Source organism: Entelurus aequoreus, linkage group LG12 (genome assembly GCF_033978785.1).
Source record: "Entelurus aequoreus isolate RoL-2023_Sb linkage group LG12, RoL_Eaeq_v1.1, whole genome shotgun sequence".
Lineage (NCBI taxonomy): Eukaryota > Metazoa > Chordata > Actinopteri > Syngnathiformes > Syngnathidae > Entelurus > Entelurus aequoreus.
In genome coordinates this window covers 58,222,953-58,295,041 of record NC_084742.1, presented here as the reverse complement: position 1 = coordinate 58,295,041, position 72,089 = coordinate 58,222,953, and the positions used below count along the sequence as shown (strand labels likewise).

Below are 72,089 nucleotides of genomic sequence, written 5' to 3'. Positions count from 1 at the left end.
ATTACATGTTTTATGATTTTTTTTTTTAGTTATATCCTTAAAAACAAACATTACATGTTTTATGATTTTTTTAGTTATTTCCTTAAAAACAAACATTACATTTTCTGGGTCATACCCTGCAACAAAGATGGCGTCTGAACACGGACACGGACGCCAGCGGGACAACATTACTGTCGCCACGTTTACAGCCCCGAAATAGTTCACTTGTTCCGTTTTTTACACTCAAAATACGGTTCAATCGAATTACATTATTTATGATTTTTTTTTGTTATATCCTTAAAAACAAACACTACATTGTTTATGATTGTTTGTTATTTCTTTACAAACATAAACATTACATTTTTAATTATGTTTTTAGTTACATCCTTAAAAACATAAACTTTTTTTATGATTTTTTTAATTTCTTTAAAAACAAATATTACATTTTTTATGAATTTTTTTCCCCTTAAAAACAAACAAAACATTTTTACGATTTTATTTGTTATTTCCTTAAAAACAAAAACATTACATGTTTTATGATTATATTTGTTATTTCCTTAAAAACGTAAACATTAAATTTTTTACGATTTTTTTTTGTTATTTCCTTAAAAACATAAATATCAAATTTTTATGATTTTTTTAGTTATTTCCCTGAAAACATAAACATATATTTTTGTATGTTTTTTTCAGTTACATCCTTAAAAATAAACATTAAATTTTTTATGATTTTTTTTGTTATATCCTTAAAAACATAAACATTACATTTTGTATGATTTTTTTTAGTTATTTCCTTAAAAACAAACATTAAATTTTCTGGGTCATACCCTGCAGCAAAGATGGCGTCTGAACACGGACATGGCCGCCAGCGGGACAACGTTACTGTCGCCACGTTTACAGCCCCGAAATAGTTCACTCTTTCCGTTTTCTACACACAAAATACGGTTCACAAGCAATCGAATTACATTATTTATGATTTTTTTTGTTATATCCTTAAAAACAAACACTACATTGTTTATGATTGTTTTAGTTATTTCTTTAAAAACATAAACATTACATTTTTTATGATGTTTTTAGTTGCATCCTTAAAAACAAACATTACATTCTTTATGATTTTTTTTATTTCCTTACAAACATAAACATTACATTTTTTATGATTTTTTTAGTTACATCCTTAAAAACATAAACATAAACTTTTTTATGATTTTCTTTTATTTCCTTAAAAACAAACAAAACATTTTTTACAATTATATTTGTTATTTCCTTAAAAACATAAACATTACATGTTTTATGATTACATTTGTTATTTCCTTAAAAACATAAACATTACATTTTTTACGAATTTTTTTGTTATTTCCTTAGAAACATAAATATCAAATTTTTATGCATTTTTTAGTTATTTCCCTAAACACATAAACATAAATGTTTTTATGATTTTTTTTAGTTATATCCTTAAAAACAAACATTAGATTTCTTATGATTTTTTGTTGTTATATCCTTAAAAACATAAACTTTACATTTTGTATGATTTTTTTTGTTATTTCCTTAAAAACATAAACATTAACTTTTTTTTAATGATGTTTTTAGTTGTATCCTTAAAAACAAACATTACATTTTTTATGATTTTTTTATTTCCCTACAAACATAAACATTACATTTTTTTATGATTTTTTTAGTTTCATCCTTAAAAACATAAACATACATTTTTTTGGTGAATTTTTTTTATTTCCTTAAAAACATAAATATCACATTTTTATTATTTTTTTTGTTATTTCCCTAACAACATAAGCATTACATTTGTTATGATTTTTTTTTGTTATATCCTTAAAAACAAACATTACATTTTTTATGATTTTTTTTTGTTATTTCCTTAAAAACAAACATTATATTTTCCGGGTCATACACCCCAGCAAAGATGGCGTCTGAACACGGACACGGACGCCAGCGGGCAGCATTACTGTCGCCACATTTACAGCCCCGAAATAGTTCACTCTATTCGTTTTTTACACTCAAAATACGGTTCGATCGAATTACATGATTTATGATTTTTGTTTGTTTGTTGTATCCTTAAAAACAAACACTACATTGTTTAAGATTGTTTTAGTTATTTCCTTGAAAACATAAACATTACATTTTTAATGATGTTTTTAGTTGTATCCTTAAAAACAAACATTCAATTATTTATGATTTTTTAAAATTTCCTTACAAACATGAACATTACATTTTTTAGGTTTTTTTTAGTTGCATCCTTAAAAACACAAACATTACATTTTTTATGATTTTTTTGTGGTTATATCCTTAAAAAGAAACATTACTTTTTTAATGATTTTGTTCCCTTGAAAACATAAACATTACATTTTTAACGATAATTTTTGTTATTTCCTTAAAAACATAAACATTACATTTTCTATGATGTTTTTAGTTGTATCCTTAAAAACAAACATTACATTTTTTATGATTTTTTTTATTTCCTTACAAACATAAACATTATATGTGTTAAGATTTTTTTAGTTGCATCCTTAAAAACATAAACATAATTTTTTTTTATGAATATTTTTTATTTCCTTGAAAACACAAACATTACATTTTTTATGAATTTTTTCCCTTAAAAACATAAACATTACATTTTTAACGATTATTTTTGTTATTTCCTTAAAAACATAAACATTACATTTTTTATGATGTTTTTAGTTGTATCCTTAAAAACAAACATTACATTTTTTATTATTTTTTTTTCATTTCCTTACAAACATAAACATTACATTTGTTATGATTTTTTTAGTTGCATCCTTAAAAACATAAACATAATTTTTTTCTGATTTTTTTTTTATTTCCTTGAAAACACAAACATTACATTTTTTATGATTTTTTTTCCTTAAAAACATAAACATTAAAAATGTTTACGATTATTTTGGTTATTTCCTTAAAAACATAAACATAATTTTTTTTACGATTTTTTTGTTATTTCCTTAAAAACATAAATATCAAATTTTTATAATTTTTTAGTTATTTTCCTAAAAACATAAATATTAAATTTTGTATGATTTTTTTTAGTTATATCCTTAAAAACAAACATTACATTTGTTATGTTTCTGTTTTTTTAGTTATATCCTTAAAAACATAAACATTACATTGTGTATGATTTTTTTAGTTATTTCCTTAAAAACAAACATTACATTTTCTGGGTCATACCCTGCAGCAAAGATGGCGTCTGAACACGGACGCCAGCGGGACAACATTACTGTCGCCACGTTTACAGCCCCGAAATAGTTCACTCGTTCCGTTTTTTACACTCCAAATACGGTTCACAAGCAATCGAATTGTGTGCCTCCAAACACTAGGGGGCGATGGTGGTCATTTGAGCTTGTTTAGCATTGTGGGGAGAGAGGGAGAATGCTACATGCTAATAGCTGCTAATGTGTAACAGCTTTCTACATGTCCTACGATTTTCGGAGTTATATCTTTAAAAACATAAACGCTACATTATTTATGATTTTTTTTTGTTATATCCTTAAAAACATAAACATTACATTGTTTATGATTTTTTTAGTTATTTCTTTAAAAACATAAACATTACATCCATCCAAATGACTGTTTTAGAAATGCCAAAGGTATAGATGTGTGTCCAAGTTAAAGGAAACAACAGGCTGTCTTCTTCTAATAAATTAAATACACAGAAGACATAAGTAAAGCAAATTAAATGAGGTCAAATGAGGCATAATGATGCAATATGTACACACAGCTAGCCTAAATAGCATGTTAGCATGGATTATTAGCCCTCCAAAAAGTCAATAACATCAACAAAGCTCACCTTTGTGCATTCCCGCACAGCATAAAATGTTTGGTGGACAAAATGAGACAAAGAGGGTGTGGCATAAAACATGTCTTTCTGTGGCGGCGGCGGAGTAAGTCGTGCACGTAAACAAACTACGGTGAGTTCAGGGACTTTACTGAGTGTTGTTAAAAGGAAAGGCCATGTAACACAGTGGTAAAAATGGCCCTGTGTCAACTTTTTTGCAATGGGTTGCTGCCATTAAAAAACTTTTTTTTGGCAAATAATCATTAATTAAACATAAGTTGCCAATGTATTGAAGATATCTGATTTTTGACACCATAAATAGATAAGATCAAGATAGCCTATAAATCTCACAGAGATTCCAGAGCCATTTTGAGCGTTCATGAGCAAGGCAGCCACGTGATCCAGAGTTAGGAACCACAGATCCCTTCCCCATCAACAACAATGCTAATCAAGCAGACTCTGTGAGAGCCAACAACGATTACTACGGGAAAAATTATAATCCATAACCTTGTATTTTTGAGCCCGAACACAAAGAGGATGAGCAATAAGTTTTATAAGCCGAGTGCTAAACGGATGCAGCTTTATTGAAACACTTTAGCATCTGCAGCATTGCTAGGTGCTAACCATACAAACTAAGCATAACAAAATAAACACTTACTGTACAATTTCCACTCTTCAATGTTTATTTATATAGCCCTAAATCACAAGTGTCTCAAAGGGCTGCACAAGCCACAACGACATCCGCGGTACAGAGCCCACATAAGGGCAAGGAAAAACTCACAACCCCAATGGGACGTCGATGTGAATGACAATGAGAAACCTTGGAGAGGACTGCATATGTGGGTGACTCCCCCTCCCCCCTAGGGGGAGACCGGATGCAATGGACGTCGAGTGGGTCTGCCATAATATTGTGAAAGTCCAGTCCATAGTGGATCTAACATAATAGTGAGAGTCCAGTCCATAGTGGATCTAACATAATAGTGAGAGTCCAGTCCATAGTGGATCTAACATAATAGCGTGAGAGTCCAGTCCATAGTGGATCCAACATAATAGTGAGAGTCCAGTCCATAGTGGATCTAACACAATAGTGAGAGTCCAGTCCATAGTGGATCTAACATAATAGTGAGAGTCCAGTCCATAGTGGATCTAACATAATAGCGTGAGAGTCCAGTCCATAGTGGATCCAACATAATAGTGAGAGTCCAGTCCATAGTGGATCTAACACAATAGTGAGAGTCCAGTCCATAGTGGATCTAACACAATAGTGAGAGTCCAGTCCATAGTGGATCTAACATAATAGTGAGAGTCCAGTCCATAGTGGATCTAACATAATAGCGTGAGAGTCCAGTCCATAGTGGATCCAACATAATAGTGAGAGTCCAGTCCATAGTGGATCTAACACAATAGTGAGAGTCCAGTCCATAGTGGATCTAACATAATAGTGAGAGTCCAGTCCATAGTGGATCCAACATAATAGTGAGAGTCCAGTCCATAGTGGATCTAACACAATAGTGTGAGAGTCCAGTCCATAGTGGATCTAACATAATAGTGTGAGAGTCCAGTCCATAGTGGATCTAACATAATAGTGAGAGTCCAGTCCATAGTGGATCTAGTTAATAGTGTAAGAGTCCAGTCCATAGTGGATCTAACATAATAGTGTGAGAGTCCAGTCCATAGTGGATCTAACATAATAGTGTGAGAGTCCAGTCCATAGTGGATCTAACATAATAGTGTAAGAGTCCAGTCCATAATGGATCTAACATAATAGTGAGAGTCCAGTCCATAGTGGATCTAACATAATAGTGTGAGAGTCCAGTCCATAGTGGATCTAACATAATAGTGAGAGTCCAGTCCATAGTGGATCTAACATAATAGTGTGAGTCCAGTCCATAGTGGATCTAACATAATAGTGAGAGTCCAGTCCATAGTGGATCTAGTTAATAGTGTAAGAGTCCAGTCCATAGTGGATCTAACATAATAGTGTGAGAGTCCAGTCCATAGTGGATCTAACATAATAGTGTGAGAGTCCAGTCCATAGTGGATCTAACATAATAGTGTAAGAGTCCAGTCCATAATGGATCTAACATAATAGTGAGAGTCCAGTCCATAGTGGATCTAACATAATAGTGTGAGAGTCCAGTCCATAGTGGATCTAACATAATAGTGAGAGTCCAGTCCATAGTGGGGCCAGCAGGAGACCATCTCGAGCGGAGACGGGTCAGCAGCACAGAGATGTCCCCAACCGATGCACAGGCAAGCGGTCCACCCCTGGTCCCGACTCTGGACAGCCAGCACTTCATCCATGGCCACCAGACCTGTGTCCCCCCCCCCCCCCTTGCTCACTCTTGCAGGGATGCTCGCATGATCCCGTTTAAATGAATAATCAACCACAATCCTCACGAAGGGGTTAAACATTTTGGGGGGACAAAGAGGGAGGGGCATAAAACACGTCTTTCTGTGGCGGCGTCGGAGAAAGTCGTGCACGTAAACAAACTACGGTGAGTTCCGGGACTGCCGAAACGGTGCTCGCCAAACACTCTCAGTGAAGCATACACACAAAGACAGTGGTAGTTCTAACAATGAGGGAAGATTGCGTCATGTTTGTTCTCCTACAGAAACATTATCAAAACAAAAAATAAATTTTTGTACATTTTTGGAAAAACGGGCGGCGTTAAAGAGGCGCGGGTTTGTCGACCCCCGCCCTAAACCGTCCAAAGTGCAAAGTGGACCGACCTCTTTGGTTTGGTCCCCTTGACATAAAACCAGTTCTCCTTGACCGACTGTCTGATGCCCCCCCCCTCCAGCCCCCATGCATGTGTGCTGCACTGTATATGTGTGAGGAAGCGACCCAGCCCCCCCCCCCCCCCCCCCCGGCCCCCCCCAGGCCCCCCGCTCGCCCGCCCCTCCCTGCGGCGTCTCTTGTGAGCGCCCGTGTGAATGCTCCCAGTGTTCACGTGGGCGCGCGGCACTTGACCCGCCGACCGCGGCTGCACGCCGTGAACTTCCCGGCACGGCCGCTCGGCCTCTGGGCCCCCCCCACCGCCGCAGCGCCGCGGTGTGGCGTTACCTCCCCAGGCGAGGGGGCCCGGGCAGGCGCTTGTGAACGGGCGCACACAAGCTTGCCTGTGGCCCCCAAGATGGAGGTGGCGATGGCGCGAATTGTTTAGACTCACCGTCTTTGTGTCCACACACACACACACACACACACACACACACACACACACACACACACACACACACTACTGCGTGGCCCCCTCCCGGGTGGTGCCTCCGCTTACCTGCATGAGGGAGGAAGTGGCCGCTGTTTCCACTTTAAAGCCAGGAAGTGTTTGATTCCCTCCGCAAAAAAACTATTTCATCTTTTTTTTTTTTTTCTTCTCAAGCAAAACCGCTGAGTGACAAGACACTGACCCCCCACCCCCCGGCCCCCCCGGCACCCAACAGGACCCCCTCCTTCCCACACTTTGATTGAGCAAACCACAGTCTGCTGCAACACCCACGGCGTGCGTGTTGCAGCAGGCGTCGTCATCCAACATCTTGAAAATTTCGGGGAAAAATTGCTAAAACGCGAAAAAAATAAAGAAAGCAGAATTGAAACACTAACAGTTAGCACCATAGCCAGATGACAACAAAAAAAACAAGACTCTTAGGTACACACCTGCAAAATGAGCTACAAAAGATAACATTAAACGTTTGCATGCTAACACTTAGCATGCCCCAACAACCAAAACATACAAACTCTAAAGCAGTGAAGTTGTCACGTTGTGTAAATGGTCAATAAAAAGAGAATACAATGATTTGCAAATCATTTTCAACTTATATTCAATTGAATAGACTGCAAAGACAAGATATTTCACGTTGGAACTGGTAAACTTTGTTATTTTTTGCAAATATTAGCTCATTTGGAATTGGATGGCTGCAACATGTTTCAAAAAAGCTGGCACAAGTGGCAAAAAAGACTGGGAAAGTTGAGGGATGCTCGTCAAAGACTTATTTGGAACATCCCGCAGGTGAACAGGCTAATTGGGAACAGGTGGGTGCCATGATTGGGTATAAAAGCAGCTTGCATGAAATGCTCAGTCGTTCACAAACAAGGACGGGGGCGAGGGTCACCACTTTGTCGACAAATACATTTCTCAACCAGCTATTGCAAGGAATGTAGGGATTTCACCATCTACGCTCCGTAAAATCATCAAAAGGTTCAGAGAATCTGGAGAAATCACTGCACGTAAGCGGCAATGCCCGTGACCTTGGATCCCTCAGGCGGTACTGCATCAAAAAGTGACATCAGTGTGTAAAGGACATCACCACATGGGCTCAGGAACACTTCAGAAAACCACTGTCAGTAACTACAGTCGGTCGCTACATCTGTAAGTGCAAGTTAAAACTCTACCATGCGAAAGGAAAGCCATTTATCAACAACACCCAGATACGCCGCCGGCTTCGCTGGGCCCGAGCTCATCTAAGATGGACTGATGCAAAAGTGGAAAAGTGTTCTGTGGTTTGACGAGTCCACATTTCAAATTGTTTTTGGAAACTGTGGACGTCATGTCCTCCGGACCAAACAAGAAAAAAAACATCCGGACTGTTCTAGGGTCAAAGTGTAAAAGCCAGCATGTGTGATGGTAGGGGGGTGTATTAGTGCCCAATACATGGGTAACTTACACATCTGTGAAGGCACCATTAATGCTGAAAGGTACATACAGCTTTTGAAACAACATATGTTGCCATCCAAGCAACGTTACCATGGACGCCCCTGCTTATTTCAGCAAGACAATGCCAAGCCACGTGTTACATCAACGTGGCTTCATAGTAAAAGAGTGCGGGTACTAGACTGGCCTGTCTGTAGTCCAGACCTGTCTCCCTTTGAAAATGTGTGGCGCATTATGAAGCCTAAAATAGCACAAGGGAGACCCCCGGACTGTTGAACAACTTAAGCTGTACATCAAGCAAGAATGGGAAATAATTCCACCTGAGAAGCTTCAAAAATGTGTCTCCTCAGTTCCCAAACCTTTACTGAGTGTTGTTCAAAGGAAAGGCCATGCGACACAGTGGTGAACATGCCCTTTCCCAACTACTTTGGCACGTGCTGCAGCCATGAAATTCTAAGTTAATTATTATTTGCAAAAAAAAATTAAAGTTTATGAGTTTGAACATCAAATATGTTGTCTTTGTAGTGCAGTCAATTGAATATGGGTTTAAAAGGATTTGCAAATCATTGTATTCCGTTTATATTTACATCTAACACAATTTCCCAACTCATATGGAAACGGGGTTTGTACTTTTAGCAAGTTCGAGACTAAGCGGGCGCAGTGTGTCAACAATAGCAGCGTAAGCCCGGCCGAGTCATACCAAAGACTATAAAAATGGGAGCCATTACCTCCCTGCTTGGCACTCAGCATCAAGGGTTGGAATTGGGGGTTAAATCACCAAAAATTATTTCACGGGCGCGGCACCGCTGCTGCCCACTGCTGCCCACTGCTCCCCTCACCTCCCAGGGGGTGATCAAGGGTGATGGGTCAAATGCAGAGAATAACTTCGCCACACCTAGTGAGTGTGTGTGACAATCATTGGTACTTTAACTTGAACTTAACTTAGCTCACTGCTATCAACGCGCCGCTAATTTTAATTTTCCTGAGGGAACTCTCCTGAAGGAATCAATAAAGTACTATCTATCTATCTATCTATCTATCTATCTATCTATCTATCTATCTATCAATCTATCTATCTATCTATCTATCTATCTATCTATCTATCTATCTATCTATCTATCTATCTATCTATCTATCTATCTATCTATCTATCTATCTATCTATCTATCTATCTATCTATCTAAATCAGGGGTGTCAAACGTACGGCCCGCGGGCCTTTGCTAAGTTTAAAAATGAACCGACATTTTTGAATGAAAGAAATTGCTGTTCTAAATGTGTCCACTGGATGTCGCAATAGCAATTATTTGTATCTTTGTAGATTATGCTACATATGTAAAACAAAATAATTGGTACACCAGTCGAGGAAAATGAGCAAACTACATAAATAACGTCCTGTAATTTGATTTTGATATTTTTTTGTCTTGATAGATTTAAAATAAACACCAATGAGTTGACTGATGAACATTATCACATGATTTATTCAGAAAGTATAAAGATAGAATACTATTAACCGCAACATGTAAGTGTAAAAAACCCCCAACAACATTATGATTTGTACATTTTCAGAATGTGCTTGTTCTATTTTTAAACAAAGAAAACAATCTGAAGTTGTCTTTATTTTTAAGTTATCGTGCCGTGATTTTACCAGCCTGGCCCACCTGGGAGTACATTTTTCTCCATGTGGCCCCCCATCTAAAATGAGTTTGACACCCCTGATCTAAATAGTCCGTCTGCGTCAGCGCTTATAATAACAACATCGCTCATATTTGGTTCATTTTCCGGTCATGACATTTAAATGGAGTATTGTTGGCACTTTCTGGGTGTTTTAGAGCAGACCTGGGCATTCTGCGTCCCGCGGGCCACATCCGGCCCTTTGTGCGTCCCTGTCCGGCCCGCGTGCGGCCACTCATAAATTACAAAATACATTTAAAAAAGTATCTATGTCGAGTGTGCAATACAACGGTGCTGCTTTTGTTTTGAAAAGCGTTATTTGTATTACTTCTGTGTGGACTATGCTCGTGCGCGATTGTCAGTGAATGTGAACAGCGGCAATCACAAATGACAAAATACATTTTAAAAAACATCTAATGTCGTGAGTGCAATACAACTGTGCTGCTTTTATTTTGAAAAGTGTTGTTTATGGGCGTATGTCCGGGTGTAACCTGTGAGTGAAGGTGCACAGCGACAAGTGATGCCCGGTTACCACCGAGACGCTAAAAAGATAAAAGTTGATGAGGAATGGCGTGTTTTCAACAAGACATGGACTGCCAAGTATTTCTTTACAGAAACTAAAGGTAAAGCCGTGTGCTTAATTTGTGGTACACAGGTTGTTGTGTTTAAAGAATATCATTTGAATCGCCAATACACAGCGAAGCACGAGGAAAAATACCGTAATCTGTCTGATGAAGAGCGTGCAAGGGAGGCTGATGCGTTGATGGTAAAACTGCAAACCCAACAAGGACTTTTTGCCAAATGTCACACCCCCAGAGATGCAGCCGTCAGGACAAGTTTTGTCATTTCTCACCAAATCGCCAGAAAAAGTAAGGCGTTTTCTGACGGAGAGTTTATTAAGGAGTGCTTACTGGACTCTGTTGCGCTGATATGCCCGAAGAAGAGGGGCGCATTTGAGAACGTGTCACTCTCCCGACGCACTGTAACGAGGCGGGTTGAGACCATCGCTGGAAACTGGGAGCTTCAGCTGAAGAACAGAACGGCCGACTTTGACTGTTTTTCGCCGGCTTTGGATGAGAGCTGCGATGTACGTGACACCGCCCAGCTGCTCATCTTTTCACGTGGGATAACTGCAGACTTTCAAGTCACGGAGGAGCTGGCAGCCATGCAGTCAATTAAAGAGACAACCACAGGTAATGACTTGTTCACATAGGTAAATGCGTGTTTGGACATGTTAGGACTGAAATGGGACAAGCTGGCAGGTGTGACAACAGATGGTTGTCCAAATCTGATGGGGGAAAATGTTGGACTTTTAAAGAGGATGCAGGATAAAGTGACAGAAACTGACATTTTTGCATTGTATCATCAGGAAGTGTTGTGTAAGACAGTGTTAAAAATAAAACCATCAAAAGCAATCTGCTTTTGTATAAAGTTAAGTTAGGTTAAATTAAATTATTATTATTATCATCACTATTTATCTTACGGTATATCAAAAATAATTTGAGCAAAATTGAATTGAAATATTGTCGGTGTGGCCCTCCAGCAGTGCTCCGGTTGCTCATGCGGCCCCCGGTAAAAATTAATTGCCCACCCCTGTTTTAGAGAGTATAATCAGCCTCAGACCCTCCGTCTGTTCTTTCAATTGTTAGATATTTATTTACAATTTTGACTGCATAAAAAAACCAAACATATGTGCTCTTGTGAATGATAAACACAACATTCATTTCCATTTTTTGTGTATTTCCAAAATGACTGATGTGATAATATTGTCAGAGTGCAGGGTTTAGGGTTGGGGTTGTGGTTAGGGTTAGGGTGAGGGTTAATGTTAAGGTTAGTGTTAGGTATAAATAAAAATAATTGGTTAGGTTTAGGGCTAAGGGTTGGGGTGGGGCGATAGAAAAGAGTGAAAAAAGAAGAAGATAAGAAGGGTGTGCACGGTCCGTCTATGGTCCAACGGGCTCGCACTCACGTCTCGTTAAGGCCCCCCGGAATTTCTGGTCCCCAGTCTGGCGATCCAGAATTTAGGGTTAGGGTTGGGGTTAGGGTTAGGTTTAGGGTTGGGGTTAGGTATAAAGAAAAGAGTTGGTTAGGTTTAAGGCTAAGGGTTGGGGTTTTTAGGGTTGGGTTAGGTTTGGGGTTGAGGTTAGAGTTAGGGTTAGGGTTTAACATTGTCATATGTTATGTAACATTGTCAGAGTGCAGGGTTTGGGGTAGGGGTTAGGGATGAGGGTTAGGGTTAGGTTTGGGGTTAAGGTTAGGGTTATGGTTAGGTTTAGGGTTAGCATTAGGGTTAGGGTTAGGGTTTAACATTGTCATATGTTTTGTAACATTGTCAGAGTGCAGGATAGAGGTTAGGGTTGGGGTTAGGGTTTAGGATTAGGGTTAGGGTTAGGCTTGGGGTTGGGGTTGGGTTTGGGGTTACGGTTAGGGTTTAACATTGTCATATGTTATGTAACATTGTCAGAGTGCAGGAGCGTTACTCCAGTTACGTACAATCTGCGGATATTGCCAACGATATTCGGAGCGGAATATTTAAAAATGGCTGACTGAATTTGTGGCATTTAGTGATGGCGCACCGCACTGTAAGCTGCAGATATATACAGTATATGTCAGGAAATGACTTATTTACACAGAAAGATTCTGTAAATATTAATTCACATACCTTAATTGTTTCCAAACGTTGTCTGTAACACGGCAGTAAAACGGGTGGTCAAACAAAACAGAAGCCATGGTCGTGGTGCCACTAGCTGCTGAAGCTAGCTGTCCAATCAGCTAAACAGACTTGCATACTTCCACCCTTTAGTGCATAAGTGTGTTACTCTTACATACTTTCACTCTTTGGTGCATAAGTGTGTTACTCTTACATACTTCCACTCTTTAGTGCATAAGTGTGTTACTCTTACATACTTTCACTCTTTAGTGCTTAAGTGTGTGACACTTGCATATTTACACTCTTTAGTGCGTAAATGTGTTACACTTGCATACTTACAGTCTTTAGTGCGTAAATGTGTTACACTTGCATACTTACACTCTTTAGTGCATAAATGTGTTACACTTGCATACTTACACTCTTTAGTGCATAAATGTGTTACACTTGCATACTTACACTCTTTAGTGCGTAAATGTGTTACACTTGTATACTTACACTCTTTAGTGCGTAAATGTGTTACACTTGCATACTTACACTCTTTAGTGTGTAAATGTGTTACACTTGCATACTTACACTCTTTAGTGCATAAATGTGTTACACTTGCATGCTTCCACTCTTTAGTACTTAAGTGTGTTACACTTGCATACTTGCAGTCTTTAGTGCGTTAATGTGTTACACTTGCATACTTACACTCTTTAGTGCATAAATGTGTTACACTTGTATACTTACACTCTTTAGTGCATAAATGTGTTACACTTGCATACTTACACTCTTTAGTGCATAAATGTGTTACACTTGCATACTTCCACTCTTTAGTGCTTAAAAGTGTTACACTTGCATAATTACACTCTTCAGTGCATAAATGTGTTACACTTGCATACTTACCCTCTTTAGTGCTTAAGTGTGTTACACTTGCATACTTACACTCTTTAGTTTTTAAGTGTGTTACACTTGCATGCTTCCACTCTTTGGTGCTTAAGTGTGTTACACTTGCATACTTACTCTTTAGTGCATAAGTGTGTTACCCTTTACATACTTATACTCTTTAGTGCTTCAGTGTGTTACACTTGCATACTTACACTCTTTAGTGCTTATGTGTGTTACACTTGCATGCTTCCACTCTTTAGTGCTTAAGTGTGTTACACTTGCATTCTTACACTCTTTAGTGCTTAAGTGTCTTAGACTTGCATACTTCCACCCTTTAGTGCATAAGTGTGTTACCCTTACATACTTGCACTCTTTGGTGCTTAAGTGTGTTACACTTGCATACTTACACTCTTTAGTGTGTAAAAGTGTTACACTTGCATACTTACACTCTTTAGTGCTTAAGTGTCTTAGACTTGCATACTTCCACCCTTTAGTGCATAAGTGTTTTACCCTTACATAATTGCACTCTTTGGTGCTTAAGTGTGTTACACTTGCATACTTCCACTCTTTAGTGCATAAGTGAAGTGAAGTGAAGTGAATTACATTTATATAGCGCTTTTTCTCAAGTGACTCAAAGCGCTTTACATTGTGAAACCCAATATCTAAGTTACATTTAAACCAGGGTGGGTGGCACTGGGAGCAGGTGGGTAAAGTGTCTTGCCCAAGGACACAACGGCAGTGACTAGGATGGCGGAAGCGGGGATCGAACCTGCAACCCTCAAGTTGCTGGCACGGCCACTCTACCAACCGAGCTATACCGTCCCAAGTGGGTGGAAGTGTGTTACCTTTACACACTTCCACCATTTAGTGCATAATGTGTTACCCTTACATACTTGCACTCTTTGGTGCTTAAGTGTGTTACACTTGCATACTTCCAGTCTTTAGTGCATAGGTGTGTTACCTTTACATACTTCCACCATTTAGTGCATAAGTGTGTTACCCTTACATACTTACACTCTTTGGAGCTTAAGTGTGTTACACTTGCGTACTTCCACTCTTTAGTGCATAAGTGTGTTACCTTTACATACTTCCACCATTTAGTGCATAAGTGTGTTACCCTTACATACTTACACTCTTTGGTGCTTAAGTGTGTTACACTTGCGTACTTCCACTCTTTAGTGCTTAAGTGTGTTACACTTGCATATTTACACTCCTCTTTAGTGCATTACACTTGCATACTTTCACTCTTTAGTGCATTACACTTGCATACTTTCACTCTTTAGTGCATAAGTGTGTTACACTTACATACTTTCACTCTTTAGTGCTTAATTGTGTTACACTTGCATACTTTCACTCTTTAGTGCTTAAGTGTGTTACACTTACATACTTTCAGTCTTTAGTGCATAAGTGTGTTACACTTGCATACTTACACGCTTTAATGCTTAAGTGTGTAACACTAGCATACTTCCACTCTTTAGTGCATAAGTGTGTTACCCTTACATACTTACACTCTTTGGTGCTTAAGTGTGTTACACTTGCATACTTACACTCTTTAGTGTGTAAATGTGTTACACTTGCATACTTACACTCTTTAGTGCTTAAGTGTCTTAGACTTGCATACTTCCACCCTTTAGTGCATAAGTGTTTTACCCTTACATACTTGCACTCTTTGGTGCTTAAGTATGTTACACTTGCATACTTCCACTCTTTAGTGCATTACACTTGCATACTTTCACTCTTTAGTGCATACGTGTGTTACACTTACATACTTTCAGTCTTTAGTGCTTAAGTGTGTTACACTTGCATACTTTCACTCTTTAGTGCTTAAGTGTGTTACACTTACATACTTTCAGTCTTTAGTGCATAAGTGTGTTACACTTGCATACTTACACTCTTTAATGCTTAAGTGTGTTACACTTGCATACTTACACTCTTTAGTGCATAAGTGTGTTACCCTTACATACTTACACTCTTTAGTGCTTTAGTGTGTTACACTTGCATACTTACACTCTTTAGTGCTTAAGTGTGTTACACTTGCATAATTACACTCTTTAGTGCATAAATGTGTTGCACTTGCATACTTCCACTCTTTAGTGCGTAAATGTGTTACACTTGCATACTTACACTCTTTAGTGCTTAAGTGTGTTACACTTGCATACTTACACTCTTTAGTACGTAAATGTGTTACACTTGCATACTTACAATCTTTAGTGCTTAAGTGCGTTACACTTGCTTACTTACAATCTTTAGTGCTTAAGTGCTTTACACTTGCATGCTTCCATTCTTTAGTGCATAAGTGTGTTACCCTTACATGCTTATACTCTTTAGTGCATAAGTGCATTACACTTGTGTACTTCCACTCTTTAGTGCATAAGTGTGTTACCTTTACATACTTACACTCTTTAGTGCATAAGTGTGTTACACTTGCATACTTCCACTCTTTAGTGCATAAGTGTGTTACCCTTACATACTTACACTCTTTGGTGCTTAAGTGTGTTACACTTGCATACTTACACTCTTTAGTGTGTAAATGTGTTACACTTGCATACTTACACTCTTTAGTGCTTAAGTGTCTTAGACTTGCATACTTCCACCCTTTAGTGCATAAGTGTTTTACCCTTACATACTTGCACTCTTTGGTGCTTAAGTGTGTTACACTTGCATACTTCCACTCTTTAGTGCATTACTCTTGCATACTTTCACTCTTTAGTGCATAAGTGTGTTACACTTACATACTTTCACTCTTTAGTGCTTAAGTGTGTTACACTTGCATACTTTCACTCTTTAGTGCTTAAGTGTGTTACACTTACATACTTTCAGTCTTTAGTGCATAAGTGTGTTACACTTGCATACTTATACTCTTTAATGCTTAAGTGTGTTACACTTGCATACTTACACTCTTTAGTGCATACGTGTGTTACCCTTACATACTTACACTCTTTAGATCTTTAGTGTGTTACAATTGCATACTTACACTCTTTAGTGCTTAAGTGTATTACACTTGCATAATTACACTCTTTAGTGCATAAATGTGTTACACTTGCCTACTTACACTCTTTAGTGCTTAAGTGTGTTACACTTGCGTACTTCCACTCTTTAGTGCATAAGTGTGTTACCTTTACATACTTCCACCATTTAGTGCATAAGTGTGTTACCCTTACATACTTGCACTCTTTGATGCTTAAGTGTGTTACACTTGCATACTTCCAGTCTTTAGTGCATAGGTGTGTTACCTTTACATACTTCCACCATTTAGTGCATAAGTGTGTTACCCTTACATACTTACACACTTTGGTGCTTAAGTGTGTTACACTTGCGTACTTCCACTCTTTAGTGCATAAGTGTGTTACCTTTACATACGTCCACCATTTAGTGCATAAGTGTGTTACCCTTACATACTTACACTCTTTGGTGCTTAAGTGTGTTACACTTGCGTACTTCCACTCTTTAGTGCTTAAGTGTGGTACACTTACATACTTACACTCTTTAGTGCATAAGTGCATTACACTTGCATATTTACACTCTTTAGTGCATTACACTTGCATACTTTCACTCTTTAGTGCATTGCACTTGCATACTTTCACTCTTTAGTGCATAAGTGTGTTACACTTACATACTTTCACTCTTTAGTGCTTAAGTGTGTTACACTTGCATACTTTCACTCTTTAGTGCTTAAGTGTGTTACACTTACATACTTACACTCTTTAGTGCTTTAATGTTACACTTGCATACTTACACTCTTTAGTGCTTAAGTGTGTTACACTTGCATACCTACACTCTTTAGTGCATAAATGTGTTGCACTTGCATACTTACTCTTTAGTGCGTAAATGTGTTACACTTGCATACTTCCACTCTTTAGTGCATAAGTGAGTTACACTTGCATACTTACACTCTTTAGTGCGTAAATGTGTTACACTGGCATACTTACACTCTTTAGTGCTTAAGTGCGTTACATTTGCCTACTTACAATCTTTAGTGCTTAAGTGCTTTACACTTGCATGCTTCCATTCTTTAGTGCATAAGTGTGTTACCCTTACATGCTTCCACTCTTTAGTGCATAAGTGCATTACACTTGTGTACTTCCACTCTTTAGTGCATAAGTGTGTTACGTTTACATACTTACACTCTTTAGTGCATAAGTGTGTTACACTTGCATACTTCCACTCTTTAGTGCATAAGTGTGTTACCCTTACATACTTACACTCTTTGGTGCTTAAGTGTGTTACACTTGCATACTTACACTCTTTAGTGTGTAAATGTGTTACACTTGCATACTTACACTCTTTAGTGCTTAAGTGTCTTAGACTTGCATACTTCCACCCTTTAGTGCATAAGTGTTTTACCCTTACATACTTGCACTCTTTGGTGCTTAAGTGTGTTACACTTGCATACTTCCACTCTTTAGTGCATTACACTTGCATACTTTCACTCTTTAGTGCATAAGTGTGTTACACTTACATACTTTCACTCTTTAGTGCTTAAGTGTGTTACACTTGCATACTTTCACTCTTTAGTGCTTAAGTGTGTTACACTTACATACTTTCAGTCTTTAGTGCATAAGTGTGTTACACTTGCATACTTATACTCTTTAATGCTTAAGTGTGTTACACTTGCATACTTACACTCTTTAGTGCATACGTGTGTTACCCTTACATACTTACACTCTTTAGTGCTTTAGTGTGTTACACTTGCATACTTACACTCTTTAGTGCTTAAGTGTGTTACACTTGCATAATTACACTCTTTAGTGCATAAATGTGTTGCACTTGCATACTTCCACTCTTTAGTGCGTAAATGTGTTTTACCCTTACATACTTGCACTCTTTGGTGCTTAAGTGTGTTACACTTGCATACTTCCACTCTTTAGTGCATTACTCTTGCATACTTTCACTCTTTAGTGCATAAGTGTGTTACACTTACATACTTTCACTCTTTAGTGCTTAAGTGTGTTACACTTGCATACTTTCACTCTTTAGTGCTTAAGTGTGTTACACTTACATACTTTCAGTCTTTAGTGCATACGTGTGTTACACTTGCATACTTATACTCTTTAATGCTTAAGTGTGTTACACTTGCATACTTACACTCTTTAGTGCATAAGTGTGTTACCCTTACATACTTACACTCTTTAGTGCTTTAGTGTGTTACACTTGCATACTTACACTCTTTAGTGCTTAAGTGTGTTACACTTGCATAACTACACTCTTTAGTGCATAAATGTGTTGCACTTGCATACTTACTCTTTAGTGCGTAAATGTGTTACACTTGCATACTTCCACTCTTTAGTGCATAAGTGTGTTACACTTGCATACTTACACTCTTTAGTGCGTAAATGTGTTACACTTGCATACTTACACTCTTTAGTGCTTAAGTGCGTTACACTTGCTTACTTACAATCTTTAGTGCTTAAGTGCTTTACACTTGCATGCTTCCATTCTTTAGTGCATAAGTGTGTTACCCTTACATGCTTCCACTCTTTAGTGCATAAGTGCATTACACTTGTGTACTTCCACTCTTTAGTGCATAAGTGTGTTACCTTTACATACTTACACTCTTTAGTGCATAAGTGTGTTACACTTGCATACTTCCACTCTTTAGTGCACAAGTGTGTTACCCTTACATACTTACACTCTTTGGTGCTTAAGTGTGTTACACTTGCATGCTTTCACTCTTTAGTGTGTAAATGTGTTACACTTGCATACTTACACTCTTTAGTGCTTAAGTGTCTTAGACTTGCATACTTCCACCCTTTAGTGCATACGTGTTTTACCCTTACATACTTGCACTCTTTGGTGCTTAAGTGTGTTACACTTGCATACTTCCACTCTTTAGTGCATTACACTTGCATACTTTCACTCTTTAGTGCATAAGTGTGTTACACTTACATACTTTCACTCTTTAGTGCTTAAGTGTGTTACACTTGCATACTTTCACTCTTTAGTGCATAAGTGTGTTACACTTACATACTTTCAGTCTTTAGTGCATAAGTGTGTTACACTTGCATACTTACACTCTTTAGTGCATAAGTGTGTTACCCTTACATACTTACACTCTTTAGTGCTTTAGTGTGTTACACTTGCATACTTACACTCTTTAGTGCTTAAGTGTGTTACACTTGCATAATTACACTCTTTAGTGCATAAATGTGTTGCACTTGCATACTTACACTCTTTAGCGCGTAAATGTGTTACACTTGCATACTTACACTCTTTAGTGCTTAAGTGTGTTACACTTGCGTACTTCCACTCTTTAGTGCATAAGTGTGTTACCTTTACATACTTCCACCATTTAGTGCATAAGTGTGTTACCCTTACATACTTTCACTCTTTACCTGCATAAGCGCATTACACATGCGTACTTCCAGTCTTTAGTGCATAAGTGTGTTACCTTTACATACTTCCACCATTTAGTGCATAAGTGTGTTACCCTTACATACTTACACTCTTTGGTGCTTAAGTGTGTTACACTTGCATACTTTCCACTCTTTGGTGCTTAAGTGTGTTACCCTTACATACTTACACTCTTTAGTGCTTAAGTGTGTGACACTTGCATGCTTACACTCTTTAGTGTGTAAATGTGTTACACTTGCATACTTACACTCTTTAGTGCTTAAGTGTGTTACACTTGCATACTTAAATGAGTCTTTAGTGCAATCCAAAGTAAGCGCAGGCAGACGCTAGCAGTTTGTCTCCGTACGCCCGACCCTCGATAAGGAACCTTCTCCACATGTTGCCAGCCAGGCTACATGTGTCTTTTCCCAGGGCCCTCGAACGCAGCACGGTGTCCTCATCTGACGCTTCATCCTCCACCTGTTGTTTGTGTTGGACGACGGCGGCGGCCAGCGCCATCATGTGATCTGTTTTCCCAGGAAGACGAGCCGATAAGAGCCGCTCGGGTCGACCAATCAATGAATAGCCATGCGGAGTGGCAGCCAAGATGCGGAGGGGGTCAAAGGTCACATTGCTGCGCCGATGAAAAGTTTTCCAGTCATTGGGAGCTTTGTTGACGCAAAATAAGCCCGCAATCAAAGCTTGTGCACGCCATCTGAGGGCAGTTGGAAGACATGAATGACTTTGTCAGATATTTGAATATTCCCTCAAAGACGCCTCGCAGGCGGCGTCTTCCACAACGTGCTGCACAGAGATACCTCGTTAGCCCCGTCAGCCTCGTTAGGGCGTCCCCGTTATCGCGCCCGCGCAGGCCACCGAGCTCCGCCCACAAACTCCGGTGGCCGTCTGACTGAGGGACACAGTTGGCAGGGTGCGGCGGCTCAGGTGCGCCCGAGTCCAGCGAGAGGCGACGGATTAATGAGGCCGCCGCCGTCGCCTCCGGTTTGCGGGCTCAGCTCCCGCCTGGTAAATAATTAGCGTCACCTGGAGGCAAATAGGACGCTGAGGACGGGCAAAGGAACACAAAGCTCCGCCCCCTTTTTTGGGGGGAAACGGCGCAGGTGTGACCAGCAAGAAAGTACAAAAGCCAAAAGCAGTGAAGTTGTCACGTTGTGTAAATGGTAAATAAAAAGAGAATACAACAAATCCTTTTCAACTTATATTTAATTGAATAGACTGCAAAGACAACATATTTCATGTTCACACTGAGAAACGTTCTTATTTTTGGCAAATAATCATGAACTTACAATTTAAAAAGGGGCATTTTTACCACTGTGTTACATGGCCTTTCCTTTTAACAACACTCAGTAAAGGTTTGGGAACTGAGGAGACACATTTTTGAAGTGGAATTCTTTCCCATTCTTGCTTGATGTACAGCTTAAGTTGTTCAACAGTCTCCCTTCTCATATTTTAGCCTTCACATTTTCAATGTCTGGACTACAGGCAGGCCAGTCTAGTACCCGCACTCTTTTAATATGAAGCCACGCTGTTGTAACACGTGACTTGGCATTGTCATGCTGAAATAAGCAGGGGCGTCCATGGTAACGTTGCTTAGATGGCAACATATGCCATACCTGTATGTACCTTTCAGCATTAATGCTGCCTTCACAGATGTGTAAGTTACCCATGTCTTGGGCACTAATACACCCCCATACCATCACACATGCTGCCTTTTTACACTTTGCGCTTAGAACAATCCGGATGGTTCTTTTCCTCTTTGGTCCGGAGGACACGACGTCCACAGTTTCCTAAAACAATTTGAAATGTGGACTCGTTACCCTGGCATAATTACACTCTTTAGTGCATAAGTACGTTACACTTGCATACTTACACTTAGTCTTTAGTGCTTAAGTGTGTTCACCTTGCATACTTACACTTATCAGTGCTTAAGTGCCTTACCCTCTTATACTTACACTTAATATTTAGTGCTTAAGTGCGTTACTCTTGCATACTTACACTCTTTTAAAAAAAACGGTGAGATACAGGTAAACAATGGGGATTGGTTGGGGGGGGTTGAAATTTTTTTTTTTTAAATACATAATAATAATGCTGTATAATAGACTGTATTTATGTTATTCACATGTGAATAATGCTGATAATAGACAGTATTTATATTATTCACATGTGAACAATGCTGTATAATAGACTGTATTTATATTATTCACATGTGAAAAATTCTGTATAATAGACTGTATTTATGTTATTCACACGTGAATAATGCTGTATAATAGACTGTAGTTATATTATTCACATGTGAATACTGCTGTATAATAGACTATTTATGTTAATCACATGTGAATAATGCTGTATAATAGACTGTATTTATGTTATTCACATGTGAATAATGCTGTATAATAGACAGTATTTATATTATTCACATGTGAATAATGCTGTATAATAGACAGTATTTATATTATTCACATGTGAATAATGCTGTATAATAGACTGTATTTATATTATTCACACCTGAATAATGCTGTATAATAGACAGTATTTATATTATTCACATGTGAATGATGCTGTATAATAGACTGTATTTATATTATTCACATGTGAATAATGCTGTATAATAGACAGTATTTATATTATTCACATGTGAATAATGCTGTATAATAGACAGTATTTATATTATTCACATGTGAATGATGCTGTATAATAGACTGTATTTATATTATTCACATGTGAATAATGCTGTATAATAGACTGTATTTATATTATTCACATGTGAACAATGCTGTATAATAGACTGTATTTATATTATTCACATGTGAATAATGCTGTATAATAGACTGTAGTTATGTTATTCACACGTGAATAATGCTGTATAATAGACTGTATTTATATTATTCACATGTGAATAATGCTGTATAATAGACTATTTATGTTATTCACATGTGAATAATGCTGTATAATAGACTGTATTTATGTTATTCACATGTGAATAATGCTGTATAATGGACTGTATTTATATTATTCACACCTGAATAATGCTGTATAATAGACAGTATTTATATTATTCACATGTGAATAATGCTGTATAATAGACAGTATTTAATTATTCACATGTGAATGATGCTGTATAATAGACTGTATTTATATTATTCACATGTGAATAATGCTGTATAATAGACTGTATTTATGTTATTCACATGTGAATAATGATGTATAATAGACTGTATTTATGGTATTCACATGTGAATAATGCTGTATAATAGACTGTATTTATGTATTTCACATGTGAATAATGCTGTATAATAGACTGTATTATTCACATGTGAATAATGCTGTATAATAGACTGTATTTATGTTATTCACATGTGAATAATGCTGTATAATAGACAGTATTTATATTATTCACATGTGAATAATGCTGTATAATAGACAGTATTATTCACATGTGAATAATGCTGTATAATAGACAGTATTTATATTAATAACATGTGAATAATGCTGTATAATAGACTGTATTTATATTATTCACATGTGAACAATGCTGTATAATAGACTGTATTATTCACATGTTAATAATGCTGTATAATAGACTGTATTTGTATTATTCACATGTTAATAATGCTGTATAATAGACTGTATTTATGTTATTCACATGTGAATAATGCTGTATAATAGACTGTATTTATGTTATTCACATGTGAATAATGCCGTATAATAGACTGTATTTATGTTATTCACATGTGAACAATGCTGTATAATAGACTGTATTTATATTATTCACATGTGAATAATGCTGTATAATAGACTGTATTTATGTTATTCACATGTGAATAATGCTGTGTAATAGACTGTATTTATATTATTCACATGTAAATAATGCTGTATAATAGACTGTATTTATGTTATTCACATGTGAATAATGCTGTATAATAGACTGTATTTATGTTATTCACATGTGAATAATGCAGTATAATAGACTGTATTTATTTTATTCACATGTGAATAATGCTGTATAATAGACTGTATTTATGTTATTCACATGTGAATAATGCTGTATAATAGACTGTATTTATGTTATTCACATGTGAACAATTCTGTATAATAGACTGTATTTATATTATTCACATGTGAATAATGCTGTATAATAGACTGTATTTATGTTATTCACATGTGAATAATGCTGTATAATAGACTGTATTTATGTTATTCACATGTGAATAATGCTGTGTAATAGACTGTATTTATATTGTTCACATGTGAATAATGCAGTATAATAGACTGTATTTATGTTATTCACATGTGAACAATGCTGTATAATAGACTGTATTTATGTTATTCACATGTGAATAATGCTGTATAATAGACTGTATTTATGTTATTCACATGTGAATAATGCTGTATAATAGACTGTATTTATGTTATTCACATGTGAATAATGCTGTGTAATAGACTGTATTTATATTGTTCACATGTGAATAATGCAGTATAATAGACTGTATTTATGTTATTCACATGTGAACAATGCTGTATAATAGACTGTATTTATATTATTCACATGTGAATAATGCTGTATAATAGACTGTATTTATGTTATTCACATGTGAATAATGCTGTATAATAGACTGTAATTATATTATTCACATCTGAATAATGGTGTATAATAGACTGTATTTATATTATTCTTAATTTAATAATGCTGTATAATAGACTGTATTTATTATATTCACATGTGAATAATGCTGTATAATAGACTGTATTTATATTATTCACATGTGAATAAAGCTGTATAATAGACTGTATTTATGTTATTCACATGTGAATAATGCTGTATAATAGACTGTATTTATGTTATTCACATGTGAATAATGCTGTATAATAGACTGTAATTATATTATTGACATCTGAATAATGGTGTATAATAGACTGTATTTATATTATTCTTAATTGAATAATGCTGTATAATAGACTGTATTTATGTTATTCACATGTGAATAATGCTGTATATTAGACTGTATATATATTATTCACATGTGAATAATGCTGTATAATAGACTGTATTTATGTTATTCACGTGTGAATAATGCTGTATAATTGACTGTATTCATATTATTCACATGTAAAAAATACTTAAGTGTTTATTGTCTATTGTGAGCGAACTGTTGTGCTGAATTTCCCCCAGGGATCAATAAAGTACTTTGTATTCTATTCTATTCTATATAACGTTTAGTAATGTAAATACCTTTACAAACTGATGTTTGGCGTTAAATATCTTTAACACAGAGAGACAAGTGGTAGAAAATAGCTGGATGGATTGAGGCTGTATCAAGTAGCTATTTAGTTTACTCGTATTTCCCGCGTTGAACGGTGCGACGAGACCGGCTGGCTCTGTGTCGCCTTGGAAACGCTCAAAACAAAAGTAGCCCGCTTCGCTTTGCAGACCACAGACTTTCTTACCTCCGCCAAAAAGGTTATGTTTTGTCCTGAGCTTGTTTGTCTGTTTGTTAGCAACATAACTTGACCACTTATGGACAGACTTCACGTCCAAAAAACTATTATTGTTTTCTACGACGAGCACAAACACACTTCACGCCTCCACCTTCTCCGCTTAAAATTCTGGGGATGTTGTTTATTTACAGACATGGCCAACGCTAAAGCGCCAGAAAAAGAAAAAAAAAAGACTCACAAAGTATGTGTTAGATGTAAATATAAACGGAATACAATGATTTGCAAATCATTGTATTCCGTTTATATTTACATCTAACACAATTTCCCAACTCATATGGTTTGTAAGTACACAGTATACTTACTCAAGTGTACTGATGCAAGTACTCCCAACTGAGTCACTAAGAAGTGGTAATTGTCTGTTTATACCAATCAGGGGACGGCACTGTGTTTAGCTCCGCCCTCCTGCGCCCTACGCATGCGACCTTTACAAACTAGTTTTCGGTCCCCTTCAAAATAAAAGAAGTCTTTTGCCCGCGAGCGCGGCGTTGACGGTTCCTGGCTAATCTCTCCCGCGTCTACGCTCCAAGATGACATTGCCGCGACCTTTGCCGAGGAGGCCCCGCCCACTGCCGCCCCTCCCCCTTTGCAAAAAAATGGAAATGGCTTAGCACTATCGCCGTCGCCCCGGCAACCATCTGAGTCCCCCATCTCGCGCCGGAGAAATGAGTTCTGAACAGTCTGGAGAGAGGCAGGGATTAAACATGATCCCGCCGACGGCCTGTCAATCAAAACTTGCCTTCCGCTTCCAAGCAGTGAAAACATGGCAGCAAAAAGCAGGTATGTTGGGAGCGGAGACAAGAGTGTTTTCTAACAGCCTCAAATTAAAAAAAACTCCAAATACAATCAAAATTTGATTTTAAATGAGAAACTTAACAATGTTGGGTTTTTTCTTAAAAAGGACGTCCATACACACGTTTGGTTTTCATTGCAGCATTCTACTGTTTCTCATACGTTGACCCTGAAAGTAAACAAGGTATTACAAACAGGTGAAGTAGTAAGACACAATATAACACAAAATAATTTTTAAAAAAAAGGGTTTTAATTAATTAAATTCCCCTGACAATATTTCTGACTTGATTTCAATTTTTCTCAGATTTTTTTCTCTTCACATTTAACATTTTAAACAAATAATATCCATTTATTTATTTTAATACATTATTAGTTTTATGATTGTTTTTATTATTTTATGTTGTGTTTTTTTAATTTTTATATATATTATGAAAAATTTAAATATGTTTTGGATTGTTTGATTATTACTAGATAATGTCTGGACCATGCAGGCAAAAATACGTACAATAATGACATATATATACACTATATTGAAACATTTTAATATGTATGATATACTTAAATATTTAATTATTTGTGTACAATTATTAGAAATATGTACACTATATTAAAAATGTTTAATATGTATGATATACTTAAATGTTTGCATTTAATTGGCTGATTTTGAAAAAAATCTGAGAAAATTTGTGAAGTAGTAAGACACAATATAACACAAAATAATTTTTTTTAAAAAAGGGTTTAATTCATTAAATCATCCTGACAATATTTCTGACTTGATTTCAAATTTTCTCAGATTTTTTCTTCTTCACATTTAACATTTTAAACAAAAAATATCCATTATATTCATGTATTTATTTCAGTACATTATTATTTTTGTGATTTTTTTTTATTATTTGATGTTGTGTTTTTTTTTGTTTTTTTTTTATATATTATTAACAATTTAAATATGTTTTCGATTGTTTGATTATTACTAGATAATGTCTGGACCATGCAGGCAAAAATACGTACAATTATCATAGATATATACACTATATTGAAAAATTGTAATATGTATAATATACTTAAATATTTAATTATTTGTGTACAATTATTACAAATATATACACTATATTAAAAATGTTTAATATGTATGATATATTTAAATGTTTTATTATTTGCATTTAATTGGCTGATTTTGAAAAAAATCTGAGAAAATTTGTGAAGTACAAAGACACAATATAACACAAAATAATTTTTTTTAAAGGGTTTTAATTCATTAAATCTGACAATATTTCTGACATGATTTCAATTTTTCTCAGATTTTTTTCTCTTCACATTTAACATTTTAAACAAATAATATCCATAATATCCATGTATTTATTTTAATACATTATTATTTTTGTGATTTGTTTATTATTTGATGTTGTGTTTTTTTTATTTTTATATATATATTATAAAAAATGTAAATATGTTTTGGATTGTTTGATTATTACTAGATAATGTCTGGACCATGCAGGCAAACATACGTACAATTATCACAGATATATACACTATATTGAAAAATTTAAATATGTATGATATACTTAAATATTTAATTATTTGTGTACAATTATTACAAATATAAACACTATATTAAAAATGGTTAATATGTATGATATACTTAAATATTTGCATTTAATTGGCTGATTTTGAAAAAAATCTGAGAAAATTTGTGAAGTAGTAAGACACAATATAACACAAAATAATTTTTTTTTAAAAAGGGTTTTAATTCATTAAATCATCCTGACAATATTTCTGACTTGATTTCAAATTTTCTCAGATTTTTTCTTCTTCACATTTAACATTTTAAACAAATAACATCCATAATATTCATGTATTTATTTCAGTACATTATTATTTTTGTGATTTTTTTTATTATTTGATGTTGTGTTTTTTTTTGTTTTTTTTTTATATATCATGAAAAATTTAAATATGTTTTGGATTGTTTGATTGTTACTAGATAATGTCTGGACCATGCAGGCAAACATACGTACAATTATGACAGATATATACACTATATTGAACATTTTTAATATGTATGATATACTTAAATATTTAATTATTTGTGTACAATTATTACAAATGTATACACTATATTAAAAATGTTTAATATGTATGATATATTTAAATATTTTATTATTTGCATTTAATTGGCTGATTTTGAAAAAAATCTGAGAACATTTGTGAAGTAGTAAGACACAATATAACACAAAATATTTTTTTTTTAAAAAGGGTTTTAATTCATTAATGCATCCTGACAATATTTATGACTTGATTTCAATTTTTCTCAGATTTTTTTCTCTTCACATTTAACATTTTAAACAAATAATATCCATACTATCCATGTACTTATTTTAATAAATTATTATTTTTATGATTTTTTTAAAATTATTTGATGTTGTGTTTTTTTGTTTTTTTTATATATTATGAAAAATGTAAATATGTTTTGGATTGTTTGATTATTACTAGATAATGTCTGGACCATGCAGGCAAAAATACGTACAATTATCACAGATATATACACTATATTGAAAAATTTAAATATGTCTGATATACTTAAATATTTAATTATTTGTGTACAATTATTACACATATATACACTATATTAAAAATGTTTTATATGTATGATATACTTAAATATTTAATTATTTGCTTTTAATTGGCTGATTTTGAAAAAAATCTGAGAAAATTTGTGAAGTAGTAGGGCAAAATATAACACAAAATAATAATTAAAAAAAGGGTTTTAATTCATTAAATCATCCTGATAATATTTCTGACTTGATTTCAAATTTTCTCAGATTTTTTTTCTCTTCACATTTAACATTTTAAACAAATAATATTCATAATATCCATGTATTTATTTTAATAAATTATTATTTTTCTGATGTTTTTATTATTTGATGTTGGGCTTTTTTTTTTAAATATATATATTATGAAAAATGTAAATATGTTTTGGATTGTTTGATTATTACTAGATAATGTCTGGACCATGCAGGCAAACATACGTACAATTATGACAGATATATACACTATATTGAAAATTTTAAATATGTATGATATACTTAAATATTTAAATATTTGTGTACAATTATTACAAATATATACACTATATTAAATTTTTTTAATATGTATGATATATTTAAATATTTTATTGTTTGCATTTAATTGGCTGATTTTGAAAAAAATCTGAGAAAATTTGTGAAGTAATAAGACACAATAGGACAAAAATTTTTTAAAAAAAAAAAGGGTTTTAATTCATTAAATCATCCTGACAATATTTCTGACTTGATTTCAATTTTTCTCAGATTTTTTTTCTCTTCACATTTAACATTTTGAAAAAATAATATCCATAATATCCATGTATTTATTTTAATACATTATTATTTTTCTGATGTTTTTATTATTTGATGTTGGGCTTTTTTTTAAAAAATTTATATATATATATATATATATATTATGAAAAATGTAAATATGTTTTCGATTGTTTGATTATTACTAGATAATGTCTGGACCATGCAGGCAAAAATACGTACAATTATCACAGACATATACACTATATTGAAAAATTTGAATATGAATGATATAGTTAAATATTTTAAATATTTGCCTCGGGATCCCCTCGGGAGGAGCTGGACGAAGTGGCTGGGGAGAGGGAAGTCTGGGCTTCCCTGCTTAGGCTGCTGCCCCCGCGACCCGACCTCGGATAAGCGGAAGAAGATGGATGGATACTTAAATATTTAATTTTTTGTGTACAATTATTACAAATATATACACTATATTAAAACATTTTAATATTTATGATATAATTAAATATTTAATTATTTGCATTTAATTGGCTGATTTTGTTATGTTATTATTATTCCTGTAACGTGTTTACCTATAATTATTATTTCTTAATAATTTTTTTACCTAAACGTATTGGTATAATGCAGGGGTCCCCAAACTTTTTGACTCGGGGGCCGCATTGGGTTAAAATAATTTGGCCGGGGGCCGGACTGTATATATATATATATATATATATACAGTCCGGCCCCCGGCCAAATTATTATATATATATATATATATATATATATATATATATATATATATATATATATATATATATATATATATATATATATATATATATATATATATATATATATATATATATATATATATATATATATATAAGTGTGTGAATGTGAGTGTGAATCTGTGTTGGCCCTGCGATGAGGTGGCGACTTGTCCAGGGTGCCCGAATGCAGCTGAGATCGGCTCCAGCACCCCCCGCAAACCCAAAAGGGACAAGCGGTAGAAAATGGATGGATGGATGAATAAGACAAACTGGAGAAACCCACGTCCCCTAAAGGCCTCTCTTCTGATTGGCTTGTTGCTATAAAAACTAAAAGGTCGATTATTTGTCCACAGAATCGTCATCATTATTATTCATATTATTATTTATTTTGAATACGCTTAAGCTGGTGATGCTTTTCTTGGCTCCTTTCTTTTTTGCTTCAGCATCCACGGAGCCCACCCACTCATGGATTATTCTGCTCATGGGGAGGTGGGTTGGGGGGGTTGGGGGGGGAGGGGGGGTGGCGAGGATATAAGGCTTGTTTGTTTGACATGGACGACCCCCCCCCTCCCCCACCCCCCACCCCCCATCCCTGACGTTTAGACGTGATAAACATCTGATGGTGTTGCTAGGATACCAAGCAAGCTGATCAATGTGTGAGGAGGCTGCAGGCAGAGGAATCACAACAATGATGATAATCATAATGATCATGAAAATGTGCTAATTAGACATTTCAAGCATGGCGCAACAGTTGCGTTTATAAACAGGGGCGGCCCTGACGTCATAGGCAAAATGCCATTTGACAAATTCGGAATTTAATAAAACAACATGTCTTATTTTTAGTTCAATGTTTTCATTTGAGTGTATATTTATTTATATTATTTTGTAAATGTTTTCATTTTTGACAACATTTAACAAGATTTTGCTATCATATTTAACATTTGGAGTTTAATATATATCATACAAATATCAAAAGGTATTCTTTTTAATTCAATGAATTCATTTTAATTGATTTGTATTTGTATTATTATTATTGATCTTTTTTTAATATTTTTTGTTTAAAAAAAATAATTCTACAATAATTGCTATCACATTTAAAATTGGAATTCATGTATACTGTATTGAATAAATATCTAAATATTGTCATTATAATTAAATTATTTAATTTTAATTGATGTCTATTTTTCAATATGTATTTATCATTTTAAAATGGGTTTCTTTAAGAACAATTACTATCCCATTTAAAATTTAGAATTTAATGTATATACAATAAATATTATTTTCAAAATAATAATTCATCTCACTTTTAAAATCTGAAATGTAATATATGTTAATAAATAACAAAAAGTCTGCTTTTTAATTCCCTTTATTAATTTTAACAGATGTTTATATATTTTTATTTATTTATCATTTTTTAAATGTTTTTTTCCCCCAAAATATTTAATTAATAATTGCAATCACATTTAAAATCTGTATTTAAATATATATTAAAGAAATAAAATGTATTCTTTTGAATTCACTTTTTTTATTTTAACGGATGTTTATATATTTTTATTTATTTATCATTTTTAAATGTTTTTATTTTTCCAAAATGTTTAGTTAATAATTGCTATCACATTTAAAATATGTAACTAAATACACATTACATAAATAACAACATGTCTTCTTTTTAATTCACTTCATTCATTTTAACGGATGTTTATATATTTTTATGTATTTATCATTTTTAAAATATTTTTGTTTTTCCAGAATATTTAATTAATAATTGCTATCACATTTAAAATCTGTAACTGAATACATGTTACATAAATAACAAAATGTCTTCTTTTTAATTAAATATATTTATTTTATTGGATTTTTATATATTTTTATTCATTTATCATTTTTGAAATGTTTATATTTTAAAAAATGATAAATGAATAAACATATAAACATCCGTTAAAATTAAAATAAAAAAGTGAATAAAAAATAATACCATGGATGGATGGATGGATGGTATTATTTTTAATTCACTTCTTTTTAATTTTAACGGATGTTTATATATGTTTATTCATTTATCCTTTTTAAATGTTTTTATTTTTCCCAAAATATTTAAATAATAACTGCTATCACTAAATTAAAAATTAATATGAATTAAAAATACGTTTTATTCATTTAATATATATTTAATTACAGATTTTAAATGTGATAGCAATTTTTTATTAAATATTTTGGAAAAATAAAAACATTTCAAAAATGATAAGTGGATAAAAAATGTATGAACATCCGTTAAAATAAAATTAAAAAGTGAATTAAAAAGAATAAGTTTTATTTATTTAATATATATTTGATTACAGATTTTAAATGTTAAAGCAATTATTAATTAAACATTTTGGAAAAATAAAAAAAATTCAAAATGCTAAATGAATAAAAAATATACAAACATCCGTTACAATAAAAAAAGTGAATTAAAAATATGTTTTATTTATTTAATATATATTCAATTACAGATTTTAAATGTGATAGCAATTATCAATTAAATATTTGTACAAATTAAAAACATTTCAAAAATATTTAATATTTAATATTTAATTAATAATTGCTATCACATTTAAAATCTGTAATTAAATATATATTAAATAAATAAAACGTATTATTTTTAATTCACTTTGTTATTTTAACGGATTTTTATATATGTTTATTAATTTATAATTTTTGAACATTTTTTATTTTTCCAAAATATTTTAATAATAATTGCTCTCACATATCAAATCTGTAATTAAATATCTATAATTAAAAAAATAACAAAATGTCTTCTTTTTAATTAACTTCACTAATTTCAACGAATGTCTATAAATGTTTTTATTCTTTATTTAAATTGTTTTTATTTTTAAAATAATAATTTATCTCACACTTAAAAAATCTGAAATTTTATATATGTGAAATAAATAACAAAAAGGCTTCTTTTTAATTCCTTTTATTCATTTTAATGGATGTTTATATATTTTTTATTTATTTATCATTTTTTAAATGTTTTTAATTTTCCCAAATATTCAATTATAATTGCTATCACATTTAGAATATGTAACTAAATTACATAAATAACACACTATCTAATTTTGAATTAAATATATACATTTTATCGGATGTTTACATTCTATTACTTGGGTTCGTCATTTTTAAATTGTTGTTTTATTTCTATAATGATGAAATAATTACTGCTATTAAAATAATGTATCATTTCGTGTCAACTATTAATTGATAAATACGGCAACGTTATTTTTAAAAACTTTAATTAAATAAATAAATCAATCAATCAATCAATCAATCAATGTTTATGTATATAGCCCTAAATCACAAGTGTCTCAAAGGGCTGCACAAACCACAATGACATACTCGGTTCAGAGCCCACATAAATTAAATATATATTAAATACATAAGACGTATTCTTTTTAATTCACTTTGTTATTTTAACGGATTTTTATATATGTTTATTCATTTATAATTTTTTTATTTTTTTTATTTTTCCAAAATATTTTAATAATAATTGCTACCACATATCAAATCGGTAATTAAATATCTATAATTAAAAAAATAACAAAATGTCATCTTTTTAACTAACTTCACTAATTTCAACAGATCTCTATAAATGTTTTTATTCATCATTTAAATTGTTTTTATTTTTAAAATAATAATTGATCTCACACTTATAATCTGAAATTTTATATATGTTAAATAAATAACAAAAAGTCTTATTTTTAATTCCTTTTATTCATTTTAATGGATGTTTATATATTGTTATTTATTTATCATTTTTTAAAAATGTTTTTAATTTTCCCAAATATTTAATTATAATTGCTATGACATTTAAAATATGTAACTAAATTACATAAATAACACACTATCTTATTTTGAATTAAATGTATGCATTTTATTGGATGTTTACATTCTATTACTTGGGTTCGTCATTTTTAAATTGTTGTTTTATTTCTATAACGATGAAATAATTACTGCTATTAAAATAATGTATCATTTCGTGTCAACTATTAATTGATAAATACGGCAATGTTCTTTAAAAAAAAAAAAAAAGTATACAGTGTGCAGACATGGCCATTTAAAATCTACCTAAACGTGTGTTGTAGGTGTGTGTATGTGTGTGTGTGTGTGTGTGTGGGGGGGGGGGGGGGGGGGGGGGGGGGTTTGCATGATGAATGATGTGTTCTTGGTCCAAAATAAATCAGCAGCTGAGTGCAAGGGATGGCAGGTCGATGCTGTTAATTTCAGGTTGAAATTGACACACTAATTATAAACTGGAAGACTGGCGGGAGAGATTAGAGATGCCACCCCACCCCCCTCTTCCCCCCTCCCCCTCCTTTATCAGATCCCCTCTTCTATTTTAGCAATTAAACATGCTAAAAGCATTTCTCGGCCCCTGCAGGATGAAACCCGGCCATCAGATTCATTGTGATGTATTAGATGCAATAAATTATCCCCGTGTAACAAAACATGGCTGCGCTGAAAGGCTGATAATCTGCAGAGGCGAGATAAGGATTCATTATTCCCAATCATTATGAATCCAGCCTTGGCGCGCACTTCTTTTCTTAATCAGCTTCTGTGATCCTGGAGACGTGCGGCGGCAGATAAGAGGACGATTCTCCCCACCTCGGCCTAATATTTGCTTTTGCAAATCAAAATGTGTGCAGCGAGAAAGAAGAAGCTGCACCTTTTTTTTTTCGTATTATTTTTGTCTTTGGTGTTTGTGTTTGTTTTGTTTGCAATTAAGGTCATCTTTGGCGCTCACCCCGTTTATATATTTTTATTTATTTATCATTTTGAAATGTTTTTATTTTCCAAAATATTTAAGTAATAATTGCTATCACATTTAAAATCTGTAATTAAGTATATAATAAATACATAAAATGTATTCTTCTGAATTCACTTTTTTATTTTAACGGATGTTTATATATATTTTTTATTCATTTAGCAATTTTAAATGTTTTTATTTTTCCCAAATATTTAATTAATAATTGCTATCACATTTAAAATCCGTAATTAAATATATATTAAATAAATAAAATGTATTATTTTTAATTCACTTTTTTATTTTAACGGATGTTTGTATATTTTTATTCATTTATCATTTTTGAAATGTTTTCATTTTTCCCAAAATATTTAATAAATAATTGCTTTCACATTTAAAATCTGTAATTAAATATATATTAAATAAATAAAACGTATTATTTTTAATTCACTTTTTTCCATTTTAACGGATATATGTTCACTCATTTATCATTTTTGAATGTTTTTATTTTCCAAATATTTAATTAATAATTGCTATCACATTTAAAATCTGTAACTAAATACATATTACATAAATAACAAAATATCTTATTTTTAATTCACTTTATTCATTTTAACAGATGTTTAAATGTTTTTTTTTTAATTTATCATTTTCTAAATGTTTTTATTTTTCCTAAATATTTAATTAGTATTTTTTTAATTCACTTTTTTCTTTATTTTAACAGATGTTTATATATTTTTTATTCATTTATCATTTTTGAAATGTTTTTATTTTTCCAAAATATTTCATTAATATTTGCTATCACATTTAAAATCCGTAGTTAAATATATATTAAATAAATACAATTTATTATTTTAATTCCCTTTTTTTTTTTTTAAAGGATGTTTATATATTTTTATTCATTTATCAGTTTTGAAATGTTTTTATTTTTCCCAAATATTTATATCACATTTGAAATCTGTAATTAAATATTATAAATAAAACGTATTATTTTTAATTCACTTTTTTTATGTTTTATTTTTATTTTTGTGTTTGTTTTGTTTGCAATTAAGGTCATCTTTGGTGCTCACCCCCTCCCCCACCCCCACCCCCACCCCCTCCCCCTCCCCCCAACACGTGCACGCGCAGCCTCGTGCATGCACCAAAAAATATTATTATCATTATTATTATTAATGTGCTTTAATTGAATGTTTGCACCACCTTGACCACAAAAATAAGCACTTTATTCCAATAAAAGCAGCAATCAATCCCCCTTTTCTGTTTGGATACTGCAATACTAATTCCACAAATGAAAAGCTCAGATTAGCCTGCGTGGAAATAGTGAATTATTCATTTGGCGCCACTTTATACAGCCAATTAATTTATGACTTTAATTCAATTTCTCCGTGGGAGATAGATGCGGGTGTGATCGCTTTACGTTCTCCTTGACAGAGTCCACGCAGTCAAGAAGAGCTCAGGCAAGAAGATGCTAAATATGGCGACTAGGATGTTGGAAATCGGGAATATTTCAACTGGTGAGAGCCAAATATTTCATTTTTAAAGCTCCAAGCAAGCTTTATTGCAGACTCCAACGTCCAAGTAGACATACAAACAAAGAAAAATAAATAATAATTAAAAAAAACAGTATAAAAGGCATTATCACATACTATTAAAATAGCAACATTCCATCCGGAATAAGCCTTTAATATACAGAAACTATAACAAATTAACATGAATATTGTAACATATTTAATGTAAATTATATTTATTTGTGGCTAGCAGCAGCATGCTAACTGTAAAAAAAATATTAATAATAAAAAAAACAGTATAATTATCATATAATATTAAGATAGCAACATTCCATCCAGAATAACCGATTAATAAACACAAACTATAACAAATTAACATGAATATTGTAACATATTTGATATAAATGAGAATAATTTGTGGCTAGCAGCGGCACGCTAACTGTAAAAAACTAAAAAAACTAAAAAAAACAGTATAATTATCGTATAATATTAAGCTAGCAACATTTCATCGAGAATAAGCCTTTAATATACACAAACTATAACAAATTAACATGAATATTGTAACACATTTAATGTAAATGATATTTATTTGTGGCTAGCAGCAGCATGCTAACTGTAAAAAAAAAAAAAACATAAATAAAAAAACTGTATAATTATCACATAATATTAAACTAGCAACATTCCATCTGGAATAACCGATTAATAAACACAAACTATAACAAATTAACATGAATATTGTAACATATTTAATGTAAATTATATTTATTTGTGGCTAGCAGCAGCGCGCTAACTGCTAATTTTTTTTTTTTTTAATATAAAAAAATTAAAATAAATAAAGTATAATTATAATATAATATTAAACTAGCAGCATTTTATCCGGAATAACCGATTAATAAACACAAACTATAACAAATTAACATGAATATTGTAACATATTTAATGTAAATTATATTTATGTGTGGCTAGCAGCAGCATGCTAACTGCAAAAACAAAACAAAAAACAAAACAAAACAGTATAATTATCATACAATATTAAGCTAGCAACATTCCAGCCGGAATAAGCCTTTAATAAACACAAACTATAACAAATTAACATGAATGTTGTAACATATGCAATGTAAATTATATTTAATTGTGGCTAGCAGTAGCACGCTAACTGTAAAAAAACACCAAAAAAATAATAAAAAAAAACATTATAATTATCAGATAATATTAAGCTAGCAACATTCCATCCGGAATAACCGATTAATAAACAGAAACCATAACAAAATAACATGAATATTGTAACATATTTAATGTAAATTATATTTAATTGTGGCTAGCAGTAGCACGCTAACTGTAAAAAATAAAATAAAAACAAATAAAAAAAAGTATAATTATCAGATAATATTAAGCTAGCAACATTCCATCCGGAATAGCCGATTAGTAAACACAAAATATAACAAATTAACATGAATATTGTAACATATTTAATGTAAATTATATTTAATTGTGGCTAGCAGTAGCACGCTAACTGTAAAAAAAACAAAAAAATAATAAAAAAACAGTATAATTATCAGATAATATTAAGCTAGCAACATTCCATCCGAATAGCCGATTAGTAAACACAAAAATATAACAAATTAACATGAATATTGTAACATATTTAATGTAAATTATATTTAATTGTGGCTAGCAGTAGCACGCTAACTTGAAAAAAAACAAAACAATAATAAAAAAACAGTATAATTATCAGATAATATTAAGCTACCAACATTCCATCCGGAATAGCCGATTAGTAAACACAAAATATAACAAATTAACATGAATATTGTAACATATTTAATGTAAATTATATTTATTTGTGGCTAGCAGTAGCACGCTAACTTGAAAAAACCCCAAAAAATAATAAAAAAACAGTATAGTTATCAGATAATATTAAGCTACCAACATTCCATCCGGAATAGCCGATTAGTAAACACAAAATATAACAAATTAACATGAATATTGTAACATATTTAATGTAAATTATATTTATTTGTGGCTACCAGTAGCACGCTAACTGTAAAAAAAAACAAAAAAATAATAAAAAAAAACAGTATAATTATCAGATAATATTAAATTAGCAACATTACATCCGGAATAACCGATTAATAAACATAAACTATAACAAATTAACATGAATATTGTAACATATTCAATGTAAATTATATTTATGTGTGGTTAGCAGCAGCAAGCTAACTGTAAAAAATAAAAATAAATAAATAAAATACGATCCCGTTTCGCAGCTGTCCTCCTATGTCCACGTGACGTCACGACGTCACATGTTCAGCTCGGCCTCCTCCGTCCTTTTTTGCTCTTTTATGTCCAGAAAAGCGATAAACGTTAAAAAAAAAACAGACCAAAATATCTCGGGGTTTTTATTTTGTCAGAGCCGGAAGAGGCCGAGCGCGGCGTGTGCACGTGGGGCGCGTGCGTGCGCAACCCCCCTCCACCCCCCTCCTCCTCCTCTGCGCCGCTCGTGCACACGCGGACTTTCTGCCAGCGCGTGCATCCTCCGCTCATTCGCGGGAAAAAAAGGCGAGTAAGCAGGTCAGTAAAATATATTATTATTATTATTGTTTATTTATTTATTAATTAATTATTATTGCACGACCGCGTCCTTTCTCCGTGCATGCGCGCGCGTGTGCGTGTTTATTGGCAGAATGCAACTTTTTTTTAAATTTTTATTTATTTTTTATTTATCATCCGGCACGGATCGGGTCGTTATTATCGCGATCGATTAATATGAACGATACGGCTAATATAACGGTGATGAGGGGGGGGGGGGGGGGGGGGGGGGGGGGTCGAGATCGTGTCCGGTGCCGTGGAGCTGCGTGTCCCGCGTGCACGCAGCCTCACGCACCGTCGCCATTGTTGCCATTTGCGTGGTCGTTGCCTCATCTGCTGCTCAAATGACAACCAAATATTAATTAAAAAAACAAAGATGACGTCATTAAAAAATCTAATAAAGAAGGCCTGAAAAAAAAAGCTCATTTTTTTGCATTTATTTTGTTGCGTTCTCAATAATTCCACGCAACAATACATTATTTGCATTATTTTATTGCTATTAATTATAATAACAAGACATAATTAAGGGAAAGAAATCTAAAAAAAATTTTTTTTTTACTTTAATACATCATTTTAACGTCTTGACCCCTTCTAAGAAGTCAATAACATTTTCCCGCTGCTTATTTGACCAATTCATCATCATTATTATTTTTAAATGTCCACACCATTTATTATCATGATGCGTTCGAGTTCATTCCTCCGCGTGGTAATTTGGAAATAATCCTACAACACGTGATTGAGCATCTAAATCTAACAATATTTGGCCTGCGTAACTTATATTGACAATTTTAGTTGTCATTATTTGACCAAAATGGACATTTCCGCGATGAAAAATGTACAATTATACCAATCTGATCTTTTTTTGTTGTCGTTTCTGTGCCAGCCTTTTTGTTGTCCTGCTGATGAATTGACTGCTAAGAAAAGATCACAAGGCCAAGTACGCGCACGCGCGCGCGCGCGCACACGCACGCGTTATCAGTACCATTTCATTCCACGCAGGCTGCCAGTAGAATAATCCACTCCCGTCTTAAATTGTCACATAACAAACGCGGGGTGACACGTGCACGCGCGCGCGCACACACACACACACACGCACACAAAAGCAAAACACGTCAGATTAAAATCTAAACTCTCTCTAATTCTATATTGTTTGGAATTCAACAATTCCATTAATTTACCTCTTTTTTTTTCTTCCCCCCAGTCATTTTATTTAAAAATAAATAATATTATAATATAAAAATGATATAAAAAATAAATACAATTTCATAATAATTAGTCGTGTTGATTTTAGTGACACAGGAAAAATAATTGTCATCATTTTTGTGTGTAAATGAAGAAAACGTGTGTGTGTGTGTGTGTGTGTGTGACGTCATGAGTGAAATGTACCTTTTTTAATCCAATAGATCAGTCGCATCACCTCCTCACTTCCGGGATGTTTACCCCGCCGTGACGTCACACCCAATGGCCTCCTGCGTGACACACACATTAATAACAAAATATGTTATTGTTCCTATACAATTTAATAATATGCTTTATATCGTCATTTTGCATATTTGTACTCTTATTTTGGTAATGAGTTCATATTGCGCTGATTGTTGACGTCAGAGGTGATGTTTTATTGTTGCTAGCGATAGTGTTTATTTGTATTTTGCCATGAAAACATATATTCAGTCAAATAAAAAAACAGAACAAGTGAAGCTTCAAAATAAAATATACATTTAAGTCAAACAGAAATGTAGTAAATGTGACGTTTTATCGCGGTAAAACATACATAAAAAAACAGTGAATGTGACACTTTATAAAGACAAAACATTATTGAATATAAAGCAGTAAATGTGATGCTTTAGAATGATAAAACATAGATTTACTAAAAAAAAAAGCAGTACATGTTAAGCTATTATATGCTAAAACATACATTTATCAAATAAAAAGCAGTATATGTTAAGGTACAAGATGATAAAACATAGATTTATAAAATGAAAAGCAGCTATAAAATGATATAACATTGATTGATCAAATAAAAAGCAGCTATAAAATGATATAACATTGATTCATCAAATAAAAAGCAGCTATAAAATGCTAAAACATACATTTATCAAATAAAAAACAGTATATGTTAAGATATAGATGATAAAACATTGATTCATCAAATAAAAAGCAGCTGTAAAATGATAAAACATTGTTTAATCGAATGAAAAGCAGCTATAAAATGCTAACCCATTGATTTATCAAATAAAAAACAGTGTATGTTAAGCTATAAGATGACAAAACATAGATTTATCAAATAAAAAGCGGCTATAAAATGCTAAAACATACATTTATCAAATAAAAAGCAGTATATGTTAAGCTATAAGATTATCAAAACATTGATTCATCAAATAAAAAGCAGCTATAAAATGATAAAACCTACATTTATCAAATAAAAAGCAGCTATAAAATGCTAAAACATACATTTATCAAATAAAAAGCAGTATATGTTAAACTATAAGATTATCAAAACATTGATTTATCAAATACAAAGCAGCTATAAAATGATAAAACCTACATTTATCAAATAAAAAGCAGCTATAAAATGATAAAACCTACATTTATCAAATAAAAAGCAGCTATAAAATGATAAAACATACATTTATCGAATAAAAAGGCAGTATATTTTAAGCTATAAAATGATAAAACATAGATTTATCAATTAAAAAGCATCTATAAAATGCAAAAACCTACATTTACTGAATAAAAAGCAGCAAGTAAAGCTGATGTGTGAGCAAACACGGCTATCTTCTTCTTACACTTTCAACAAATGATGTGTGCGCGTGCGCGCGCGCCCGCGCCCGTTTAACGTGATATATATCCCGGCGGCGGCGCGTGCATGGCGTTTAGGAGTCATGTGACCGCGAGAGGACGCAGTGGTGCAGCGGGAGTCACAGCCGCCAAACACGCCCCCCCCCTCCACACACACACACACACACACACACACACACACACACACACTCACACACACACACACGAGCGATTTGTTGACGATTGAAGTGTAATCTATTACAATATCACCCGCGCATGCGCACTTACCCCACTCCAACCTCCCATTGACTGCACTATATAACGTGTGTATATAGGAGACACGTCCCGCGGGTGTTCAATTAGGACAGGCCCCGCCCCCCCCCCCCCGCCCCATTGGGCCGGGATGACACCCACCCAGGACCCCTCCTTTAAGTTGCGTCGCGCCACAGCTGTCTGCTCTCATTGAGCCGCCCGGCGCCATCCTGAAAGAATGCCTTCAGTGTGAGGGGAGAGAGAGGGAAATTAGAGAGAAGAGAGAGAGAGAGAGAGGGAAATTAGAGAGAGAGCTAACCTGTTGACTGCCCCCCCCCCACGCCCCCCCCCCCTCCCTCTGCACGTCCTCCAGCCCCAAACAAGAACGACTTTTCCCGCGGAGTTGAGATCTTCTTCTTCTTCCTGCCCTCCATGTTGGACCTACTCTTCCCTCCTCCTCCCCCTGTCAGGCGGGCTGCGTGTTCCGGCAGACGTCCGTCGAACCGGGCCGCGACTAACGCCTAACGCGTCGCGGGTGCACGCGTGTGTGTGTGTGTGTGTGTGTGTGTTCGGTGTCACGCGTGTGCGTGTGTCAGCGCGGTGACTTGTTGGATTTTAACCTGCGAGACAAAGAAAAGGGATTTGTGACGTCCGGTCCGTTTCTTTTCCTCTCCTCTCCCCCCCCCTCGCATGAACGTGGAAGAGCTGAGAATGGAAGTAAGCGCGGACCAGCCGCGCTGGATGAGCCCGCACCCGGCGGTGCTGAACGAGCAGCATCCCGGCTCTCATCACCCGGGCCTGGGCCACTCGTGGGACCCCACGCAGTACCCGCTGGCGGAGGATGTGGATGTACTCTTTAATATTGACGGGCAGGGCAACCACGTCTCGCCGTACTACGGCAACTCCGTGCGGGCCGTGCAGCGGTATCCGCCCCCTCCGCATAGTAAGTCATTTTAGATTCCACATTTGTTCGATTTTCATAAAAAAAAAGGCTTTTTAAAAAAAAATGTTTAATGTAAATATGTAAGAGTTTCAAAATAAAAGGCTTTTTTTTCTCCTTTTTTAAAATTTAAATATGTAAGAGTTTCAAAATAAAAGCCCGGCTGTAAGTCAACTATTTTATAATCCATATTTGTTCGATTTTCATTTTTTTTTAAAAAGGCCATTTTTTAAATGTAAATATGTAAGAGTTTCAAAATAAAAGATCGGCTGTAAGTCAATTATTGTATATTCCATATTTGTTCATTTTCATTTTTTTTTTAAAAGGCAATTTTTTTCATTATTTTGATGTAAATATGTAAGAGTTTCAAAATAAAAGGCCTTTTTTCCCCTCTTTTTTTAATGTAAATATGTAAGAGTTTGAAAATAAAAGCCCGGCTGTAAGTCAATTATTTTATAATACATATTTGTTCGATTTTCATTTAAAAAAATTAAAAAAAAGGCATTTTTTTCATTTTTTTGATGTAAATATGTAAGAGTTTCAAAATAAAAGCCCGGCTGTAAGTCAATTGTTTTATATTCCATATTTGTTCGATTTTCATTCTTTTTTAAAAAGGCAATTTTTTTCATTTTTTTGATGCAAATATGTAAGAGTTTCAAAATAAAAGGCCTTTTTTTCTCCTCTTTTTTTAATGTAAATATGTAAGAGTTTGAAAATAAATGCCCAGCTGTAAATTAATTATTTTATAATCCATATTTGTTCGATTTTCATTTTAAAAAAAAAAGGCCATTTTTTTCATTTTTTTAATGTAAAAATGTAAGAGTTTCAAAATAAAGCCCGGCTGTAAGTCAATTACTTTTATATTCCATATTTGTTGGATTTTCCTAAAAAAAAAAAAAAAAAAAAAGGCCATTTTTTTGATGTGAATATGTAAGAGTTTCAAAATAAAAGCCCGGGTGTAAGTCAATTATTTTATATTCCATATTTGTTCGATTTTCATTTTTTTTAAAAAAGGCTATTTTTTTCATTTTTTTTATATAAATATGTAAGAGTTTCAAAATAAAAGCCCGGCTGCAAGTCAATTATTTTATAATCCATATTTGTTCGATTTTCATTTTTTTTTTTTTTAAAAAGGCCATGCCATTTTTTTCATTTTTTTTATGTAAGAGTTTGAAAATAAAAGCCCGGCTGTGTCCGCAGGTAGCCAGGTGTGCCGGCCCTCCCTGCTCCACGGCTCCCTGCCCTGGCTGGAGGGCAGCAAGGGCATCGCCCCGCACCACAGCGCGTCCCCGTGGAACCTGAGCCCCTTCCCCAAGAACCCGCTCCACCACGGCTCCCCGGCCGGCCTGTCCGTCTACCCGCCGGCGTCGTCGTCGTCCACCGGACACTCCAGCCCGCACCTCTTCACCTTCCCCCCCACCCCGCCCAAAGACGTGTCCCCGGACCCGGGCCTCTCCGCGCCGGGCGCGGGCGGCCCCGGCGGGCGGCAGGAGGACAAGGACTGCATCAAGTACCAGGTGACCCTGGCCGAGAGCATGAAGCTGGAGTCCGCTCACAGCAGGAGCATGGCGGCCATGGGGCCCGGCTCGTCCTCGGCCCACCACCCCATCGCCACATACCCACAATATGTCCCCGATTACGGGCCAGGCCTCTTCCCACCAAGTAGCCTGATAGGTGGGTCCTCTTCTAGTTATGGTTCCAAAACAAGACCAAAAACAAGGTCCTGTTCAGGTAGGCGTGCGCTTTACTCCATTTCTGCTTTTTAATGCACCTCACATTTCACCTAACAATGTTTATTCATATTCAAAATGCCATTGTAATAATACATGGCATTGTATTTAAAAATAGAGCAGATTATTGCACTATAATATATTGCATTTGATTAAAAATAGCACATGATTGCACTATATTGTATTTAAATGGATTAAAAATAGCACATTATTGCACTATATTATATTGCATTCTATTAAAAAAAGCACAATATTGGACGATATTATATTGCATTTTATTAAAAATAGTACGTTATTGCACTATAGTGCATTTTATTAAAAATAGCACCATATTGCACTAGATTATAATGCATTGTATTAAAAAATAGCACATTATTGCACTATATTATATTGCATTTGATTAAAAATAGCACAATAGTGGACGATATTATGTTGCATTTTATTAAAAATAGCACATTATTTATTGCACTAGAGTGCATTTGATTAAAAATAGCACATTATTGTACTATATTTTATTGCATTTTATTAACAATAGCACAATATTGGACAATATCATATTAATTTGATTAAAAACAACACGTTATTGCACTATAGTGCATTTGATTAAAAATAGCACATTATTGCACTAGATTATATTGCATTGTATTAAAAAATAGCACATTACTGCACTATATTGTATAGCATTTTATTAAAAATAGCACAATATTCCACAATATTATATTGCATTTGATTAAAATGGCGCAATATTGCACTAGAGTGCAGTTTATTAAACGTAGCACATTATTGTACTATATTATATAGCATTTTATTAAAAATAGCACAATATTCCACAATATTATATTGCATTTGATTAAAATAGCACATTATTGCACTAGAGTGCATTTAATTAAACGTAGCACATTATTGTACTATATTGTATTGCATTTTATTTAAAAAAATAGCACATTATTGCACTATATTATATAGCATTTTATTAAAAATAGCACAATATTGCACGATATTATATTGCTTTTGATTAAAAATTGCACATTATTGCACTAGAGTGCATTTTATTAAAAAATAGCACTTTATTGCTCTATATTATATTACATTTTATTAAAAAATAGCACATTATTGGACTATATTATATTGCATTTTTATTAAAAAGCACATTATTGCACTATATTATATTGCATTTTATTAAAAAAATAGCCTATTATTGCACTATGCTATATTGCATTTTATTAAAAATAGTACATTATAGCACTCTATTATATAGCTTTTTATTAAAAATAGCACATTATTGCACTATATTATATTGCGTTTTATTAAAGACAGCACAATATTGCACGATGTTATATAATAAATATGTCAAAGCTGCAAAAGGGCGTGTGTGTATATATGAGCAATAATCTCATTACTGTCACACCAGTGCGCGCCTCTTTTGCTTTTGTTTAGTCCGTGAAGACATTCAGTTAGCTTCTTCCTTTTTTTCCCCTCTTCTTCATAATCACCTTCAAGGTTGTTTTTTTTTATGAGCAGATTAATATCTGCTGCTCATTCCCGTTCATGGTGAGGATTAGATCTCATCTGGATGATTATTTCCATTTTAATAGGAGGATGATGTGCCATTTGGAACACAATTAATAAGACGCGTAAAGGAGCGCACATACAAAAAAAAAATACAAAAAAAACAAAAAAAAAAACGTGAACGTGCGCCTCTAAAATAAAAATAACAATTAATTTCTTAAAATAATAAAACATGCTGAAAAAAGGACCTTATAATTATTAAGCCATGCATGTGTTATACTGCTGTTCCTGCATGTTTTATTACACATCAAATACTATTTATAGAAGTCTGTGTTTTTTATTTTTTATTTATTTATTTGGCTTCTTCCTTGTGTGTTCTGTGCATGCGCGCCCCCCCCCCTCAATTCCCCCCCCCCCGCAGAGGGCAGGGAGTGCGTGAACTGCGGGGCCACGTCGACCCCGCTGTGGCGGCGGGACGGTACGGGCCACTATCTGTGTAACGCCTGCGGACTGTACCACAAGATGAACGGCCAGAACCGGCCCCTCATCAAGCCCAAGCGGCGGCTGGTACGTGAACGCGCCACGCTTGTCTCTTGATGACATGTGCGTCTCTCTCTCTGTGTTTCCCTCTCCAGGAAGAAGTAGGCCTATTAGCTGCAGGAAATTGACTCGACAAGTGCAGGTCTCTGCTTTCAGATACTATGACAGAAACTGCACTGTTTATGACTTTTATTACTACTTGTCTTTAGTCTGTGCAGTCAGATCCTTTACTTAGTCCAGGGGTGCCCACACCTTCTCTGCAAGGGATCCACCTCATTCACATATGTATCATTTATGACCATTTATTGATGAAAGAGAGGTGAACAGGTCAAATGTGTTTAATGATAATACAAGCATGTTTAACATTCCTTCCAAGAATATAAGTTGGCATGATTGTGATGACTTGCATTGATTGGAATCAGACAGTTAGTGATGATAACCTCCACTTTAAAAAAAAAAAAAAAAAAAGTCCTCCTTTCTGTCCAATACCACATGAAAGTGGTAGCTTTTTGTTTGTCCGGCTTCCATACTTCTTTTTTATACACTTGACAAGAAAAACATTGCGCGCCGCCGGCTTTCCGAGACTCTTATTTTGTCAGCCCGGGCAGGACGGAGCAGGGCTTTTATTGTGAAGACAGGGACTGTGCGGTCTGTCTTTGTTTCAACGTTGTATTTGTGTTGTAGAATATTGGTTGGGAAAAGACCAAAATTCAATGGTAAATCAACGTCAGAACCCGACATTGATTAAACGTTAAAAAGCATGTTGTTTTAACGTTGTACTTGCGTTGGGAAAATGACCACATTTCAATGGTAAAATCAACGTCAGAACCCAACATTGATTAAACGTAGTCAAAAAGCATGTTGTTTCAACGTTGTAGTTGCGTTGGGAAAAGACCAAATGTCAATGGTAAATCAACGTCAGAACCCGACATTGACTAAACGTCAAGAAGCATGTTGTTTCAATGTTGTAGTTGAGTGGGAAAATGACCAAATTTTAATAGTAAAATGAACGTCAGAACCCGACATTGATTAAACATAGTCAAAAAGCATTTTGTTTCAACGTTGTAGTTGCGTTGGGAAAATGACCAAATTTCAATGGTAAATCAATGTCAGATTAAACGTTGTCAAAAAGCATGTTGTTTCAACGTTGTATTTGTGTTGGGAAAATGACCAAATTTCAATGGTAAATCAACGTCAGAACCCGACATTGATTAAACGTTAAAAAGCATGTTGTTTTAACGTTGTACTTGCGTTGGGAAAATGACCACATTTCAATGGTAAAATCAACGTCAGAACCCAACATTGATTAAACGTAGTCAAAAAGCATGTTGTTTCAACGTTGTAGTTGCGTTGGGAAAATGACCAAATTTCAATGGTAAATCAACGTCAGAACCCGACATTGATTAAACGTTAAAAAGCATGTTGTTTTAACGTTGTACTTGCGTTGGGAAAATGACCAAATTTCAATGGTAAAATCAACGTCAGAACCCAACATTGATTAAACGTAGTCAAAAAGCATGTTGTTTCAACGTTGTAGTTGCGTTGGAAAAAGACCAAATGTCAATGGTAAATCAACGTCAGAACCCGACATTGATTAAACGTTAAAAAGCATGTTGTTTTAACGTTGTACTTGCGTTGGGAAAATGACCAAATTTCAATGGTAAAATCAACGTCAGAACCCGACATTGATTAAACGTAGTCAAAAAGCATGTTGTTTCAACGTTGTAGTTGCGTTGGGAAAAGACCACATTTCAATGGTAAATCAACGTCAGAACCCGACATTGATTAAACGTTAAAAAGCATGTTGTTTTAACGTTGTACTTGCGTTGGGAAAATGACCAAATTTCAATGGTAAAATCAACGTCAGAACCCAACATTGATTAAACGTAGTCACAAAGCATGTTGTTTCAACGTTGTAGTTGCGTTGGGAAAAGACCAAATGTCAATGGTAAATCAACGTCAGAACCCGACATTGATTAAACGTTAAAAAGCATGTTGTTTTAACGTTGTACTTGCGTTGGGAAAATGACCACATTTCAATGGTAAAATCAACGTCAGAACCCAACATTGATTAAACGTAGTCAAAAAGCATGTTGTTTCAACGTTGTAGTTGCGTTGGGAAAATACCAAATGTCAATGGTAAATCAACGTCAGAACCCGACATTGATTAAACGTTAAAAAGCATGTTGTTTTAACGTTGTACTTGCGTTGGGAAAATGACCAAATTTCAATGGTAAAATCAACGTCAGAACCCAACATTGATTAAACGTAGTCAAAAAGCATGTTGTTTCAACGTTGTAGTTGCGTTGGGAAAAGACCAAATTTCAATGGTAAATCAACGTCAGAACCCGACATTGATTGAACGTTAAAAAGCATGTTGTTTTAACGTTGTACTTGCGTTGGGAAAATGACCAAATTTCAATGGTAAAATCAACGTCAGAACCCAACATTGATTAAACGTAGTCAAAAAGCATGTTGTTTCAACGGTGTAGTTGCGTTGGGAAAAGACCAAATTTCAATGGTAAATCAACGTCAGAACCCGACATTGATTAAACGTTAAAAAGCATGTTGTTTTAACGTTGTACTTGCGTTGGGAAAATGACCAAATTTCAATGGTAAAATAAACGTCAGAACCCAACATTGATTAAACGTAGTCAAAAAGCATGTTGTTTCAACGTTGTAGTTGCGTTGGGAGAAGACCAAATTTCAATGGTAAATCAACGTCAGAACCCGACATTGACTAAACGTTAAAAAGCATGTTGTTTTAACGTTGTACTTGCGTTGGGAAAATGACCAAATTTCAATGTTAAATCAACGTCAGAACCCAACATTGATTAAACGTAGTCAAAAAGCATGTTGTTTCAACGTTGTACTTGCGTTGGGAAAAGACCAAATTTCAATGGTAAATCAACGTCAGAACCCGACATTGATTAAACGTTAAAAAGCATGTTGTTTTAACGTTGTTCTTGCGTTGGGAAAATGACCACATTTCAATGGTAAAATCAACGTCAGAACCCAACATTGATTAAACGTAGTCAAAAAGCATGTTGTTTCAACGTTGTAGTTGCGTTGGGAAAAGACCAAATTTCAATGGTAAATCAACGTCAGAACCCGACATTGATTAAACGTTAAAAAGCATGTTGTTTTAACGTTGTACCTGCGTTGGGAAAATGACCAAATTTCAATGATAAAATCAACGTCAGAACCCAACATTGATTAAACGTAGTCAAAAAGCATGTTGTTTCAACGTTGTAGTTGCGTTGGGAAAAGACCAAATTTCAATGGTAAATCAACGTCAGAACCCGACATTGATTAAACGTTAAAAAGCATGTTGTTTTAACGTTGTACTTGCGTTGGGAAAATGTCCAAATTTCAATGGTAAATCAACGTCAGAACCCAACATTGATTAAACGTAGTCAAAAAGCATGTTGTTTCAACGTTGTAGTTGCGTTGGGAAAAGACCAAATTTCAATGGTAAATCAACGTCAGAACCCGACATTGACTAAACGTCAAGAAGCATGTTGTTTCAATGTTGTAGTTGAGTGGGAAAATGACCAAATTTCAATGGTAAATCAACGTCAGATTAAACGTCGTCAAAAAGCATGTTGTTTCAACGTTGTATTTGTGTTGGGAAAATGATCACATTTCAATGGTAAATCAACGTCAGAACCGGACATTGACTAAACGTCGTCAAAAAGCATGTTGTTTTAACGTTGTACTTGTGTTGGGAAAATGACCAAATTTCAATGGTAAATCAACGTCAGAACCCGGCATTGATTAAACGTTGTCAAAAAGCATGTTGTTTCAACGTTGTAGTTGCGTTGGGAAAAGACCAAATTTCAATGGTAAATCAACGTCAGAACCCAACATTGATTAAACATAGTCAAAAAGCATGTTGTTTCAACGTTGTAGTTGCGTTGGGAAAATGACCAAATTTCAATGGTAAATCGTCAGAACCTGACATTGATTAAACGTCGTCAAAAAGCATGTTATTTCAACGTTGTAGTTGCGTTGGGAAAATGACCAAATTTCAATGGTAAATCAACGTCAGACAGGGGCGCCGCTAGGGATTTTGGGCCCCATGAAAATATTCTTTACAGGGCCCCCAACACAGCGGCAACATTATAATTTCATCATCATTAGGGGCCTCTCTGGGCCCTCCTCCATCATGGGCCCCTAGAATCCGTCCCCTTTACCCCCCCTTTTCGGCGCCCCTGACGTCAGAACGCGACATTGACTAAACGTCAAAAAGCATGTTGTTTCAATGTTGTATTTGCGTTGGGAAAATGACCAAATTTCAATGGTAAATCAACGTCAGAACCCAACATTGATTAAACGTTGTCAAAAAGCATGTTGTTTCAACGTTGTATTTGCGTTGCGAAATGACCAAATTTCAATGGTTAAATCAACGTCAGAACCCGACATTGATTAAACGTAGTCAAATAGCATGTTGTTTTAACGTTGTAGTTGCGTTGGGAAAAGACCAAAATTCAATGGTAAATCAATGTCAGAACCCGACATTGACTAAACGTCAAAAAGCATGTTGTTTCAACGTTGTAGTTGCGCTGGGAAAATGACCAAATTTCAATGGTAAATCAACGTCAGAACCCGACATTGATGAAACGTCGTCAAAAAGCATGTTGTTTCAACGTTGTAGTTGCCTTGGGAAAATGACCAAATTTCAATGGTAAATCAACGTCAGAACCCGACATTGATTAAACGTCGTCAAAAAGCATGTTGTTTCAATGTTGCATTTGCGTTGGGAAATGACCAAATTTCAATGGTAAATCAACGTCAGAACCCAACATTGACTAAACGTCAAAAAGCTTGTTGTTTCAATGTTGTAGTTGCGTTGGGAAAAAGACCAAATTTCAATGGTAAATCAACGTCAGAACCCGACATTGATTAAACGTCGTCAAAAAGCATGTTGTTTTAATGTTGTATTTGCATTGGGAAATGACCAAATTTCAATGGTAAATCAACGTCAGAACCCGACGTTGACTAAACGTCAAAAAGTATGTTGTTTTAACGTTGTATTTGTGTTGGGAAATGACCAAAATTCAATGGTTAAATCAACGTCAGAACCTGACATTGATTAAAAGTCATCAAAAAGCATGTTGTTTCAACGTTGTATTTGTGTGGGGAAATGACCAAATTTCAATGGTTAAATCAACGTCAGAACCCAACATTGATTAAACGTCGTCAAAAAGTATGTTGTTTCAACGTTGTAGTTGCGTTGGGAAATGACCAAATTTCAATGGTAAATCAAAGTCAGAACCGAACATTGATTAAACGTTGTCAAAAAGCATGTTGTTTCAACGTATTTGTGTTGTAGAATATTGCTTGGGAAAAGACCAAAATTCAATGGTAAATCAACGTCAGAACCCAACATTGACTAAACATCAAAAAGTATGTTATTTCAACGTTGTATTTGCATTGGGAAATGACCAAATTTCAATGGTTAAATCAACGTCAGACAGTAGTGATGATAACCTCCACATTTTCAAAAAAAAGTCCAATACCACATTAAAGTGGTTGCTTTTTGTTTTGTCCAGCTTCCATACTCCTTTTTTTATACACTTTACAAGAAATACATTGGCGGCAAACGCTAGTTTTCTGAGACTCTTATTTTGTTAGCACAGGAAGGCTTTTATTGTGAAGACCGGAACTGTGCGGTCGGTCTTTAGAGTTTTGACAAGAGTCTGTTGAAATAAAAAGTGTTTCTCGTCTTCCTGTCGGTCGTTTTTTCTTAATAATGAGCTCACAAGATCCTGAATGTCAATCAAGTTGGTTGGGGGGCGCATAATAAATGAAAATAACATAACATAACATAACAAGTGACAAAAAAGACGTTTTAGTGAAGATTGATGATTGCAAATTTTTAAGTCTATTTTTTTTATGTACTAACTGGCAGTCGACTGACACACTCTAGGGTTTCCATACTCCTTTTTATACACTTTATAAAAAATACTTTGGCGGCAAACTTTGTAGCTTATTTTGTTAACACGGGCAGGAAGGAGCAGGGCTTTTATTGTGAAGACAGGAACTGTGCGGTCAGTCTTTATAGAGTTTTGACGAGGGTCTGTTAGAATAAAAAGTGTTTCTCGCCTTCCTGTCGGTCGTTTTTTCTTAATAATGAGCTCACAAGACCCTCGGGTGGCGTGAATGTCAATCAATTGACAAAAAATAAGTCTTAGTGGAGATTGATGATTGTACATTTTTATGACTATTTTTTTAATGCCCTAACTGGCGATGGACTGACACTCTCTCCGGTTTTTGCCATCTTATTTGTCCAGCTTCCATACTCCTTTTTATACACTTTATAAAAAATGCTTTGGCGGCAAACTCCGTAGCTTATTTTGTTAACACAGGCAGGACGAAGCAGGGCTTTTATTGTGAAGACAGGAACTGTGCGGTCGGTCTTTATAGGGTTTTGACGAGGGTATGTTGGAATAAAAAGTGTTTCTCGCCTTCCTGTCGCTCGTTTTTTCTTAATAATGAGCTCACAAGATCCTCGGGTCAATTGACAAAAAAGACGTCTTAGTAAATATTGATGATCGCTCATTTTTACGTCTATTTTTTTAAATACCCGAACTGGCAGTCGACTGACACACCCTAGGGTTTTTGCCATCTTGTTTGTCCAGCTTCCATACTCCTTTTTTTATACACTTGACAAGAAATACATTGCGCGCGCCGGCTTTCTGAGACTCTTATTTTGTTAGCGCGGGCAGGACGGAGCAGGGCTTTTATTGTGAAGACATTAACTGTGCGATCGGTCTTTATAGAGTTTTGACGGTAGTCTGTTGACATAAAAAGTGTTTCTCGCCTTCCTGTCGGTCGTTTTTTCTTAATAATGAGCTCAGAAGATCCTCGGGTGCCATGAAAATCAATCAAGGGACAAAAAATAAGTCTTAGTAAAGATTGATGATCGCTAATTTTTATATCTATTTTTTTAATACCCTAACTGGCACACCTTAGGGTTTTTGCCATCTTATTTGTCCAGCTTCCATACTCCTTTTTAGACACTCTATAAAAAATACTTTGGTGGCAAACGCCGTAGCGTGCTAGTTTGCACGCGCCTGCTTTCTGAGACTCTTATTTTGTTAGTGCAGGCAGGACGAAGCAGGGCTTTTATTGTGAAGACAGGGACTCCTGTTTTGACAAGAGTCTGTCGAAATAAAAAGTGTTTCTCGCCTTCCTGTTGGTCGTTTTTTCTTAATAATGAGCTCACAAGACCCTAGGGTGGCGTGAATGTCAATCAAGTGACAAAAAAGACGTTTTAGTGAAGATTGATGATCGCACATTTTTTGAATGCCTGGCTGGCGATGGACTGACACTCTCCGGTTTTTGTCATCTTATTTGTCCAGCTTCCATACTCCTTTTTTAGACACTTTATAAAAAATAAATTGGCGGCAAACGCCGTAGCGTGTGCGCGCCGGCTTTCTGAGACTCTTATTTTGTCAGCGCAGGCAGTACGAAGCAGGGCTTTTATTGTGAAGGCAGGAACCGTGTGGTCAGTATTTAGAGTTTTGATGAGAGTCTGTTGAAATAAAAAGTGTTTCTCGCCTTCCTGTCGGTTGTTTTTTCTCAATAATGAGCTCACAAGACCCTCGGGTGCCGTGAATGTCAATCAATTGACAAAAAAGACGTCTTAGTGCAGATTGATGATCGCAAATTTTTAGGACTATTTTTTTAATGCCTACGGTTTTTGCCATCTTATGTGTCCAGCTTCCATACTCCTTTTTTAGACACTTTAAAAGAAATACATTGACGGCAAACACCGTAGCGTGCTAGCTTGCGCGCATCAGCTTTCGGAGACCCTTTATTTTGTTAGCACAGGCAAGACGAAGCAGAGCTTTTAATGTGAAGACATTAACTGTGCGATCAGTCTTTATAGAGTTTTGACGAGAGTCTGTTGAAATAAAAAGTGTTTCTCGCCTTCCTGTCGGTCGTTTTTTTAAAATAATGAGCTCACAAGACCCTCGGGTGCCGTGAATGTCAATCAAGTGACAAAAAAGACGTCTTAATGATGATCGCAAATTTATAGGACTATTTTTTTAATGCCTGCGGTTTTTGCCATCTTATTTGTCCAGCTTCCATACTCTTTTTTCATACACTTTACAAGAAATACATTGGCGGCAAACGGCGTAGCGTGCTAGCTTGCGCGTGCCAGCTTTCGGAGACCCTTTATTTTGTTAGAACAGGCAAGACGAAGCAGGGCTTTTATTGTGAAGACAGGAACTGTGCGGTCGGTCTTTATAGAGTTTTGACGAGAGTCTGTTGACAAAAAAAGTGTTTCTCGCCTTCCTGTCGGTCGTTTTTTTAAAAATAATGAGCTCACAAGACCTTCGGGTGCCGTGAATGTCAATCAAGTGACAAAAAAGACGTCTTAATGATGATTGATGATCGCAAATTTATAGGACTATTTTTTTAATGCCTGCGGTTTTTGCCATCTTATTTGTCCAGCTTCCATACTCCTTTTTCATACACTTTACAAGAAATACATTGGCGGCAAACGGCGTAGCGTGCTAGCTTGCGCGTGCCAGCTTTCGGAGACCCTTTATTTTGTTAGAACAGGCAAGACGAAGCAGGGCTTTTATTGTGAAGACAGGAACTGTGCGGTCGGTCTTTATAGAGTTTTGACGAGAGTCTGTTGACAAAAAAAGTGTTTCTCGCCTTCCTGTCGGTCGTTTTTTCTTAATAATGATCTCACAAGACCCTCAATCAAGTGACAAAAAAGACGTCTTAGTAAAGATTGATGATCACTCAGTTTTAGGTCCATTTTTTTTATTTCCTAACTGGCACACCCTCCGGTTTTTGCCATCTTATTTGTCCAGCTTCCATACTCCTTTTTCATACACTTTACAAGAAATACATTGGCGGCAAACGGCGTAGCGTGCTAGCTTGCGCGCGGCGGCTTTCTGAGACTCTCATTGTGTTAGCGCAGGCAGGACGGAGCAGGGCTTTTATTGTGAAGACAGGAACCGTGCGGTCAGTCTTTAGTTTTGACGAGAGTCTGTTGACATCAAAAGTGTTTCTCTACGAACGACGGGAGGCGCTCTCACTGACCACCTGAGGGCACCACAGACTGTGGATGCTTTTAAAACAGGGTTAAAAACCCTTCTTTTTAAAAAAGCCTTTTTATTTTTAGATATATGCATACTAGTTTTAGCTATTTGGCTGTTCTAGTTTTTATTTGTATTTATTTTTTATTATCTTTTTATTTTTTTTATTTTTTTAATACACAGTAGCACTTTGAGGTTGTTTACTCAATGTAAAGTGCTGTTTACAAATAAAATCTATTATTATTATTATTCTCGCCTTCCTGTCGGTCGTTTTTTCTTAATAATGACCCGGCAGCAGCATCTCACACTGTCAATCTTAGTGACGTCTTGGTGAAGATTGATGATCGCACATTTTTAGGTCTATTTTTTTAATGCCTAGCTGGCATTAAAAAAACGACGTAATGGGCACCCCTGATTTAGAGGCTTCGTTAGAAACGGGGAGGTTGTGAGGGGAGGGTGAGTCTCTTATAGAGCTGCAACCCCCCCCCCCCCAAAAAAAATAAATAAAATAAATGTCACGGTGGCAGACTTCCCAGGAAAAGGCTGCCGGAAGTGAGATAGGAGTCCCGACAGCGCTTAAAAGCTGCTAAAAGTGGACCCTCTTTTCTTGGAATAAAAGTATCTGCTGGAATATTCCGAGCACGCGCGGAGGTGTTTATAATTGGAAAGATAATCAACGCCGGCGTGCCCTTCACGCTCACCTGCCTATTGATTTTTTTTTTTTTTTTTGGAAAGAGATTAGAACATCAATGTCAAGCATCCAGGCAGTAAAATCCATCAGCACTTCCACTGGAAGCTCGGCTGCAGCCGCCTGGAGCGAAGCAAAGAAAAAAAATAAAATAAAATAACCCCACCCCTCTCGCTTTAATTAGCCAGCTCTTTATTAGCCTCCCCCAAAAAGCCAGGGAACACCTTCCCGCGTCCAAATGCGTGCACCTGTCTTGCCAAGGTGGCGCTGCAGAGACTTTATTTGGAGAGGACGCTTTAATCAGATTTAATGGCTCTCTCTTTCATGTCTGAAATGTTTATTCTGCTTGCTGCTATTTTTAGCTCTGCCGCTCTCTTCCCCTCCTGCTCTCGTGTGCATCGCTGGAAAGAAAACACGTTTTGTTAATTCCCAGGGAAATTTACCCCGCTAATTTTCACTCTTCCAGTCATTTCCTGTGAAGTAGCTGTCACTTGTACACTTGTTGAGTGGCTGCGCTATGTGGCGCCTCTCTGTGTGTGTGTGTGTGTCCGCGTACTCGCCGTGTGACGCTACGTTTCCTGTGCGCAGTCGGCGGCCCGGCGCGCTGGAACGTCGTGCGCCAACTGCCAGACGACCACCACCACGCTGTGGAGGCGGAACGCCAACGGCGACCCCGTGTGCAACGCCTGCGGCCTCTACTTCAAGCTGCACAATGTAAGTTAACACACTGCAACACCACCTTGTCGCCATGGGAACCATCTTGCGACACTTGTTACCATGGACACGATCTTACCACACTTGTTACCATAGAAACGATCTTGCGACACTTGTTACCATAGAAACGATCTTGCGACACTTGTTACCACAGACACAATCTTACCACACTTGTTACCATGGAAACCATCTTGCGACACTTGTTACCATAGAAACAATCTTGCGACACTTGTTACCATAGAAACGATCTTGCGACACTTGTTACCACAGACACAATCTTACCACACTTGTTACCATGGAAACCATCTTGCGACACTTGTTACCATAGACACAATCTTACCACACTTGTTACCATGGAAACCATCTTGCGACACTTGTTACCATAGACACAATCTTACGACACTTGTTACCATAGAAACGATCCTACAACACTTGTTACCATGGACACATCTTACGACACTTGTTACCATAGAAACAATCCTACGACACTTGTTACCATAGACACAATCTTACGACACTTGTTACCATAGAAACGATCCTACGACACTTGTTACCTTAGAAACGATCCTACGACACTTGTCACCATAGACACAATCCTACGACACTTGTTACCATAGAAACAATCCTACGACACTTGTTACCATAGAAACGATCCTACGACACTTGTCACCATAGACACAATCCTACGACACTTGTTACCATAGACACGATCCTACGACACTTGTTACCATAGAAACGATCCTACGACACTTGTCACCATAGACACAATCTTACGACACTTGTTACCATAGACACGATCCTACGAAGCCTGTCACCATAGACACAATCTTGCAACACTTGTTACCATAGAAACGATCCTACGACACTTGTTACCATAGAAACGATCCTACGACACTTGTCACCATAGACACATCTTACGACACTTGTTACCATAGAAACGATCCTACGACACTTGTTACCATAGACACAATCTTACGACACTTGTTACCATAGAAACAATCCTACGACACTTGTTACCATAGACACAATCTTACGACACTTGTTACCATAGAAACAATCCTACGACGCTTGTCACCATAGACACAATCTTACGACACTTGTTACCATAGACACAATCTTACGACACTTGTTACCATAGAAACGATCCTACGACACTTGTCACCATAGACACAATCTTACGACACTTGTCACCATAGACACAATCCTACGACACTTGTTACCATAGACACAATCTTACGACACTTGTTACCATAGAAACGATCCTACGACACTTGTCACCATAGACACAATCCTACGACACTTGTTACCATAGAAACGATCCTACGACACTTGTTACCATAGACACGATCCTACGAAACCTGTCACCATAGACACAATCTTGCAACACTTGTTACCATAGAAACGATCCTACGACACTTGTTACCATAGAAACGATCCTACGACACTTGTCACCATAGAAACGATCCTACGACACTTGTCACCATAGACAAAATCTTACGACACTTGTTACCATAGACACAATCTTACGACACTTGTTACCATAGAAACGATCCTACGACACTTGTTACCATAGACACGATCTTATGACACTTGTTACCATAGAAACGATCCTACGACACTTGTTACCATAGACACAATCTTACGACACTTGTTACCATAGAAACGATCCTAAGACACTTGCTACCATAGACACAATCTTATGACACTTGTTACCATGGAAACGATCCTACGACACTTGTCACCATAGACACAATCTTACGACACTTGTTACCATAGACACAATCTTACGACACTTGTTACCATAGAAACAATCCTACGACACTTGTCACCATAGACACAATCTTACGACACTTGTTACCATAGACACAATCTTACGACACTTGTTACCATAGACACGATCCTACGAAACCTGTCACCATAGACACAATCTTACGACACTTGTTGCCATAAACACGATCCTACGAAACCAGTCACCATAGACATGATCTTACGACACTTGTTACCATAGAAACGATCCTACGACACTTGTTACCATAGACACGATCCTACGAAACCTGTCACCATAGACACAATCCTACGACACTTGTTACCATAGACACGATCCTACGAAACCTGTCACCATAGACACAATCTTACGACACTTGTTACCATAGAAACGATCTTACGACACTTGTTACCATAGACACGATCCTACGAAACCTGTCACCATAGACACAATCTTACGACACTTGTTACCATAGACACGATCCTACGACACTTGTCACCATAGACACAATCTTACGACACTTGTTACCATAGACACGATCCTACGAAACCTGTCACCATTGACACAATCTTACGACACTTGTTACCATAGACACAATCTTACGACACTTGTTACCATAGACCCGATCCTACGAAACCTGTCACCATAGACACAATCTTACGACACTTGTTACCATAGACACAATCTTACGACACTTGTCACCATAGACACGATCCTACGAAACCTGTCACCATAGACACAATCTTACGACACTTGTTACCATAGACACAATCTTACGACACTTTTTACTATAGACACGATCCTACGACACTTGTCACCATAGACACAATCCTATGACACTTGTTACCATAGACACGATCCTACGAAACCTGTCACCATAGACACAATCTTACGACACTTGTTACCATAGACACAATCTTACGACACTTGTCACCATAGACACGATCCTACGAAACCTGTCACCATAGACACAATCTTACGACACGTGTTACCATAGACACGATCCTACGAAACCTGTCACCATAGACACAATCTTGCGACACTTGTTACCATAGAAACGATGCTACCACAAAAACGTGCCTTCTCCGGTACTCGCATTTTGACGGTGTAACTCCTGGCATTAACCATAATGTCCATATCTGCCTCCTTCTTCTTCACTCTTTTTTAAAGCTGATTTGCAACCACAAAGTAATGTAAATGTTACAACTGTCAACATTCGGGCACCGCAGGGTTCATTCTTGGGGGGTCACGATTCCATTCTCGATTCAAAATCAATAATTTTGTAATAACAGCGGGTGTCAGTCCCAGCAGGCACAAGACATTGATACAACATTGATTGTACGTCCATGTCCTTTAAAACTGACGTTGAAGCAACGTTGCTAAATAGTTGTAAACTGAGACGACGTGGAGGTCTCACGTTGGATCCACATTGTTGGTTGGGAAAACGACCAAAATTCAATGGTCAAATCAACCCGACATTGAATAAACGTCGTCAAAAAGTATGTTGTTTCAACGTTGTATTTGTGTTGTAGAATATTGGTTGGGAAAAGACCAAAATTCAATGGTAAATCAACGTCAGAACCTGACACTGATTAAACGTCAAACAGCATGTTGTTCCAACGTTGTATTTGTGTTGGAAAAAGACCAAAATTCAATGATAAATCAACGTCAGAACCCAACATTGATTAAACATCGTCAAAAAGCATGTTGTTTTAATGTTGTATTTGTGTTGGGAAATGACAAAATTGCAATGATAAAATAAACATCAGAACCCAACATTGATTAAACAACGTCAAAATGCATGTTGTTTCAACGTTGTGTTTGTGTTGTAGAATATTGGTTGGGAAAAGACCAAAATTCAATGGTAAATCAACGTCAGAACCAACATTGATTAAACGTCATCAAAAGCATGTTGTTTCAACGTTGTATTTGCGTTGGGAAATGACCAAAATTCAATGGTAAATCAACATCAGAACCCGACATTGATTAAACGTTGTCAAAAAGTATGTTGTTACAACGTTGTATTTGTGTTGTAGAATATTGGTTGGGAAAAGACCAAAATTCAATGGTAAATCAACGTCGGAACCCAACATTGATTAAACGTCGTCAAAAAGCATGTTGTTTCAACGTTGTATTTGCGTTTGGAAAAGACCAAAATTCAATGGTAAATCAATGTCACAACCTGACATTGATTAAACGTTGTCAAAAAGTATGTTGTTTCAACGTTGTATTTGTGTTGGTAAAAAAAACAAAATTCAATGGTTAAATCAACGTCAGAACCCAACATTGATTAAACGTCGTGAAAAAGCATGTTGTTTCAACGTTGTATTTGTGTTGTAGAATATTGGTGGGGAAAAGACCAAAATTCAATGGTAAATCAACGTCAGAACCCAACATTTATTAAACGTCCTCAAAAAGCATGTTGTTTCAACGTTGTAGTTGCGTTGGGAAAAAAACAAAATTCAATGATAAATCAACGTCAGAACCCAACATCGATGAAACGTTAAAAAGCATGTTGTTTCAACGTTGTATTTATGTTGGGAAATGACCAAAATTCAATGGTAAATCAACATCAGAACCCGACATTGATTAAACGTTGTCAAAAAGTATGTTGTTTCAACGTTGTATTTGTGTTGTAGAATATTGGTTGGGAAAAGACCAAAATTCAATGGTAAATCAACGTCAGAACCCAACATTGATGAAACGTCCTCAAAAAGCATGTTGTTTCAACGTTGTAGTTGCGTTGGGAAAAAAACAAAATTCAATGGTAAATCAACGTCAGAACCCAACATTGATTAAACGTTAAAAAGTATGTTGTTTCAACGTTGTATTTGTGTTGTAGAATATTGGTTGGGAATAGACCAAAATTCAATGGTAAATCAACTTTAGAACCTGACATTGACTAAACGTCAAAAAGTATGTTGTTTCAATGTTGTATTTGCGTTGGGAAATGACAACATTTCAATGGTTAAATCAACGTCAGAACCCAACATTGATTAAATGTCGTCAAAAAGCATGTTGTTTCAACGTATTTGTGTTGTAGAATGTCGGTTGGGAAAAAGACCAAACTTCAATGGTAAATCAACATCAGAACCCGACATTGATTAAACGTTGTCGAAAAGCATGTTTTTTCAATGTTGTCTTTGTGTTGTAGAATATTGGTTGGGAAATTACCAAATTTCAATGGTTGAATCAACATCAGAACCCAACATTGATTAAATATGATCTAAAAGCATGTTGTTTCAACGTTGTATTTGTGTTGTAGAATATTGGTTGGGAAATTACCAAATTTCAATGGTCAAAGCAAAGTCACAACCTCGCATTGATTAAACGTCGTCAAAAAGCATCTTGTTTCAACAATGTATTTGCGTTGGGAAAAGACCAAAATTCAATGGTAATTCAACGTCAGAACCCGACATTGAATAAACATCGCCAAAAAATATGTTGTTTCAACGTTGTATTTGTGTTGTAGAATATTGGTTGGGAAAAGACCAAAATTCAATGGTAAATCAACGTCAGAACCTGACATTGATTAAACGTTGTCAAAAAGCATGTTGTTTCAACGTTGTAGTTGCGTTGGGAAACGACCAAAATTCAATGGTCAAATCAACGTCAGAACCAGACATTGATTAAACGTTGTCAAAAAGCATGTTGTTTCAACGTTGTATTTGTGTTGTAGAATGTTGGTTGGGAAACGACCACATTTCAATGGTTGAATCAACGTCAGAACCCAACATTGATTTAACGTCGTCAAAAAGCATGTTGTTTCAACGTTGTATTTGCGTTGGGAAATGACCAAAATTCATTGGTAAATCAACATCAGAAGCCGACATTGATTAAACGTAGTCAAAAAGCATGTTGTTTCAACATTGTATTTGCGTTGGGAAAAGACCAAAATTCAATGGTAAATCAACGTCAGAACCTGACATTGATTAAACGTTGTCAAAAAGCATGTTGTTTCAACGTTGTATTTGTGTTGTAGAATATTGGTTGGGAAAAGACCAAAATTCAATGGTAAATCAACGTCAGAACCCAACATTTATTAAACGTACTCAAAAGCATGTTGTTTCAACGTTGTATTTGCGTTGGGAAAAGACCAAAATTCAATGGTAAATCAACATCAGAACCCGACATTGATTAAACGTAGTCAAAAAGCATGTTGTTTCAACGTTGTATTTGCGTTGGGAAAAGACCAAAATTCAATGGTAAATCAACGTCAGAACCCAACATTTATTAAATGTACTCAAAAAGCATGTTGTTTCAACGTTGTAGTTGCGTTGGGAAATGACCAAATTTCAACGGTCAAATCAACGTCAGAACCCAACATTTATTAAACGTACTCAAAAAGCATGTTGTTTCAACGTTGTATTTGTGTTGTAGAATATGGGTTGGGAATAGACCAAAATTCAATGGTAAATCAACGTTAGAACCCGACATTGATTAAACGTCAAAAAGAATGTTGTTTCAACGTTGTATTTGCGTTGGGAAATGACCAAATTTCAATGGTCAAATCAACGTCAGAACCCAACATTGACTAAACGTTAAAAAGCATGTTGTTTCAACATTGTATTTGTGTTGGGAAAAGACCAAAATTCAATGGTTAAATCAACGTCAGAACCCGACATTGATTACATGTCGTGAAAAAGCATGTTGATTCAACGTTACGTTTGAGTTGCACAACGTCAACAAGTTCTCAACTTAGTTTTTAATGTCTTGTGCCTGCTGGTGATGAACTACATCCCTCCATAAAATACACAAACAGCTCTGATAATGTTTTATATTATTTATCAAAATGCTTCCCAAACATTTAATAAAGTTTAATAAAAAATATGTACTTTCTATTTTTCTAAAATACATCTGAGCAGCAGACATGATCATCATTCTACTTCAACAATGCCATTTGTCTGAGGGGCTGGACAAGACAGTCCAACAAAATAAATAAATAAATAAATTAATTAATTTTAAAAATATATATATAAAAAAATAAATAAATAAATAAATAAAATATATATATATATGTAAATAAAAAACTTTCTTTTAATTTTTGTAATAGATTAAGAATGGTTACAAATTGCTGTTGAATGAAAAATGGATGTGTTGCCAGCCCTAGTAAACATGCTGCGTCTATGGTGGGAGGGCCGCCTTACCCTGACGCCATCTTTGTTTTCTCGCCACGTCCCCGAGCGCTAATTGTCCCCGCAGAAAGCGAGTGTGCGTCCCTCGCCGATGAAGTGAATGAATGATTCATTGGCAGCCGGGGTGTGAATCGGAGACGCCTGCGAAACTTAAAGACGGGCTTTAATTAAAATCCCATTCATTTCCCAGCCTCGCTCCTTCTCGCTTCCTTCATCTGACCATCGCTTTTTAGCCCCGCCCCCTCAGTGTGCAAGCACTTATGGTGGTACTTAATGAATACTTAGGCCTACTACGCTACTGTATTTAATGTTGTCATTATGGTGGTACTTAATGAATACTTAGGCCTACTACACTACTGACATTAAAATACAGTAGCGTAGTAGAACCAAGTATTCATTAAGTACCACCAAAATGACAACATTAAATACAGTAGTGTAGTAGACCTAAGTATTCATTAAGTACCACCATAATGACTACATTAAATACAGTAGCGTAGTAGACCTAAGTATTCATTAAGTACCACCATAATGACAACATTAAATACAGTAGTGTAGTAGACCTAAGTATTCATTAAGTACCACCATGATGACAACATTAAATACAGTAGTGTAGTAGACCTAAGTATTCATTAAGTACCACCATGATGACAACATTAAATACAGTAGTGTAGTAGACCTAAGTATTCATTAAGTACCACCATAATGACAACATTAAATACAGTAGCGTAGTAGACCTAAGTATTCATTAAGTACCACCATGATGACAACATTAAATACAGTAGTGTAGTAGACCTAAGTATTCATTAAGTACCACCATGATGACAACATTAAATACAGTAGTGTAGTAGACCTAAGTATTCATTAAGTACCACCATAATGACAACATTAAATACAGTAGTGTATTAGACCTAAGTATTCATTAAGTACCACCATAATGACTACATTAAATACAGTAGCGTAGTAGACCTAAGTATTCATTAAGTACCACCATGATGACAACATTAAAATGCAGTAGTGTAGTAGACCTAAGTATTCATTAAGTACCACCATGATGACAACATTAAATACAGCAGCGTAGTAGACCTAAGTATTCATTAAGTACCACCATAATGACAACATTAAATACAGTAGCGTAGTAGACCTAAGTATTCATTAAGTACCACCATAATGACTACATTAAATACAGTAGCGTAGTAGACCTAAGTATTCATTAAGTACCACCATGATGACAACATTAAATACAGTAGCGTAGTAGACCTAAGTATTCATTAAGTACCACCATAATGACAACATTAAAATACAGTAGCGTAGTAGACCTAAGTATTAATTAAGTACCACCATAATGACAACATTAAATACAGTAGCGTAGTAGACCTAAGTATTCATTAAGTACCACCATAATGACAACATTAAATACAGTAGTGTAGTAGGACTAAATATTCATTAAGTACCACCATAATGACAACATTAAATACAGTAGCGTAGTAGACCTAAGTATTCATTAAGTACCACCATAATGACAACATTAAAATACAGTAGCGTAGTAGACCTAAGTATTAATTAAGTACCACCATAATGACAACATTAAATACAGTAGCGTAGTAGACCTAAGTATTCATTAAGTACCACCATAATGACAACATTAAATACAGTAGCGTAGTAGGACTAAATATTCATTAAGTACCACCATGATGACAACATTAAATACAGTAGCGTAGTAGGCCCAAGTATTGATTAAAAACAAGGTAGAGGTATATTTCATATCTTTGTCCACCGTAACATTACACACAGTTTGAACAGTAACACTGTGTTTGAATATAGGGAAATAAAACACTGTACTTTAATCAGGCGATTCCACTAGATGGAGAAACTCTGTACTTGAAGTTCACAGGGTTTTATTTCTGGGAATGGAGCAAAAAGAAATGGACGCGTGGCAACGTTATGACGAGGTCTGGATAAAACCTTTGTCCCGTACTGGCGAGGTCAGCGTTCTCCCACAATCTCGTCTTAAAGGCTCCACACTCTCGTCCGTCCGCCCGAAGTCACGGCGGCGTCTGTCAGAGTCTGGCGGGGGGGGGGGGGGGGGGCTAACAGATCTCGGGGGGGGGGGGCGTCCGCTAATCATCGAGGCCTCGCCGCTTTTTCGGAGTCAGCGGAAAAAAAACGTCTGGGGCGGACGGCGCCAGAGCGAGGAAGAAATCCCTGTTCCCATTTCCTGGGGAAGAAACGCTGCCCCCCCTCGCCCTCGCTCCGTAATCCTGCCCACACGGAATTCCATCATCCGGCTCTCGTTCGGGGCTCAACCTAAACCGCGACATGGCAGCCGGGGGTACGCTTTGGCCCCGGGTCCGGGCGCGGTTGAGGAGGACTTGGCGTTGTCCTCTCTCTCTCTCTCTCTCTCTGTCCTCCTGGCACTGGGCGCCACCCGGACAAAATGGACGCCAACATACTAACCTGCCCTCTTTTCTTCTGTCCCTTTGGAGAGCAGATCAACCGACCTCTGACCATGAAGAAGGAGGGCATCCAGACCCGCAACCGGAAGATGTCCAGCAAGTCCAAGAAGAGCAAAAAGTCCCAGGACAACATGGACGACTTCTCCAAGAGTCTGATGGACAAGGGCAGCTCCTTCAGCCCCGCCGCCCTCTCCCGCCACATGTCCTCCTTCCCGCCCTTCTCGCACTCGGGCCACATGCTGACCACGCCCACCCCCATGCACCCCTCCTCCAGCCTGAACTTCGCCCCCCACCACCCCTCCAGTATGGTCACGGCCATGGGCTAGACCCGCCCCCTAACCCTCCCCGCCGCAGGCCGCCCTCTTCAGTTGATCTTATTTTTATAAAACCCCTTCCAGCGGGGGAGGAGCCCCGACACCTGACGGGACGGAGGGGCGGGACTTTCGACTCCTCCTCCTCCTCCCCCGCTCCATTTGTGTACAAAAATCGAAAGGTCACAGGAACTGACTTTGACTAAGCCCCGCCCCCCTCGTCTTGCACCTGTCTAACAGGACACGCTCTCCGCCCCTTTGTACAAAATGTATGAAATACGTTTAATGAAGACTTTGAGAAAGAAGAAGAAAAAAAAAAAAAAAAAAAAAAAAGGAAAGGTACGAGGGAGGGGCTCACGCCGCCATCTTGGATTCGATGTAATGCTAACGATAACGCTATCGCCTTTCTTTTTCTTTTTTGGATGTGCTTTAAGTCTCGGCCTGTTGGTTTGTGTTGATGCGCACGCCTACACACACACACACACACACACACACACACACACACACACACACACACACACACACACACACACACACACACACACACACTGGTTGTCATTTGGAATGGGGACCAAGTTTTGGTTCAGGACTGGTGGGGACCTCCCTTTCTACAGGTTGTGGAGGCATAAAAAAAAATGAGTTAGCTCATACACGTCTTTAAAGGCCTACTGAAATGACATTTTCTTATTTAAACGGGGATATCGGATCCATTCTATGTGTCATACTTGATCATTTCGCGATATCGCCATATTTTTTGCTGAAAGGATTCAGTAGAGAACATCGACGATAAAGTTCGCAACTTTTGGTCGCTGATAAATAAAAAAAAAAGCCTTGCCCGTACCGGAAGTAGCGTGACGTCGCAGGTTGAAAGGCTCCCCACATTTCCCCATTGTTTACACCAGCAGCGAGAGCGTTTCGGACCGAGAAAGCGACGATTACCCCATTAATTTGAGCCAGGATGAAAGATTAGTGGATGAGGAACGTGAGAGTGAAGGACTAGTGTGCAGTGCAGGACGTATCTTTTTTCGCTCTGACCGTAACTTAGGTACAAGCTAACTCATTGGATTCCACACTTTCTCCTTTTTCTATTGCGGATCACGGATTTGTACTTTAAACCACCTCGGATACTATATCCTCTTGAAAATGAGAGTCGAGAACGCGAAATGGACATTCACGGTGACTATTATCTCCACGACAATACATCGGCGAAGCTCTTTAGCTACGGAGCTAACGTCAGATGCAGATAGAAACAAAATAAATAAACCCCCGACTGTAAGGATAGACAGAAGATCAACAATACTATTAAACCATGGACCTGTAACTACACGGTTAATGCTTTCCAGCCTGGCGAAGCTTATCAATGCTGTTGCTAACGACGCCATTGAAGCTAACTTAGCTACGAGACCTCACAGAGTTATGCTAAAAACATTAGTGCTCCACCTACGCCAGCCAGCCCTCATCTGCTCATCAACACCCGTGCTCACCTGCGTTCCAGCGATCGATGACGCAACGAAGGACTTCACCCGATCATCGATGCAGTCTGCGGCTAGCGTCGGATAGCGCGTCTGCTATCCAAGTCAAAGTCCTCCTGGTTGTGTTGCTGCAGCCAGCCGCTAATACACCGATCCCACCTACAGCTTTCTTCTTTGCAGTCTCCATTGTTCATTAAACAAATTGCAAAAGATTCACCAACACAGATGTCCAGAATACTGTGGAATTTTGCGATGAAAACAGAGCTTTTTGTATTGGATTCAATGAGGTCCGAATACTTCCGTTTCAACCATTGACGTCACGCGCATACGTCATCATACATAGACGTTTTCAACCGGAAGTTTAGCGGGAAATTTAAAATGGCACTTTATAAGTTAACCCGGCCGTATTGGCATGTGTTGCAATGTTAAGATTTCATCATTGATATATAAACTATCAGACTGCGTGGTCGCTAGCAGTGGCTTTCAGTAGGCCTTTAAATACCTGGATTGATGAAGTCATGTGCTGATCATTCTTACTGGGGACCCTGGGGGACAAACAGTTAATATGCTTCATGGGGACCACATTTAAATCATTTGGCATAATTCACACACATTTGTTCGTGACTACTGAGGACCATTTAAAAAAAGTTGAAATTAGATGTGAAACATGTTTATTTTTCAGTAGACATGTTTTATGGGCCAAAGCTGAATGGATCTGACTATCATTTAAAAAGGTTTCCCTTTAGGGGACCTGTTTTTTTGTCCCCATACCGTCAGAGGTCCCCTATAGGTGACTGTGTAATCAGAGCCATGTCCCCATTAAGTAAGCATTGCCAGAACACACACACACACACACACACACACGGACACACACGCACACACACGGACTTTCTTCCCGCCCACAGATTATATGCATTGTGAAACAAAGTTCCTGTATTTGTTATTTGTATGTATAAATCAGAGTACCAAAAATACGAAAGAAACAAAGATGTAGAATTATTTCTTTATGTTACGCAGACTGAATGGTTGTACAAATTTAATAATAATAATAATAATAATAATAATAATCACTGGTGTAAAATATGGCTGCTTTGCTTTTTCCTTTACGTTTGGTGCCCACCTTGAAGAACAATAAAGGGACTTCCATCTTTGTTGACGTGTCGGCGCTGTGACGGCGAGTCGTCCTTGTCAGCCGCAGGAAGAGCTGTGGAGGCTGACAGGAAGTGCGCACGTAAACAGACACAAATCAAACGGTGGCGAGGTCGCGGGGGGTCGGCGCACTCAGACTTGAGGGGGGGGGATAGGTGGGGTTGACGTGACGAGGGATGTCGGCTCTTTTGTGGCGCTTGAAAAAAACATGACGGGACATTATTGTGTGAATGTTCCAATTATTATTATTATTGTGTGAATGTTCCATGTATTATTATTATTGTGTGAATGTTCCAATTATTATTATTATTGTGTGAATGTTCCAATTATTATTATTATGGGTGTGAATGTTCCAATTATTATTATTATTGTGTGAATGTTACAATTATTATAATTATTGTGTGAATGCTCCAGTTGTTATTATTATTGTGTGAATGTTTCAATTATTATTATTATTGTGTGAATGTTCCAATTATTATTATTATTGTGTGAATGTTCCAATTGTTATTATTATTTTGTGAATGCTCCAATTGTTATTATTATTGTGTGAATGCTCCAATTATTATCATTATTATTATTGTGTGAATGCTCCAATTATTATTATATTATTGTGTGAAAGCGCCATTTATTATTATTATTATTGTGTGAATGTTCCAATTATTATCATTATTGTGTGAATGTTCCAATTATTATTATTATTGTGTGAATGTTCCAATTATTATTATTATTGTTGTGTGAATGCTTCATTTATTATTATTATTGTGTGAATGCTCCAATTACTATTATTATTGTGTGAATGCTCCAATTATTATTTCTATTGTGTGAATGCTCCAGTTATTATTATTATTGTGTGAATGCTCCAATTACTATTATTGTCGTGTGAATGCTTCAATTATTATTTTTATTGTGTGAATGCTCCAATTATTATTATTATTGTGTGAATGCTCCAATTACTATTACAATTGTGTGAATGCTCCAATTATTATTACAATTGTGTGAATGCTCCAATTACTATTAATATTGTGTGAATGTTCCAATTATTATTACAAATATGTGAATTCTCCAATTATTATTATTATTGTGTGAATGCTACAAACATTCACACATGTGATTTTCTACACCAAAATTAATCTATTTATTAAACGTCTTCTTCATCTTCTTCTTCTTCTTCTTCTTCTTCTTCTTCTTCTTCTTCTTCTTCTTCTTCTTCTTCTTCTTCTTCTTCTTCTTCTTCTCCTTCTTCTTCTTCTTCTTCTTCTTCTTCTTCTTCTTCTTCTTCTTCTTCTTCTTCTTCTTCTTCTTTTACTTCTTCTTCTTTTTCTCCAGATTTTGGCGCGCTCTACCTTCCACATCTTTCACCCAATTCAAACCGTTCCAACTTAAAACTGTTCAGTATTTTCGGGAATTGCGGGCTTTCTCTTGACAAATTACAAAAAATCCCAGATTTCTCAGAATTCCAGGTTTTCCAGGACATTTTTGCCACTCAAAATGAATTGACCATTTTTCAAATTTCCACCATTTCCACATTTTCCAAACTATTCAAACCATTCCACTTTCAATAAATTCCACTCATCCTGGAAATTCAAACTATATTTTTTTAAGTTAAAAAAAATGCCAGGAATTAACAGAATTCCGTTTTTTTCAAACCCTTTTTTCACCCTTTTTTTCTGTCAACTTCTCCTTCCACATTTTTCAACCCACTTCAACCATTCTACCGTCCAAACATTCCTCTTAATCAGGGCAAAAAACCAAAGTTGTTTTTTTTAACTGGAAAAATTCACGGTTTTCCCGAAATACCTGGAATTCCTTAATACCATTTCTCAATTAAAAATGTTACTACTTCAACATTTCTTGACCGATTTGAAAAATTCCAACACCAACCATTTCAAATCATTCAGAACATTCAAGTCTTTTAACATTTTCTCCAAAATTCCCGCTTTTCCCGGAAATTCCCAAATTTCCATGAAATTCCCGATTGGACATTTTTCAAAGTTCCACAATTCCCACATTTTTCATCCGATTCAAATTGTTCCAACTCCAAATATTGAGCTTGTTCAAAATTGTGTGTTTTAATTCAACAATTAAAAACAATTCCAGGATTCCCAAGAATTCCCAGTTTTCAGGGACATTTTCCCCATTCAAAATGAATTGTCCATTTTTCTAACTTCCACAATTCCCAAATTTTTCAACCCATTCAAACCATTCCACCTACAACACATTCCACTCATCCTGGAAATTCAAACTATAATTTTTTCAAGTTCAAAACAATCCCAGGAATTCCCAGAATTCCTTTTTTTTCAAACCCGTTTTTTCACCCTTTTTTCTGTCGACTTCTCCTTCCACATTTTTCAACCCACTTCAACCGTTCTACCGTCCAAACATTCC

General features: G+C 35.7%; 1 protein-coding gene and 1 long non-coding RNA gene across 9 annotated transcripts; one reads left to right on the top strand and one right to left on the bottom strand.

The window, feature by feature from the left end:
• Window positions 1-21,651: 21,651 nt before the first annotated feature.
• LOC133662370 (uncharacterized) lies at window positions 21,652-42,280 on the bottom strand. Its single transcript, XR_009828098.1, has 3 exons — window positions 42,270-42,280; window positions 40,590-40,672; window positions 21,652-21,753 (listed from the first exon to the last, which is right to left on the bottom strand). It is a non-coding gene; the product is annotated as an uncharacterized LOC133662370 (long non-coding RNA).
• Window positions 42,281-42,399: 119 nt separating this feature from the next.
• Window positions 42,400-69,707, top strand: gata3 (GATA binding protein 3). 8 transcript variants are annotated; one of them, XM_062066307.1, is made up of 6 exons: window positions 42,406-43,176; window positions 44,374-44,847; window positions 46,834-46,890; window positions 47,048-47,094; window positions 57,294-57,419; window positions 66,808-67,248. In XM_062066307.1, the coding sequence occupies exons 1-6, from the start codon at window positions 42,924-42,926 to the stop codon at window positions 67,096-67,098; spliced, it is 1,248 nt and encodes a 415-aa protein (XP_061922291.1). In that variant the 5' UTR covers window positions 42,406-42,923; the 3' UTR covers window positions 67,099-67,248. The 8 variants fall into 8 exon arrangements, with proteins under 8 accessions (XP_061922293.1, XP_061922291.1, XP_061922288.1 ...); XM_062066304.1 differs by having other exon boundaries at window positions 42,407-43,176; window positions 44,374-44,904; XM_062066309.1 differs by lacking the exon at window positions 47,048-47,094 and having other exon boundaries at window positions 42,400-43,176; window positions 44,374-44,904; window positions 46,834-46,979; window positions 66,803-66,966.
• The last annotated feature ends 2,382 nt before the right edge of the window (window positions 69,708-72,089 follow it).

Coding starts and splice junctions, on each gene's coding strand:
- gata3 (XM_062066301.1), top strand. CDS start 42,924: ATGAACGTGGAAGAGCTGAGAATGGAAGTAAGCGCGGACCAGCCGCGC. Junction 43,177..44,373: donor GTATCCGCCCCCTCCGCATA/GTAAGTCATTTT, acceptor CTGTGTCCGCAG/GTAGCCAGGTGTGCCGGCCC. Junction 44,905..57,293: donor AAAAACAAGGTCCTGTTCAG/GTAGGCGTGCGC, acceptor TCCTGTGCGCAG/TCGGCGGCCCGGCGCGCTGG.